Below are 72,089 nucleotides of genomic sequence, written 5' to 3'. Positions count from 1 at the left end.
GTGAGCCTAAATAGCCAATACCTCACTAGTACCAGTACCAGATCCTTCATCTAATGATTTTTTCTGGCCTTTTATTGGAGAGAGAGGTGTGTGACATGCAGCAAAGGTCCTCCGGCTGGGATTCGATCCAGGGTCTGTATGTGGCATGCGCTTTTACCCACTCGACCACCTGCACACCCACACTTCACCTCAAACTTAAAATTCCCATTATCATCCCACAATCTAACAACCCACTAATATAAATTCCTAACCCCTTATACACTAAATTAAAATGTAGTGTTTCAAATTCCTCCTAATATGTAAGCTTAGGGGATAGATCAGTTAAACATGGCTGTAACTTTACTCTAAACTCTTGATTAAATGCCAGTTGATGTAAGTTTGAAAAGCTTTCAGGGATTCTTTATGGGATTTGAAGGGAATTAAGGGAATGTAAAGCAAATTTGAAAAAGTTATCTCAGACAGCTTCGGGTTAAACAAGCATATGCTGTGAAAACTAATCCAATGATGTTGAGCTCAGATTCAGAGCTGGTAAGATTTTGTGCCTCGATCAATCACACTTCAGCAGTGTATCTTTGCCAGTCAGTCTTTTGCTCTCAATTTGAAGGAAAGTTGTCCTACTCCACCATCAAATCCAGCTGTCAGTAAATGCTGCCTAATAATTACAATAATGATGGACATGTATACTTCATTTCCTGTGTAATCACTGCACTGCTCATGCTTAAGAGTGCGTTGGCGCCTTGGCGGGCTTCTGCATGTGTTGAAAAGGCTTATGGAGTCGTGCGAGGCAAACACATGGGCAGAGCGTTGACATCTATCACTGTGATCATGACCGATGTATGAATCGGACTCACGATTTCCAGTAACCATCATCAGATGATCATGACTAATAAGGATGTGTTTGCTTGGCTCGACCGTCAGCACCTCTGTATTAACACACCCAGGAGAGGGAGTGTCTCAACTCAAGCCAGAGGCAGTAGAGTGGGCTGTACAATGAAGTAATGAAAAGGCTCTGAATGCTATTTGTTTCCCCAGGGAGTTCTATTTAGTTTCTAAGAAGTTGGCCAAAGAAAGAGAGGGATGGTTTTTTCTTAGTTTTTTTTACTGTTATGTGGGAACTTACTGTGTTTAAATGTTAATTACATGAAAAGATGCTGTACCTGGTGTAACACATATCAATACATATCATACCAATTTAGTTTTACTTCTTTGGTCGCACCTTTGCCTTCTTTAGTACAAATCTGATCTGTAATATGAAATACTAGACATGATTAATTGATCATCATTGACATTTGCTACTTCAGACAGACAAATGCTTTTGTTTATTCAATAATCCTTTGAAGACATCAGACTGTTTGGTACAGAGTACTGAAAGGGAAATGGAGCATGTTTTTAAAGGAATAATTTTAATTAGGGATTTATTTCTGTATTTCTGCTGCTTGATTTGTTTTTATGTAATCACTGCATCATTGAAAATTAATAAAGATTGATGGTGATGATGAGATTGGAGAGGAAAAGTAAGGCATATTTTTGCAGTCTCTCACAAAACTAAGCGTGAAGGTCCAGAACAGCTTGGAGTGGTTTTGAAGAGTCAGTAAATAACATGTGCTTCACAAACAACATGATGATTTGATGAAGAGCCTCAAAGCTTTAGCTGTTTGTAGAAAGTATAGCTGACTAGGAGAGCATGTACCTTTTTTTCCTGAGGGTTGGCCTTCCTGGGTAGCACAACTTGAGGCAAACATGTTTGTACAAGGTGAAAATGTTGTAACTTGACCAAAAATAAATTGTGCTTAAACAGAGGCCGTATAGCTCCACTTCATGAGAGACATGAGGAAAGATGAGAGAGTGAGTATGGTATGAACACAGTCGATATGTTTACCAGCGAGCTAAAGCCAACCGGTACACTGATAGTTTGTGACAAATAAACATGAACTCCAGGCAGCGGTCAAATTATGAGTGTAAGTGAAAATTCAGTGTAAATGCACCTTTACACAGCTTTCATTAGATGACACTGTGAGGATAAAGTACACAACAGGAGGAGTATTTTGACATAGGTTGGACAGAATTTCCCTTTTTCCATTGTTGCTGTTGTTATCTTCCCTAAAGATTTTTGAGAGATAACACAAAAGAAGTTTTATTTTCCAAAAATCTATATACATGTATAATATAGCCTTCTTCATATTCCTTCCAGGGCTCCATAGTTTTCTAGGCATGACATGAAGTTAAACCTGCGCTCTGTTTCATTCATTCTTCAAAAAGACTGAGACTGTGCACCTGCATCGTTCTCTGCCTGACACCTGTGCCTCTTGTGGCATTTTCCTCAACCTTATAGCAGACAAAAAAACTTCCTTGCACCTGGTTCACAGAACAAAGCTTCAGCCCTGTGAGACATCATGTGGATGAATGAAAGATGGAGAGCAGAGGACCCGGTCTGAACCCAGCAAATGAGGTCAGCTCCGGGTCTGGAGGCCTGTGTGGTAGGTGGGTGCGTACTATTGTTTTGTGTGTGAGGTAGTCGACTGAGGTTGGAGGTGAGTTTGGAGAGGTGTGTGGAGGTGTTTGCTCTTTGCCCTGAAATGGAGAGCTCTGCAACACATCAAAGCATCTCCACACTGGACCCCAGATGGCTAAAAGCAGGATCAGACTGAAGCCTCCAGCTGATCATGCTGCACTGTGGTGGAAACACTGTATGTGTGACATTGGAGAAAAAGTAGAGGAGAGGAAAACAATGTACATTAAAAAGTCAAGTCAATTCCATTAGACTGTATTACAGGCAAAATAAGTATGTTGGCAGCTTTTTTTTAGGTGTAATTATTTGTGTGGAAAATATCTGGCATTTCTTCAATTTAGCTATGATATCTCACACTTGGTAAGTGCACATGAATCAACAAGTTGGCTTAATTTCCATTTAGCTGGTGTAAACTATAATAACAAATAATCATCTTGGAATAACGCAAGACATGGTGTTAATGAATAAAATAACCCAGGTCAAAGATCCATCTAACAGGTGAGTGAGCATGTTGGGTTTGGTAGGTTTTCAGACTGGTTTCAACATTGAACCAGTGAAGAAACAAGTACTTTCTGTGGTCATGCTATAATGCTAACAGTGGATCTACAACTTCTAAATGGAACTTTATGTACTTTCAGTCAGAAATGAGGACTACGGAGAAGGAGGATTCCAGTCCATCATCTGCTAAAACATTATATATACAACCCTATACAACAATATGTATATTTATATATATTACACACTATATTATACTATTACTTGAAATCTAATTTCACAATAACAAGATGAGAGTGGATGCACAGTGCGCTCAACAGCTGTGAAGAAAACCATCTTTCAATCACATTTCATCTCTCAGCTTGTGATGGGATTTGGTCAACGTCTTTTCAGTCACTCACAATGTTGAATCTTTGACTTTCTGTATTCAATTTCAAAACAACATCTGGAGGGAGGGAGACAACTCAGCTTGAATCTGCCTTTCTCTCTTCATTGTGCTTGCATCTCTGTGACTGTCAAGCAGTCCAAAGCTAACTAAATCCAAATCTCTGCCTTGTTAAAATCTCACACTTCTTTTTCACCCCAATCCTCTCAAAGCTGTCTACCGCAGAGCAAAGTGCCTTGTTAGATCAGATCTGCCACCAGTTCTTCTGCAATATCCCTGGCTCACAAAATCTGGATTATACAATTAAACTCCACATTCCTATGCATTTCAAAGGTAAGCCCTTCATCAGAGCACATGCAACATATAATATACCCACTCAGATATAGGAAAATGAGCAAAAAACCTCAAGTATGCCTACACAATATAAATAAATGTACCCATATGGAGGAATATGCATCCGAATCAGTGATGCAAACAGCTGGTTATTAGTGTGTCACAGTTTTGTGTCCATTAGCCTTTCCTCTCCTCTCTGTTTTCTCTTTTCACTTTATTTACTGTGATTGTAGCTGCACCGCTGTGAAGTTGTCTCTCAAAGCTTCCTCCATCAAGGCTTTTCCTCCAGAGCAGACTCGCTCTGGTTACTCTGCTCGTTCCCTCACATCCTCAGGACCAGTCAGTGACAGCAAATAGCCCACGATCCGCCTCGCTACTCTGCTACAGCTCTGCCATAAATAATGGCTCAGTGGTCCAAAACTTAAGTCTTGATTCGTTTTGCAATGATTCTCTCTCTTTTTTTTAATGTCTGCCTCATAAAGGGAAAACCGGGGCCCCGCTATGGAGCAGTAACATGTCCACATGTCATGAACTAACAGTTAAATCCAAAATCAAGATCAGATTTGTCAATAAATCAGTGTCTGAGAGAGCTATGCTGACTGTTCTGGGCTGGGTGCAACACAATCACTGAGGCAAATTTGACTTGGCTCATTTAGACAAAAGAAGTTCACTGGCTTTTTGTATGCTTCAAACAAAGTCATTAGTCTCTAGCCCCACAATTTTGTGATGTAGCAATTGATAGGGCGGCATTTGGAAACGTTTTTCATTTTCTGAAAATTACATTTCAACAAGCGACAAGAGAAAATAAGCAACATTTCACTCAGCTTTTTGTGATTGCAACAGCATAAATACCTCAAAGTTTGGGCTGTTTTGGGGGTTGTTCTGCAACACCAGAAAAGTGACAGGAAGGAAGCAGATAATGCTGGGGGGATCAGGGTGTCCTCATGTGCACTCAGCTTCTTAAAACCTGCTAGCCCCTGAGTCTCCTGCCTCCACATCTTCCCTTACCATCTCTTCAAAACACTATCTCCTGGATTTCCTTTCTCTGATGATCCAAATTGATTTTAAAGGCAGTTGTGAAGTATATGCTTCCTTCTGACTTTAGCCTTCATACGTGGGCCTTGAGAGGAATTGGCAACACAACAAAGAGAGGGATTTTACACAAAAAATTGGAATTTATTCAATCAAAATCTTCAAACTGTTGAAACCACATTTTCTCCCCTGGATAATCTTTGGATTAATTTGAATCTTTCTGTGCTCCAACTTGCACAATAACCCAGACAGTGAAAAAGTACTGCTCTAGATGTGTCCTTCCTCCCCAGTAGTCATTTCTGTTATTTATCTCCCTCTGCTCTCGATCTGTCCATCTCGCCTTCTCATAACTTATTCCATTATGTCTCTCCGATTCCTTTTTCGCTCCAACTCCCTGAGCCCCTCCCTTCCTCTTTGCTTTCTTTGTCTTTTCTGTCATTTTCTCTCAATTTCCCTCCCTTTAATCCTTCCTCTCGGTGTTAGGATGCAAGGTTTCTCACTTCTAGCCTCAAGGTCAGTTTTCAGTTATAATCACTATAACGCCTCACAGATATAGCAATTGTGGCAGTGACTCAGCCTTGAGCACAGCAGTTTGCTCACAGCCGCAGAAGCAAACGCAGGTCGGGATTCTGCCTCCCTTTTCGCTGGGTTTATGTGGGGTCATTATGCTGTTTTTTTGGCCATGCTGCTTGGGTTTGTTTGTTTTGTTTTGTTTTGTTTTGTCCTCTACTGTCGCTAGACCATCCCCAAGGTTGGATTCGGAGCCCTTCTGGCAATCACTGTTCTGACCCTGGCAACCAGGTGCAGACATCGCACCACCACCACATCACATACTCATTCCTCATCTACATGTATGTACTCATGCCACAGACTTGTGTAGAATTTTCTAAGAATTCATGCATGCTCATATGTTTGTGAAAAACAGGCCATCGGCGTCTTGTATAGATTTTTTTTTTTGGTAACACTCCCCAGTGCTCAGAGGAATACTGACCCTGACTGTTTGCTGGCAAGCCGGGGGTCTTATCACATCTCACAGAGTGTTCCCCAGCATCCCTTGCAGCATCATTGAGCTGACGACAGACTCCAGGGCACAGGCGGCCGACGCTAGTCCCATAATCCTGCATTATCCAGCTGAGGTTTGCTTTGTACTGATAAAACTTTACAACAATATATATATATAAAATAAATCACATATAGAATTAAATTTGAAAGTGTTATCAGCACTGGGTACAGCACACGCAGCTTCAGAATGAATCCCGATAAAATATATTAGATCTGAAGTAGAAGGTTATGTGTTTACGTAAATCTACTCTGGTCAATGAAGTTGGTAATATGAGATGATAAGTCTGGAGTTGTGAAATTTGTTTACTTTCCACAAGTCACGCTGTGTCCTACAGAAACATGTGTGTTACTTGTGAGAGGCTTAATGCTTTGAATTGATTTGTCTATTCTGCACTTTCAGTGGAAAGTGGAAGCTAGGGTTAGGGTTAGGGTTTTTGAAAGGGTCGGAAGGGGTTTTGGGGTGTTCTATTTTTAAACACTTAATATTTATATATGTATATGTTTCTTTTAATTCTTATTTTGTATGTTTCCTTTACTTCCTTTTTCATTTTTTTGTGTGCTGCTTTTCCATCTTTTTATATTGTATTGTAATGCTGCTCCCTGAGGGAACCTGCCCAAAGGGATTTTACCATACCTGTCCTTACTGCTTTCTAATGGCTACAACCTGACTATGGGATGTAAAAATTGCGGTTCAAACAAATTCACTATAAGCTTATTTTACCCATGTTATGTGATTATTATTTTTTCATGTCACACAATGAGGTTTTTTTTTATTTTAATGATAATATTCCAAAACTGTGAAAAAGCATTGTTGTTTTTTTGTTGTTTCTTTTTAAAAATAACATCAAATTTTCTTGGGGAAGGCTCCCAAATTCCCAGACCAAAGCCTCTGAAGACCTAGCTTTTGAACTGGGTTATTGTCTTTGATGCTATCTACCAGAAGGGTATAGGACTGATTATTTAATTAACTGGGTAGCATCATAAAACAACAATCATATCATATCAAGCAAAATGGCACAGAACAACGAAAACTACTGCCCGTATTCTATTGAATACCTTAGCTATAGATAAACACGTAATTAAAGTTTAAATGTCAAATTACTTGCATTTTAACATTAAATATAATTTGTATTCACCAGCCTTTTTTTGCTGCCTGAGAAACTAATGATAATGATATTCCAAGATATCATTATCCATTATTCCATGATATGTCCAGGTAAGTCAAATCTGTTATTTAGCATTCAAAGACTTCAGTGTCTTTTTAATATATAAACACTAAATAATAATCAACAACTATCAATATTATGACAGTTACCTACATTTCAATTGATGGGAGGTTGTAAGGACCTGAATAAGGGATAGAACACTAACCCCCCGCGCCCCCCCTCCCCCCATCTAATCTGTCCCGAAAAAGGTTGAGAACACTGTTTAAGGGATTGCTTGGGCACGCCTGAGGAAATCACAAGATTTGCATTTTTTTCATGATGGCTGACCTTGCAGGTTCTCCTTCGGGGTTCCCATTGTTAAAATAAAAAACCTCAACCATCGATTCAAGCCTCTCACCTACAGGTCCTCCCGGATGATGCCACACTTTGTCCAACACATGAATATTTATTTGTGTTGAACACAAATGCAGAAACTTCGAGAGCTTCGTATTCAGTGCAATTCTCACAACGAGGACAAATTAGCATTAAAGTGTCGTCAAACTTTCTCAAAGATTGGCGAAGAACTAAATAAATAAAGCACTTAAACTTGTAGCTACACTGCAATTAAGACTCTTACTATCAGTTGTCCTTGAAGACAAACCTTTTATTTTATAACACTAAAAAATACAGGGGCTGCGTTCTCTTTGTGTAGATCTATTTGCAGCACAGAGGAAAATATAGCTTCTTTATCTACACCAGTTTCCTGGATGCAAATGAGGTGACAGAGTTCTTTGTATTTTCAATCCTGGGTTGCTTTTTCTCTCCTCTCACAGCAATGTCTCCCTGCGATCAAAACGAGTCAGCCTTGTGGAGAGGGACCAGCCGCTGTACTATTCACATTATTTGCACTCCCTACTCTTTTGCGTTTGACAACATAATTACCAAAGCTGAGGCACTGCAATTAAAAGCCAGTGAGTGCTGACAGAAAGGGCTCGTGTAAAAAGGTATCACGGCAGGAATGAGATGGGATCACAACAAAGGTGCTCTTAGAGAAGAATTGTGCCACATGTTTCGGCGAAGCTGACAGCACAGCAGGGAGGTTGGTGGAAATCGGGGAAAGTTTTGCTGTCTCAGCAGGACTTACAAAAATTAGATGATCTGGGTGCTGTCATCTCACTGGGGAATGCCCCTGAAATGACCTAGCAAAAGGTAGAAGTGTGACACATCAACCGTGACTCTCTTCTCATTAGTGTTGATAGGAGTGGCTGGTGGGGACTTTTGGAAAGGATTTGCTGTTCATTATGTTGATAAAACAGTCCCACACCCAAGTAATTATGTCCATGGACAATTCCTTACCTTATGATTTATGTCTAACGCCAACAATTGGTTCCAATGCAGGAAGTTGTTTTTACTCAATGTAGCACAGCCTGAAATAAGGTAGTGCAGGTTGCGTTCTAGCACACTACGTCAGTTAAAAATTGTGTTTTCACTGTGTCTTGTCCAGGCACACATATTGCAGGCATAGAACGTAATGAGAGTTTTTTTTTTTTTTTTTAAATGTACTGACATGCTTGTCTGGCGATAGCATTGTGGTGAAGGGATATTAGGTATGTCTCAGTTCTGGTGCTGGATCGTCCAAAGCTTGCAGTCTACAGTCAGAATAAAAGGCTTGTAGGCCAGATGGTCAATCCTCACAGGAGAAACTAAAACTAATGGTGCATTCATTTACCCCTCATCAACTTGTAAACTGAAACATTTTCCAGGGCTTTTACTAGAAAGCTGCGCTCAAACACCCAATGACCATGCCTAAATAGTAGTGGAAAACTGGGGCTGGTTTACTTATTTACCAACTTTGCAAGTGGACATGGATCACCCGATAACTCAATTAACACGGCATTCCACTAGTCAACCTCTAAACCCTTACTTTCCCACTTCACTACACACTTCCATTGCTGCTGTACGCTGGCGCTAGATGTAAAACATGAAGTGTGAAGCTATCCAATATGAACAGAATCTAGTTATACTCTGCTGTGCGTTTGGAGCCTTTGGAACGGGGCCGACCCTGTTGACCTGTCATGATGTATTTATTCTATAAAAGCATGCATTGGCATGTCCAGTCCCTGAACTGGGACGCAGCTACAGATAATCTATGATATTGTGTAACAGTGCTGGATAAAACAACATCAGGACAATCAGATCATTCTGCACTTATGCTACAGGTCAGATGACTCAGTTAGCAGCTGATAGAAATATGGGAGCTATTTAGATAAAGACATATACAGTACACAAACATACACTGAGGCACACACACACGCACAGGTCTGTCTATAAGTTCATGAATGCATTGCAAGAGGGAATTTACTGTCACCTGCAAGTATGTGAAGTCTGAATAATTGTCTCCTTGCATCTATTTTTATGGTAATATGTGCAACCCTTCTGAGCATTCAACATAAATCAAAAATATAATTTTCACTTTTTAATGAAGAAAAATTACCAACTTGTGGCTGCACAGCTTGTTAGACAAACAGAATGACTGGAGTTCCCGTTGGGCAACACAGCTCGAACCTTTCCAAATGAGCTCTCCATCACATGTAATCAATAATTGTCAGCCCTTGTTCCCCCGTCAGAGTGAAGTGGCTTTCAACTAGTCCAAACTTTGCATTGTTCTACCAAGCCTACCACTGCCAAAGAAACAGATTATTCAGGTGTTTTGTGTTGACAGGATTACTCTTAAGACATTATTTAATTGCAAACTCTCCTTTTCCAGGGGGAGAGAAAATTAAACAAAGAGGAAATGTTGGAAGCCTCATTTGGTCCACAGTGCCTCTAAAATTGTGAGCTTTTTGGCCTGTTATTTTCTATTGATCCACGTCACTTTGCTATCAGGTTTGTCTGTGAAAAAAAACCCAGCACCGAGAAGTCTTTTTTTCACTGTCACCATGTTAAGGTATACTTTTAATGATATCTATAACAATTCTCAACACAAAACTACTATGTCCATGATATTTCAACAATATGATAGTTAATGTTAAGGCCATCAGCATTTTCCACATTCAAGTGACATGGATGCAGTTCAGTAGAAAAGAATAGACCAGGTTACATATTGATACTTATAGCTTAATTACAGTTATACATTGCAAAATGTATACAGTGTAATATGATTGAGCTGTTTTTTGTGGAAACCTGAAGCATTATTTATTTAATTCAACGCAGATCCACAGTTCTACAATGTCACTGCAATCCTGCTTGCAAAAATCAGCCTTTAAATTATATAAATTACAATATTTCACACTCCTTGAGCGATGACTCATGAAGCAGGAACAGGGAATGTAATATCATTTTCATTAGAGAGTTTATTTGTTCATTGGCAGTTTTTGAAGAGATATGATATTTGTTTAATTATGTAAAAGGAGAAAATAACAGTTTCGGTTATAAAACATCACCTGGAATGAAAAGGAAAGCAGTGAGGCATTAAAACTAAATATTCTGTAAATCATATCTGCCATGGTGCTTAATTGTCTTTGTGTCAACAGAGGAACTTTTCTCAAGTCTGTTAACTGAGCCTTGGCTTCTTGGTCTGTATGTGTATTTTTGGTTTTTAGTGTAGGCTACTGTAGAAAACTTGCACAAAATAAGAATAACAGTTTTCTAAATGCTAAAATCTTAACAGCCCCAAAGCTAATGCAATTATCTTAAAAGCTGACCTTGCTTAACCAAAAATCTCTAGTGAGATCTGTAACTTTGTAGTAGTTGAGATCAACAACTTTGAAATTCCACAGATGCTTCAACCATAAAATATGCTTGTTAGGATTCAGTCTTCTCGTAGGTCTGTGGGTGTGGTTTAGGTCAAGTGGTAGGAAGGACCCACTGAAGCACACAGGTGAGGGGGGCGTGGTGGTTTGGGGTCATCAACCCAAATCGGCAGCCGCTGGGGCTTTTTTTGGGGGGAGTTGACACGGAAGGTTTTTTGAAAAGAACCGATATTCGAGAGTGGGCTCATCGACGGATGACAAAAGATCCCCCATCCTGGAAAACACGAACAACAGACTGGTTGAGTCCCTCAAACACACAACACCCCTCCAGTTAGGGCAGAAACGCCATCACCCAGGTAAGAGCCGGTCACAAGCTCACATTACGTTAACATGTAGAGACCAACAGGCCTTTGTTCAGTGCTGGGTTAGCATTAGGGGGGGTATTAGTAAAAGTCATCAAGCCTAGGTTAGCTTAGCAACATAACAATGCTTATTTAAACCAGTGGGTCTCTCTAGTTAGATCCTTATGAAATCACCATTAATCACAATGAACCTTTACAGACCCCAGCACTCAGAAAGAGCGACAGTTCTGTCTGGCAGATGACGCTGGCTGCCGCATAACTGAAATTGAAAAGTTTGGCAGCGTTCACTCGCGAAGCAGTGATAAACACAGCAACCAATGACCTGCTGTGTAGAGTTAATAGAAACTGTCTGAGAGATGAGTGTGGTCAGTGAAGCAGTAAAGGATTAATTGAATATGATGAAATGTCAAATGAGAACAGGGACATATAAATAATGAGATAAGGGGGTACATTGCTTATGTTAAATTTGACCTACACTCAATTACCTCCGTCTCAGTTCACAGCTGTTTATGGTTTACTGTAACTGTCAAAAATAATAAACGTGTCCCTTTTTTAACTTTAATTTATTCAGGGAAGTTTTACCGAGAGTCCAGATCACACTCACATAGTTACACCTATTCACATCTAGAAGGTGCCCGACTACAACTTCACGGGAGTTGGAGGTTAAGTGCTTTGCTCAAGGGTAGGGTTGCAACTACTGATTATACCCATTAATTTGTTGATTAGTTTCTCAATTAATCATTTAGTGCATAAAATGTCAGGAAATACCCATCACAATTTCTTAAAACCCAAGGTGATGTCGTCAAACTGCTGGTTATATCCAACCAACAGACTAAAACCCAACGACCCCAGTTCCATCTTGCATAATACAAAGAAAATCAGCAAATTTTCACAATAATGTATCTGTACAAAAAATGAATGTTGGCATTTTTTCTTGTTAATCAACTACTCAATTGTTTCAGCTTTACTCAAGGGAATATCAGTGGTAATGAGGACAGGGATAGCACTACTCTTTCATATTCTCCTCTTAGATTTATTCTACCAGTCCAGGTTTCAAACTAGCCACCTTCCAGTCAGGCATATGTTGTTCTAACCGTTGGGTCACCACTGACCAAAACACTGTCCTGAATGGATTTGGCAAAATATTGTTTTTTGCTTTACCTTTCCTAACTTTTAATGTACTCCTGGCTCTGAAATGACCATAAATATAAGGCAGCCTGTAGATCACTTGGACTAACTTTATTAACAATGTTTCAGCTCTCAGACCTTCATTGGGCAAGATTTATTCATTCAATATTGGGAAAATGGAAATTTTTTATCAGTTGATGGCCCCTAGATGTTAAGTCACAAAAGGCATAAACATCCATCCTCTAAGGCCAGAATGTCAGAAAAATGTAATGATAATCCATCCAATAATTGGGTTAGGGTTAGTGGGTTAGAGTTAGGTGCTATTTCTTTCTGAATCACAAACATCAACCTCATGGTGGCGCTACAAGAACAGTTGCAGGATCACCAATAATCTTTGTGATTCATCCTCTGGGATCATGAATGTCTGTAATTTCAGAGCAATCCATTCAATAGTCACTGAGATATTTCAGTCTGGGCCGAAGTGGTGGACTCACCAGCATGTAAAACCTTTGCTATTTAAATCTAATGTGTCGAATAAAACATAACATAAACAGGTAAAACAGCTGATCCTTCTCCAACACCTATACCTCGATGGATAAAACTAGCAATAGGTCCCATTTCTTTCCCCCCTCCCATTACTTTTTTCATCTGAGTCATCACCTGAAGGCCACCTGTTTCCTCTCCAGGTTTTTCTGAGTGGGTCCTCTTCTGTCAGCATTTTATCTAAAGCTGTGGTGACCTTCACAAGTCTCAGTCAAAGCACCAGATTGTTTTTTTAGATTGCAAACATCTGTGCAGTGGAGTGACAAACAGCTACTGTATGTCTGAGTGCACTTATATTATTGAACTTTCAGACTGAAAGATAAAAATAATTTTAGCCTGAATTATATGGAATCATTTAGAAACTGTTAGTGTGTGGCATATTGACGTATGTACTGCCGGAAGGCTCAAAAAAGGCTGACAGTTCAGAGAGGATGATAACTACACTGACAAATCTGGAAACAGCAGAAAGCTTGCAACAGATAGAGTGTTAAAGATAGAATATGTACAATGAGCAGAACAACGCCATCTAATGTCTCGAGATCGTAGTCGCAACAACCAAAAAGTAATTCCAGCAGTCGGGTTGCCAGGTCCGGTGCCGGATTTTATTTTAGCTCTAATTCTGCAAATATACCACTTTATCCACATGTCTAACCTTTTTAGGCAAGAAAGTATCCCTTTAGATCCACAATGTGACGCTAATTTGTCCAAATAACATCTGCTTAAAGTTTTGTTCCTGCGAATTCGGAGCCACTCAAGTTAGCCGTAGCGAGTAACGCACTTCCGGTCATTTTCACAAAATAAAAACACCCGTTGCCTTTTATTATTAAGAAAACCATAACGATAGAGTTGGTGCTTTTATTTTGAAAACAGGAAGCGAACATACCCTCGCTGTAACTGACTTTGCTTGAAACCACCGAGGTACATTACATTGTATAACGCCAGTGGGAGTAGCAGCAATGTCTCTGCATGTACTGCCTAATCCTAAACACCGATTGGCTTGTGTGTGGTGTCGTCAGAAGCAGGAGAGGCTCACGGTCGTAAACATCTAGTCACGTGTACTCTGAGATGGACGCGCAGGTCAGGAAATGACGTAAACGGACCGTATATGGTTTGTTATTTGTGTTATTACATTAAGTGTCGGACTAAATACATGGACATATTGAGGAAAGTATTCCGGTTTTATGGAAACGGATTTCATATTTCACAAGAATGGATACTTGGCGAGCTGTACAGAAAGTCCTGTGTCATAAGATGATCGTTGTGGATAAAGGGAAGACTTTGAAGGTATGTAGGCATTATAGCTTTTCTCACTTAGCTGAGTGGCTAGCCGAGCTAATCGCTAATACTATTACGGCTGTGAGCAACCATATACGTCGTGAGTGGTCTTGAATGAATCAGAACAATCTAAGCTTTCCAACAATGTACGTTGAATACATATATATATGAATATATATGTTTAAGGGTTGGTGTTTAAAACATTCAGAAGAACGTGTGGCTACCTCCTAACATCCGTCCTGTCCCGTGAACGGAACAGCGTGCGTTAAGAGGTTAATGATCAAATATCAAAATCCGAATAGCGTCAGAAAGTCAACCCACTCTCCACATTTCCATTGCTACCGTTTTGATACTTCATGGTACACAAACAAATAGCATCTCATATGAAAGCTAAGACCCCGGCGAGTTCAACAGTACCACTATTATTGAGCTAAAAACTCAGTGAACCAGCAGCATACAAAGGTCAATAACCACTTATTTACAGCTACTAACAGATATTCTGTCTTACCTTCGAAGTTTTGTGATGAAAAGTTGTACTTGAGAGCAAAAAACGCTGGTTTTAGTAAGTCCAACACGGCTCTGCTTGTTTACAACTCCATTTCACCCAGTGCCAGCCTACAGTAGCTGCACCGGAACAACAGACAACCCTGGCAACCCGCAATTCCGGCCGCTAAATGCCTGGTACAATGTACACAGAACGTGTCAGAACGTCATTGTCGAATCCGTCAAAAAATTTAAAAAATATTAATTCAGACTCTTTTTTTTTATTTATGGAAAAGCAATACTTTCATTCTGTACCCCTCAAAACGCCCCGTGGCTGTATTATTTTTTTTTAAATATAGCTTTTAATAAATATTCTACATATTCAACCTTTAAGTGTTTATTTTTCATTTATCCATTTTCCAAATTACCTGGTTGTTTGAAGAATGAAAGCAATTTAAAACAAATGGCCAATAAAGGTACACTTAATGACGTATTAATTTATAAATCAAGATATCTGCTACAATTATTTCAATGTAATATCTTGGAAATGTGTCAGTGCTTTGACATTAGATTGAAAATTAGATTGCTAATCATTTTCTACAACTGGTGCAATTTACTAAAACTTTGTGTCATCTCGGGGGATACTATCTCTCCGTTTAGTCATCTTAAATTCTATTTTTAACAGGCACATCCTCCTCCCACTGCTATCTTTTCTTCACTTCCTCCTGTAATCTCATCTGATCTCATCTTAAAGCATAGAGCAGTGATCAACACGAAGAGTATCCGCTTCTGTCAAATGTACCTTTCTGCTGCCCACAACTCAAATTAAAAGTCAGATGTCAGCATCCTCTGCCTCCTCCTCTATAGAAGTACCATTTGTCCTGAGCTAAATGTGGCGGTTTCAGTGCAATTTGTTTGTACACGATATTGGGAAATAGTGGTTGGAGAGGTGATGCTGGAACTAAATTGCCTCGTTGTAGTGATAAATGTGACACATGTAAGTCAGACTGTGAATGGAGGGCTGTATGATGGCTATAAGGTCACCCCCACGGTGCTTAATTTTACTCATTTTTCATTCTGCCCTCACCTCTGGCTCATTTTAGCAGGTTTCTGGACAATCCACCACCCTTCGTCGCTTTGCCCCTTTTTTGTCAATGCTTGTTGCTTTTTACCCGTTTTGGACAATCCTTCACAATTTTCACAGAACGCCCCCACTGTGCTTGATTTTGCTAATTTTTCTTCTTCAGCCTGGCAACTTTTGGGACAATCCCCCACCCTTCGTCATTTTGCCCGTTTTTTGTCAATGTCGCTTTTTACCTGTTTTGGGGCCTTGTACCCAATTTTTGAATAATACCCCCATGGTGCTTAATTTAGCAAAGTTTTCATTCAGCCTACCCTATGCCTCATAATAGAGGTCAGCAAATAAATAAGATTGCAGTTGTCATAAAAATAACCTTCAAACACTAATTTGAGTGTGCATTAGCTTCCGAAACATCCTAAGGATATATTGTGGGTATCAAAGACAGTATAAACATTTTTTTTAAAAAGCTTCAGAGTAAAAAAAAACAAAAAAAACCTATGCCTGCTGTTCAGTTTTGCCTACCACTTGATAATAGCCAGATGGCTGGACCATGAGGAATTAATGTGAAGTTATTTCTGAAATGAATAATGATAAAGGAGAAGGATGGTTGGGAAAATAGTGTCTCATCCCTTCTGTCAGCACCAATCTCAAAACACCAAGAGAGAGGCATGTTGAGAGGACAGCAAGAACACACAATGAGAAAGTCCTTTACAAGAGCTATTTAAGAAAAGGTCAGCTGCCCTGCTGCATGAGCTATTGTGAGTCATACCCAAGCAGTAACTACCAAGCGCTTGAAGCTGAAGTCAGTGCAGAAGTGCCCTAAAGTGTAATGCCACTGACAGGCGCCAGACACTGGCTCAAAAAAAGCCCTGGCTCCAACTGACTCCCATTCAAAAACCATAATTAACTGATCTATATATTTTTTCAGCAAGTCATTAAGGTCTCATTTTCTAAGTTAAGGCTAGTGGTCAGCTTTGATATCTGCTGTGTGGGTGATGACAATTAGACAGTTCCCTCATCTGCTGCTCTCCCAAGCTCCAGGACATATACTCTGTCTGACTATTATCACAACATTTGAAGGAATTAAAGTGCGCACCAGCCACTGTTTCCAGTAAGCCACTGTTCACTTCAGGCAGAGGTAGCAGGGTCAATTTACAGAGCGTGAAAGGCAACATCCTGCACTCCTTATTTGAAGGTCCTGGCTCCAAACAGAAATGTTCAAACTCTGGGCTTTAAACTGGCTCCAATGTAAAAGATAGACAATGTCACACTTCTTATTGTCCATACAGTCTATGGTTGTACATTACATACCTTAACATTCACACATTAGTTTTAGTAATGCATCTGCAGTCAGTAAATGTGACTGAGGATCTTTTGTCACTAGCCCTCAAATGTGTCTCAAATTTATCATCATCCTTTCAGAGAGCCTTCTGGCCATCAATCTAAAAGACCTTTAAAGATTAAAATGAGAAGGTAACGGACCAATCATTTCTGGTGACTCTGTCTTATTTTATTACCTGGGTCTCATGTTCCCAGGCTACAGATGTCCTGTGAGACTGAATGGGTTGTAATGTCAAACATGCTCAAATGTCAAATGCCTCTTTATTGTTTACTTTAGGGGAGCAGAATTTTTAAAAAAAACATTTCGATATCAGGTCAACCCATGTGACCAAGTCAGGTGTCTCTAATCAAGGCAATCAATGGGATATAATTGCTGTGATTTAATGCCACATTACAAACTAATTTCAAGCCAGTTTTGAGTGTGTCATGTTTTTAAGGTGGAAAATTGGCAGAATTGTTTGAATGTGTAGAAAATTGAGATACTAACATCTTAAAAGCATTAAAAGTAATTGTGGATGGTGTTGAGACAGCTCAATGAACATTTTGGAAGTCCAACAAAGGAATGTATCACTGAAAATCACTGAAATTGTGTATTAAAGTTGTAGTTTAGTTGAGATCCCTCAGAGCACATACTGCATCATTTCATATGCAAAAATGTAATGTACACTGATTTCTTGTATACTAACTGCAAAAACTGTATCATATGATCATTTTATATATGGCACATAATGTCTGCAACACATTAAAGACTCATTACAGAAAAGGTGTAAAGATTATGTCTTAATTAATCCCTTTGGTAATCATGTTGTTCAACTCAGTAATCACCACTAGTACATTTCTGCCTCTTTCATTGTAGTTTTTCACCGTAATGTGGCATCCCACAAGTGAACATATCTTTATGCCACTTCTTTCCTACATATTACATAATGCAAGAACAAAAAAAGTGAAAATTTAGCTTGATGATCAAACTAAAGCAGTGTAACAGCTTTCGGTGGAGAAAGCCATATGAAAAAAATTAATTAAAAAATGTAATCTTTCCAATCTTGTCTGAATTATACTGAACGTGTACCTGCACTGGTACAGTTCTAAAACATATAAAGAGAAGTGAAGGAACACATTCTCAGAAATCCCTTTCCAATTTGCATATCATCCATTAAAAAGTAATTAGCAGTTTTGTGAGCCACCAGCCCTTTGCTAATAACACTCTTAAGCCTCAGTGATAATAACAAGACCAAAACCCTACAAAACAATATGATTAAAAATGTCAATTTGTTAAGATGAAACAACTGCATGCACTGTGGTGTCTGAACTAAAACTATAGGGAAATATTCCATCAAACAGCCAAAACCAGCGCATTTATTCTACTGGCATCACACCAAACCTGCGGCTCCATGTGAAGCAGATGCGCTACGAAACAGCTGACTTGACTTTAATTGCTGAACAAAACATTTAATATCTGCCCTGCAGCAAACCTCTTTCCATCAGTCGCTCACAACAAAAGAACCTTTGCATATCCAACTGTACTCATTTTGCTCTTGTTCCTCAACATCCATTACGGTACAAGACAGCGATAAAGGAAAACATAGAGCTTGGATGCAGCATTGATATTCATAAAGTGTATAGTAAAAGACTGAGGTACTGAAAAGGTTAATAGAGTGCACATAAGCTATTCTTCTCAAAAGATTGCAATTGAATTACCCTCCAAGCCTGGAGGAAAAGTTAAAAAGAACAAACGGGAAAATTAAGGTGTACAGGTATTTGCACTGCTGTCACTCCACACAAAAACTGCTGGAGTGAGTAAATATTTCACTTCCTCCTTTTAATTTCTACACCCCAAGCCTTTGCCATCAGTTAGGCTTGACATTGCAATTTCAGCCCACCATCTGATGGCCTGCTACAGCATCCATGATACGTTTGCACTGTGGTTTCCCCTAATTCCATCGGCAAGCAAAAGAAAAAGAAGACAGCAACAGGCATAATCAGTCCCCTTGAGAAGCTTTTGCTGATAGGTTAAACAAGTGCCCTGGCTGCCAGCAGCCATTAGCCACTGCAACTAGTGCCAGCTCTGACAGAGCATGGAAATGTTTAGGACTCAGAGATAATTTGAGAAAAGCCCTATAATTGGCTACAATCTGTCTGACAGCTTTGAGCGGAAGTCCTCAGGGCCTCTATATCGATGAATCTTCCTGATTTGAGACTGAAACCTCACTGCCTTCTGCTGGCAATATGCAGTGTATTTCAGAACTCTAATGGTCATTGCTGGGGGTTTCTTAATCCTCCAATCGTTTAAACTCAGGAGATGCTGCATGTGAGTTGATCTGAAAAAGTTGAGGAGTGCAGTGGCGGCGCTTTTGGGCAATTCAACAGATACAGCTAGAGGAAATTATCAATAACTTACCGTGAGACTGGACTGAGGCCAGGATAGATAGACAGTTCAACTACAGTAATCACCATGACTGATCATGCCTGGAATCTGGATAAAAGCAGTTTGCAGTACATAGTTTGCCCTATCTCTTTGTTGAACCAAATTAACCCTGGATCCAAACAACTTGTTGCATCCCCCCCCCCATACTCAACTTGGCACGATCCCTGACCAACCAGCTTCTATAATGATACTCCTCCAAGTACTTGACACCCCTACAAGCCAAGTTCTTCCCAGAATCCCACACCACCCGCTGTGCAAACAATACCATTATTTCTCAGAATTATGTCCATATTTTACTCTAACCCTACAGTGCCGGATTTACATCCAATTTCAGGGTTAAGTATCATTGCAGGAAGGAGACTGCCCTTCCTGTAGAGACAAGGAAGGCAAGGGTGGGGAGGACAACGATGGGGATGGGTTGCAATGGGTCTAACTTTTATCCTGGAGACTGGAGTTTGAATCTTGTTAACCATAAGTAATGTTAGCTTTTTTAAATGCTAAACAAGTGTTATGCAAAGGGTTCACTATACTTCAAACAAACTAGCTCAGAGGATATGTAATATAAGAGGCAACATGTACCTGATCCTACAATTGAAGGCAGGACAAAAAGGCTTTCATTATAGAATATGGTGAAAAATGGTACAAATTAGGATAAAGGCACACTCTTTCATATTGGGTAATCATAGTGCTGGAAAGAAAAGTTGGAAAGCTACAAAAATTGTTCAACGCAGCACCCATCTGACACAACAACTATACCTCTACATACAAATACTACCTAGATCTCAGCAAGGAAGCCTTAAAGCAAGTGAGATACTCCAGCAACAATGAGTGTCCCACAGAAATAGCATCTTTCATGAGGTGAAATCTCCCGGAGAGAGCACAACAGATAAAAGCCTAACTGGATGTCCCATAACGTGATAACAGAGACTCACCAGATGATGAAACACTCTTTCTAGACCATGCTTTACCTGCCCCTTTCCCTAAGACAGCTCTTGGCCAGCATAATAGGACCCTGTGCAACTGACACCCTGAGTCACCACACAATAAAAATGTTACACTTCATTAACAGAATAACCATGATAAACAACACTCTGCTGGCCATTTAATGACTTGATCAATGTTGTGACATACAGCCTGTCTTAGACTGCCAACAGGATTCACTGCTACCTTTGGTCGTCTGCATTAAACGAATGAAAAAATGCACACACATACTATACTGCATGGAAGCACTGAAGAAGCTGGTCTATTTCGCCGCTGCAGCAGGATTTAAGGCATTAAAAATTTGGGTAAATTAACTGTCGATTGTCTATATGTTGATTTATAATCCGGGATTTATGTTTGTTAGAGTGTCCCATTACAATGGTCTGCCACTGAACCAAAGTATTAAGGAGTGTATCTGTGACTGAAAAACATTACTGTGCTTACTGTGCCTTAACGAGGCCGCACTCTTCCACTAAGGCCACACTTGTGCTTGATGATTGAAAGTTTCCTCTGTCCTGTAGTTGGAAGTCTTTAAGAGCGCTCTCTCTCTCAGTCTCTATTTATATCTACTTTCTTATGCAACTGCTTTGTGCCTTTTCATATTGTAAAGACCACTAACATCAGAAACTCCCATTAAAATGAAAGGTGGGGACAGTGTGTGTATTTTAACTAAGCACAGTAGATAACAGACCGTATAGAAAGAGGCACAGTGAGTGTGTCCCTCTTATTTAGTCCTCTCTGGCTCCAACTAAGACAGAGGAGAGGATGGAGACATCAAATGGCAAGAAGAGAGATGATCATAATGCATGGCAGCGTGACATACACTGACATTAGTCAAAGGGTACAACACAAGTGGAGACATCGGCCCTGTCGTAATGGACCTGGTCTTAGCCTCAAGTGCCACCTGTACTATTAGTCACTCAGTTCCCTCTATCACTCTGCCACAGACAGACAAACAGGGCCCTGAGAAAACAAATGAATCAATAGAAAAAACTAAGAAGATCTTTCAAAGATTTCACAGCACCACAGGCTACAGAGCTACTCACACTCCATCTGAGCACACAGAGGGTACGGTGTCCTCATTCATTTTGACTATGAGAAATGGCAGATAGAAGTCCTTCTTAAGTCTTTGTGAAAGGACATGGTACAGTGAGTTGGCCAGAAAAGTTCACAACAGTTCTAAAATACTTTCCGTGGCCTTTTTTAAAAAGTTGCATTAATTGATTTTCCTTCCAATAGAGGACAGAAGAAATCTAAAACTAACAGACAGGACCTGACATATGGCCAATGCGCTAGTAAACAATTGCGTACCTACACAACCACAGCAACATTACTATCCCATTGGAATGTTCGATCTTTATTTTTTCTCTTTTTTAAATCTCCATCAAGTATTGAGAACATGATTTGGCTCCTTAGGTAAATGTTTGACAATCTTCACTAACTGTAGTTGCTTATGTTTGTCTGCTGCTTGGTGCTTAACAGGTAAAATACAGTGGGTTTGTCTAAGCTAATCTACACTAACTGATAAACCTGCCCCCTTGCGCTGAAGACTGGACAGCTTTGCTCTCAGTACATTAAAAAAATACACAAAACCCCCAAAACTTTACAAACTAAGGTGTTGGCACCAGACACAGTAAATCCATTGATATATGTTGTTTACATCAACTTCTCACACCGCCATTAAAACGTCACAACAGAAACCAAAATTTGGACAAGGTGGCAATTTACCCAATTCTTCAAATATCAAATTGTGGTGACAGGATCATAACTGTGCCACTTTAGCTTCATATTCTTGTTTTAAGCTGACTGACATGTAACTCAGGACAGTGTCATATAGCCTATAACCCATCAATATTAGATTTCTGAGATGCCTCTCTGTACATGATTATCTCTTCAGCATGTCTTCTCCTCAGTTATCATAGTCTTTAAAACATAAACTGAACATGTTGGCACTCTCTGCAGGCTTATTACAAGTAAAACAACTTTGAGCAGTAAGCTGTAAAGTAATTGGAGCTCATAAAAATAGGAAATGTATAATGAGTGCTAAAACTTTGACCTCTACAAAATCAAACGAGTGAACAAACATATCTAATTGCACTTTGCATGGAGCTATTGATTGCAATATTGACCTATGAAACAGGTTGTTATGTAGTTATGAATTGATTGCAGGTCCTAAGGAAGTAGTTCAAAGGCTTTACAGGTTCGACAGATTACCTGCAGTGCATTCTGCATGCCTGTGGAGGGTGACAGCTGAAATTGGCCTCCGAGCAAACGAGTTAAGAATGTTGAGCAATAAGGTACATGGGTGATTTTTATGATGTGTTTGTTTTCATTCTTCAACCATTTCTTTTTGAATTCATCATATTACTATTCAATTTCTGCCTTTATCTTTAGTGACCTGCACAGGCTTTGAACCCTTCTAGAAACCATTGTTTATAGTGTCACATGGGGCCAATTGGATGCCAAAACAGGCACCTCCATCTGCCTTAGCAAAAAACTTCAAAAGTGTATGAGTTATTTGGACAACAGGAACTTTTTAAAGTGGCTGAAACAAAATACCCTAATGCAGCAGAGAAGCAGACAAATTACCAGACTGTCCCTGTGCTCAGCAGCACACACTGCCATGGCTGGCAGCCACGCTGCATTCAACGTGCTCAGCCGTCATAACAGTACTAATAAATCCGCTTTTATTTCCAATTAAAATGTTCCTAATAGCATTGTGGTTGCATCGATTTCTCTGTAAATGGCTGTTCAGCTGAGAACATTTGCGCTGAGGCATCTTGTGGGATTTGGATCTGGCTCATCACACATTGGCTCCAAGTACAAACAAAGAGGGACTGATAAGTAAATAGCTAGTGAGAGATTTATGCTTATGCATGTGTATGTGTGCATGTCAGACCACAACTGTCTGGTTTTAAATGTTTGCCGCTGCCTTCTATTACTGCTCAATGGACTTTCATTATCAATGGATAATGATGTAAATCTCCAACCCAGTGTACTCTCCATCATCCTCATCTCTCTAATTAATGTTTTCCTGGGCTACAGAGATGAAGAACGAAGATGGATTGAGGAGGAAGAAGCCCATATCACTTCTTTAACTTGACAGCCTCAAAATGAAAGTGATTACTCTCGATTTGAAGACAACCCCTATTCTTTCCTTATCTAACAACCTCATTTTATTTCATTTATTCTTTGAGACATTATCTAGATACAAGAACCCAATGACACCTGCACTGCACTCTGTTCATCAACTTTACTTTACCATACAACTTTGCCAGTATTATGATATTGACAAAATTCTGCAAAAACTGGGAAAAGAACGGTTTCACTGAGCTTCATCAGGCAGTTACAGCACACGTGCATTATTCACAATAAAACCCTGCAATACAGTAAGATACCATGCATTCAGAAAAATAACAGTTTGGCTCTCTTTTCTGCTGATCTATCTTTTAAGGAGCCCTCACCATTGACCTGTATACCTAGCCAGACTATTAAATATAAAAAAGGACAACTGGCTTATGTAGCCATGCAAGTTCACAGCCAATGTGTAGCAGCATACAGTGGGTGTCATACAGAGACTTTCTTGGCTTGTAGAGGGACCATACCAGGCAGCTATAGAGCCATCCATAGAATGTTGTATTGTTCTATAATGTTATAATTGGCTGCTGTTTTATTGGAGGAGGTTATCATAAACAACATATGGTAGCTTTGTAATGCAATGAATGTAGGAAGTGAATAAAAGCAGATTTACTGTCTCATGATTTTTTTCTTCTTTATGCACAGACATGTAATTTAGCTGATTTTCAATGTTATTATCTATCATTCTGGGGAAGCACAATTGGTTGCTAGTTAATGAGGTAGTATTATCAGTTTTTTTCATTGATGTAAAATAGTTGTGAGGTACTTGCCACAGTTATAGGTTTTGTAAATATTCATGCAGTTTTGAAAAAAATCTCATCACATCTCTCGTCACATCTTTTTCCAGCTGGTGATTGCATCAGAAAATCAGCAATAATAATATATATTTTCAATGAATCAAAACTGATTTAGGCTTCAGCATGTATAGAGTGCACCACAAAATGATCCAATGGTGATACTTCTGTGTAGAAATGATTTTCAGCAACACAAAAAGCTGCTGACCAGAACAGACCAGAACAGACCAAGAACACACATTGAACAGTCAAATTTGACATCACAGGCATTTTCTATTAAGGCTGTTGGATCCATCAAAAACAACTTAAAGTAAGGTTGACAGATAACCCGATGAACCTTAAATGTCTGTTACAAAATGCCCCTACAGCTACACTAGTCTTTCTAAAACAGCACATAAAAATGACCCAATGCAAATGTTTTTAATCAAAATACACATTTGCCCAGTGATTTTCAATTTGTGGTAGCCCTTTGATTTAATGGTTGATTTCATGGTTGACTTACCTTTAGGTCACATGACTGCTGAACTACAACTAGGGAAATAAGTTATAGATTCACTGAAAATCAGTCATAAGCTCAACTAATGCACAAGACAAGGAGTCAATAATAGATTACAGTGAGGGTGAGAGAGAGATACCCGAAGGCAATCAGGAGTCCATATTAATTATGCTAATGATTTGGATTTGCTACTTCATTACACACCATTTTTGAGCTGCTTGATCATAATGGCTCTGCATTAAAGTCTCCGTAGCAACTGTGTGGAAAAAAAGAAAAAATCCCAGATGAGACACACAGAGAGATTGTATGTGTTTGTATGCATGCATGCACATGCTCCATGTCTGTGGGTACACATGCGCTAATTACTGCATCTGGTAATTACTGTAGAGATACTCAGCAATCAATTTGGTTGTTCTGAAATCTGTGTGGGGGTATACTACTGTGTGCATTTTGACTGGCTCACAAATCATCATCAATAGCATTTTTAATTATCTCTGGCGGTTTTTTGTGATTTAAATAAGAACAGTGGTTGCATAATTATTTGTGGGGATCATGCCTTTAGATTCAGGAGATAATTTCCCGCAGTTTTCTTTGGAAAACAGCAGGTGGGAGCAGAGTCCATTTGAAATTCCAGTATGTATGACTTCCCATTACACTTAAGTCTGATGACAGATTGTGCGATTGCATTTCTGAAAGTTATAGAATATTCCTCCACATTTTGGGTATGTTAAAAGAAATACGAAAAAGGTTTGGCAACATGACCACTGTGCAACATACACAATGTGTGAGTACAAGACTGAACTAATAACCTAAAAGCAGAAGCAGTGGTGTCATGAAAGTGCAGGAATTGCCCGTGGAGCCTGTGCAGTCAGAGAAAAAGCAATTCAAGGACTAAATGAAAATGTAGTGCTGATGATTCATTTCACATTTATCATCTGGCTGAATCACAGGCAGACATCAAGATTATTTGCTGGCTTGACAAAGTCAAAGAGAAAAATTGCATCTTTAATATTCCACTGTCAGCCAAGAGCAGACCACAGGTTTACCCAGACGCTCACTTTGAAAGTCATTTAAATGAGCAGAAATAAGATGGTACAGGGTTGAGATGTGGAGGCAGGGGGGGGGACGAGGCTGTCAAAAGGTGAACAAGTTATTTTAGTTTGCCCACTGCAATAACGGAAAGAGGCATTTGTCTGTCTGATTAACAAAGCATTGCAGCACTCACTGAGCACTTCCTTGACCTTGCTTGCTATGTCTCAGTCCGCAGCTTCCCTCTAGATGTGCTCATTTGACAGGACCTGATGCAACAGCTCAGTTACATGCTTCCATCGATTTCTTTTCTCTTTCAACCCCATGGACTCTTTGGCAAGTCTATCATTACTTACATCATGTGGACAAGCCATGTTCAAATCAGTATAACTTAATTTTATACTGTGGTCAAGAACCCAAAGTTTCCAAAGATTCCCAAGGCTAAATTGAAGGAAATGTGCCTGAAGTGACTATCGAGAATAGTTATGTAGCTATAAAAATTTTATTGTGGATCTGAGTCAATGTAAGTGGGATATAGCTTCAATAAAATATAGATGTATGTGTGATGGTGCCAAACAGAGTTGAACATTTAAACTTTGGAGTTAAGGGTTCATGTACAAAAACATATAGCAGCTGTAGAGGAATGGTTTACTGGCCTGTCTTCATTTCGCTTCTCATCCAAAAGGCTGTAACTTGGTCTGGAGTCCCAGATATTTAACCTCTGTATGGTTGTTTAAAGTTTATCAGCGACTCCCCAGCAGTAAATCAGAACCCTCATGAGTTCCTTTTGGGTGGCAGCTGAAAACTTGTTCAAGAAGCTACAAGTTGAGTTGCCTTTGACTCAGTGCTTCTGCATATACCATGAACTGGATGACTGAGATCTTAACAGATATATTTCTCCTAGCTCAAAATACATTCAAGGTGGACATTTTTTATTGTAGTTTGTGCAGGAGATGATTTGTGATTCACCGTTATCATTGGCGCTGTAAACATTGACATTTCTCTCCCCTTGCCTGCCACGGTGGTCAGCAGTTAGAGGATTATGAGAGGTTGGAGTGATTGGTATGACTGAAGTTGCTCAATGATCATCAGGCAGGGTGATTGTTCTGCTACTGGATGGTCTATCTAGCAAACTGAATGTACAGGGAGGAACCACAGTATGGTTATGATTATTAAAATAACAATATTGTTCTTCATAAAACTTTGCAAAAGGATGTTGACTGGCATGATCTTCACCAGTTTCAATGTTCAGGGTACATTGTGGGCTGAAAAGTGCAGCAGACAACAGATACCAGATACCAAATACACATTTGGAAATTAGCTCATGATAATTCAATTCCACTGGAAGAAGATTGACAATGTAATTGTTCACAATGGTTCCAGTTTATCAGTTTAATTTGAGTAGTGGTCACACAAAACTAAATGACTAAAGTGACTAGGACAAAACTTGCTCTCTCTGCATTGGAACTGAATGTCCTATTGTAATGTGAAACTTATTTAGAGTCCAGACATTCAGCAGAATCTAGTGGGAATCAAAGTGAGTCTGTGACTCATAATGTAGTAGCTCAAGGTGGTTGATTGGTATGACAACAACTATTTGTCTTCTTTTTCATGTTTGAGATAGAGTTGTTGGGCTGGCTGGAATGATCACAGTAAGTGTGTGTCTTCATTTAGTCACATGACAAAGATCACATATAACAATGTTTTATTCAGTTAATTGAATAAATAACTGAATTCTCAATTTATCAGCAGACATTATGATGTGAAGTTTACATACCTCATGGTAGACGGCACAGTGATACATCTGCAAACAATCAATTTAATTATAAAGGGATCAATTTTAAAGGTTTATTCCAATCTGTTTTCAATGAAAATAGGTTCAGATGACAGAACATTTTTCTAGATATTTTTTATTTCTGTTTTTACAGACTTTTTGTCACAACAAAGTCAGCAAGAGCATCTTTTTTTCCATTACAAGTAAGTCATTTGAAAGCAACCAAAAGAGGACAGCGACCATATCATAGCGTAAAAGCAGAGGCAGTTTTGACATGCAGCGAAACAGGCAGGGCTTCTAACCAAATCCAAGGCAAGGCGAACACCAACAGCCCCCACCCTCCGGTTTCAACTCAAACCCCCCATTTACTCATCATTCAGAGAACTCGGAGTAAACCATTTGCCAAATAAACAGAGAGGCTGCAACAAAAAGGTCTGAAATTTTTCAGTCTGAAATCTCACTCTTAGGGTGACAAAATGAACAAATTTCTAAAATTCCATATTCTATTATGTGCTGTTATCATTGCTTCAAAGGGTTTCAGTAACAGATTTCAAAATCACAACATTCAAGTCTTTCGAGTTAGCCAGCATGGAGATTGGGAAAATCTTTTTTATGCATCACTGACGTAAAATTTGTCCAAAACGCCATTTGATATGTAAGCGATACAGGGCTAAGTAGAAAAGGAAAATCTGACCTCTCCACCTTTCTCATCCAACATTAGTTTCAAAGTTTCAAAGATTGGATTGGAGGGACAGTTTAGTCTATTAAAAAAACTCAAGGTAGAGGAAGAGGCCACACATAATGAAAGGTTAATATAATGAAACTTTACAACCGTTCTTTTCACTCTATCTAGTATAGTACAGTGCAATTCTGTTCATGATGAGATTAAAGCCCTGGCCTTACAATACTTATATTGAAATCGTAAAAAATATTAACACGCTATTGATTTATCATCATTTCATTTCAGGTTTAAGAGACGACTGCAAAATGAGAGATGTGTATTTAAGTGCTAAGCTTCGCGTTTACGTTACAGAATCGGAGTTTCTAGTCTGAGCAGTGTTTTAGGGTCCAGGTGTGAGAGTGTTCCCCCAGTGTTTGGTCCCTAAGGGAGTAATAATTACCAAGTCCTTACGTCAAGTGGCTACAAAGAGAGGCCAAAAAAAAAGAAAAAAAAAGAAAGAATCCTATCCCAAAAACCTGGGGGTGGGGGAAAAAAAACAAAAACAAACAAAAAACAAACGGGAAAGGAAAATCACTAGACAGATAAAATGACCCTTCACAACAAACAGACAAAAGCAGTGTTAAGACGGAGGTTGATCAGGGTAAAGGGGCGAGTCCATCTTCTGTCAGGGGACCACTGCATCCGTCTGTCTGTCCGTCCGTTCACCCACCTGTCCAGCCACCTCCCACACTGTGGTGGTTTCACTTCAGCAGAGCCTTTATGGCATCGCTCTCGGCAGCTTCAAAGGCACTGATGCCGTCTGGTCCTTTTCCGTCTTTGTCAGCTCCCTGCGGGGGAGAGGGGACATGAATATTAAATATGCTTAGTAGGTGTATCAAGACTTCATCGCAGTATGACAGAATTTATCAGGACAGGGGTTAAGGGGAAGAGCAAAGACCTGAATTTGAAAGCCCCTTTTTGAACAGTGTCCTAACGCCTTTTTGCAACAGAATGGCTGCAGGTATTAAGTAGCCACATAACTAAACTCAAGAGCTAAAAATCCCCTCTTTCCAATTTCCTCCACATCTTAACGATTGTGAGCATTTAGTGAATTATGTCAATAATAGATTTAAAATCAACAGCATAGTTTGGGAGGTAATTTTCAGAAAAAACAAGGAGTCATTATGTTGTTCTCTGTATTACGGGGAGACAAAAAAAACACTCCTTGCAACAATCAACAGTGTTTTATGGTTATTAAGCAAACACACAACCTCTCTGCAAACACTATAGTTTCTAGGACATCGAGTACTACCACAGAGATCAGGAACTTGTTGGGTGCCAAGAACAACGGAGCCAAAATCAAAACCCTGAACTTTCTATTCCAAAAAGTAGAAAGACGTTAATCAAAATCACATTAATATTTGTAATGATGCCAATGACTAAAAAACCCTGGAACATAACATTACTTGGCAGATTGTTGCTAATTTCAGTTTTAGTAGGATTTAATGACGAGAGGCTGGTTAAGATAGGACTATATCAGGGTAGGGAGGACGTTATAGACAGCAGAGATCACAACTAAAAAGTTAGAAAAGTGACAAAAGGGAAAGTTGATAGATCTCACAGAAGAATCCCTATGGTGAAAAAGGGGCTTTATTGTGGTGGCCAACCATGTACCATGGACAGTCAACGGCACTAATCAGTTACTAGGGATAAAACTTGACGAGATCTCGAGAGATTTAAATGTGACTATATTTCTTGTTGCGGTGAATGCTGTCTTGTGAAGCAGTATTCAGGGGGCAGCACAGGATTAACTTTTATTTATGTTTTTTTTTTTTTTTTTAATTAGCAATATGTTATAATCTGTGGTAATTCTATTCTTTATTTAATTTATATTTATATACTAGAATTGTTTCATAATACATTTTTGGTATTTGTGATTATATTATTTTGGTACTTATGGTTATGGTATGGTCTATCTATATGGTGGAGTGGAGGGGGTGCATATGATAATTCATACTTAGAAAGTAGAACTGAAGTGACATTCATTAAAAGATGACATTTCTGGAATGTTTTGCATTTTGTGACAAATAAAAGATTATTTTTCCAGTCATATATTTCATCATTTAAGTTTTCGCAAAAATAGTGTTAAAATCTCATTCTCGTTATTCAATATTGTGTATCGTCATGTCTCGTGAGTTGAGTGTACTATACACACCCCTAGATGTAACACAAACCCATATATGCTACCATGGTATGCTACCGAATCAATAGTGGCAACATTTCTATCACTTTTACTGTGACTGTCACTGTCTAAATCCAGACAACACAAACTCAGTTGAACTCTGACAGATAAGAAGGAGGGACAGAAGGACTGTGAAAGAGAGTGGACGCAATGATACGGATTACTGATGACAAGAAATGTCTGTAAGACAAAAAAGGCGATGAAATAAGCAACACGTTAGATGCACATGTAGTGACAACAGATTTAATGGGCGACAGAGGAGTAGAGGGGCATGTAGTGGAGAGACACCGCTTTGTTTGGCCTGCCAACTTTAGCCTCTTAGCGAAAGGCTTACAGAGCCACGGCAGAGAGAGTCTATTGTTGCGTGGAGAAGCAGGGCATCAAAAAAACAAAACAATGTGACCCAGTTTGAGCGCCCAGAAGTGTGAGGATGGTTGTCTGGGAGCAAATTCCATGCCACAGGAGCGACAGAGCACATCCCGAGCGAGAGATTTACCAGAGCCGAGCCGGTAACCCATCAGATCTACATCTCTAATTGGTAAGGAGACAAAAAACTAAGTAAGAAAGGTTTTTGAAACATTTGTAACACACTTCATATTTCTTGAAAGTATGCATCTGTCAATACTCGGATTACGTCAGTCCAAGTTTAACTATGGCATCTGCTGGCCCCCTTAGTCCCTTTGAGCAATTGCCATATTTTACAACCAAAAGCAGTAGTTTACCCCAGGGTTGGGTTGGGTTCTGGTTTTGCTTGTCTCGTCCAGGGTACAAGCTTAAACCTGTTTCAGCATTTGTCATAAAGAGATCTCACACAGAGGCTCCGACACAACAGGACTGACTACTGCTGTCCCCTCAGCTGGATGCCAAAAAAACAAGCTGGAGGAGGTAGACTGACCCGGGGCTAACAGGCGCAGATCTCACTGATAACCTCGATAAAGCTAGTCCCTTAGCAGTGGGTGTTGTGGAAACAACCCACAGATACAAAAAGGGACGCGACGGATCATTTTTACCAGCCTCATTCATGTGCTCTCATTGCCTGTTCAGTCATGGGATTAATATTAAACCAGTTTCAAAACTTTTACATCACCACAGCCCTAGTTTACACATGATAATACCTTTATACACATATGATGGCTTTGGTGTCCTGGTGTAACAAGACCATCAATTTACCCTCATTTTATCTGTAAATACACAGAAATTCTGATAATTTCTTCCTGATATTTAAACGGTTGTTTTAAGACATATGTAAAAACATAAATGAACCAAAGCAAAAAAAAAAAAAAAAAAATAGTGATAAAGTTTTTGTGCCACTGACTCATTCATATCAGGTACTTTGTAACCAATCATTGTGCTCTCTCCACTCTAACAAGTTCGGGGGGGGGGGGGGGGGGGGTGAAGGGGTGGACTAGGGGGAATCTCTCTTTCCCCCCTCCCTTCTTTCTCCAACTCTGGGGAAGTCATTAGTAGCTGGTTCAAGACCATACCTCATAGCTGACTCTACAGGCCTCATTTAGATGGTAGGAAATGGCATTAGACCTTGACCTAAGGCCTTTTCACCACCAATACCATGTTTGTTTGGGCACAAACAAGGTGTCTCTCTGACAAACACAATTATATAACTTTTTGTAGACCAACATATTTGAGGTAAAAACAATCTTATAATGAGCATTCCCCTCTGGTCCCCACGCGTATGGTCCCCCGAACATGATTCTAGAGGGTCTGCCACAGATTGATACTACCCATGGGTATTTACAGTAGAGTTACAATAATAGCTCTGGCCTATACTCCTCACAGTTACCATCTCTCAGGATACACCGTGACATCCCAAACGGCCAACCAAGCACAGTGTCATACTCCTGACACCACTTACAGTAATGAGCTTTCCCCCCAACTTGAATAATAGCCCCTCATGAACACCTCACTGTCTAAACATTATCCATTCAAAGAGAAGCCAGTGGCACAAAGAGACACCGGCCTAATGAATAAGAATAGACTCCCAGGGTATCTCCAGTCAAACTGAGATGCATCATCGTCCTGGATTATGAAGCCATACGAAGCAGCGCTGGGTCAGTAACACAATGCCAGCGACCTGCCAAAGTGTCCATTAAGTTTTCATTATTCCACTAGTGAATGAATTTGAAAAGGTCTACCATGCATAAATTGTCAAATAATGCTTACTCCTCTCTCCTCACTCTGTCTTAACACTGCTTACATCAGACTATTGACCTGTTGGCACTGGTCACACATTACCAACCAGTGAGAGGGCAGATTTTATTATGGGAACAGGGGAAAAATCAATAACTGTATTGGATCAGGTTGTCTGGGATAGGGTTCTGCCTGAAGTAATGATTTTAGGGATGGTTGAAAGAGTGGTTCTAAAACTTTAAAATAAAAATACAAGTTATTGGAATGAGTTATGAAGTTTAGAGCTGCACAACAGTGCATTGATGGCAACTATAACTTGTTGATAATAAATTATTAATTGTAGTAGTTTAAGTAAAAAGGCCCATGAATGCCGATTCTAGTTTCTGTAAAAGGTAAGGGCTGTGTCATGCTGATAAATTGAGTATATTTTTCAGGCTGATAAAATGACTATTTTTCTGACATTTCACTGACTGAGGAAATAAGGCTTGCAGAATCTTTTAATTCACTTCTTAAAACTCATTTCTCATTTTTCTGCCTTTATGTGATGTCGTTTGTCTGTTTGTTTATTGCTTCTGTCTTTTATTTCATTTCATTTTACATAATCACATTTATTGTACTGCTTTTCCTTTGTCTGTCAAAGCACTTTGTAAACTTTGTTTTTAAAAAAAGGTGCTATATGAATAGAGTTATTATTATTATTACTGATTAAACAAGACCCAGAAGATCATCTCCAGGATCAGGAAAATAATAACAACAAAATTTATTCCTTGTGCAAAAGTCAACTAAAATGTGTGTGAAGCACAAAATGCCTTCTATACTGAGAGCAGAGCTGGAATCTAAGTTCACTCATCATTAGTGAATATTTTATTAACCTTACATCGTACTTCTGGGTAGCATTGCCATAATAAGACAGTGTTATCAATAGAGGCAAAACAAACACATTTACTTTTTATTCTATTTTTCGAATTTGGAGAATTACAATGTGTACAGAAAAAATAAATAGATGGTCTCATGACACCTTCTAGGGTCAACTTTAAAGAGCAAGGCCATAATAGGAACTCATTTGCTAAAATAATGCTGCATTTCTTCTTTGTCAATGGTTACAGTTCCTCACAGAAGAAAAAGTATGTGTTTATATTCATGTGTGTACGCCTGTGTGTGTGTCCTTTCACTGCCTCTCCGGGCTGTAGTCAGCACTCTTCGGCAGGATCTCACGGCTGGGTCACCTATTGGGGTTAAAATGGTCTTTCATAATTTTTTGCTAACGACAGCCCAACATGCAGTCATGGGGGCAGGGGTCAGCTCCCATGATGCACCAGGGAACCAAGCCATTTTGTTTGCCAACACAAGAATGTCTGACAGTCCAATTGTCACAATTCAGTATTCTCAAAAGGCTCCTTTTTCCACGACGGTGGCTGTGGTGCTACAGGTGCTGCCAGACAGAGTGAATATGAAGGCGCACAGTCAACGATGTGGCTCTGGGACAATCTATTCATCTCATGTTAAGACACATGGTGAGCTTTCGGAGCTACCAGGGGTACATGTATTGAGATCTGGTCCCTGTGGTGACTGATGACCTTTTGGCGGCATCTCAGCGTTAATCCTTGTTGGTGCTTAGTGGAGATGAGTACAGAGCTGTGAGAGGAGAAAACCCGTGGGTTCATATCTTCGCCTTCCACTGTAATCCCTGTTCAGATGAGCTACGGCTGACACACAGGTCTGTCTCGTCTCATACAATATGACAGACAAAGGCTTCATAAAAAAAAAAAGTGACGGTCCACCCAAGGGGCTTTCGTTTCCAATGCAGATGTAGTACTTGCAGCCTATTTCAGATATAGAAGTGCTTCTGGCTAGATCTACTGAGGTTATGGATATGTGACTAGTAGCAGGGGAAATAAAGAAAAAAAGCTGCAGTTGATAAAACAGTCTATTTTCTTAAAAAAAAAAAGGTACCATATACTGTTATAGCTGAATCCTATCATTCTGATGTGGAGGTGATGTGTGACATAAAATGTGTCGTCCAGCAGACCGTCCACATTTTGGAAGACCTGCTTCTAAAAAGGAAGATAGAAGCATCTCTAAAAATGAGAAAAATCATTCTACCAAGTTGTTATCTTAATAATAGTAGAAATAAAACACAGCTCATGTAACTCATAACTGATCAAGCCTATGGTAGAAAAGGCGACAACAATAAATTCAATTATTTTGGATAAGACATTCAGGGCTGATAGTTCATGTGAAAAAGAGTCAGAACAATGAACCTGCCCAGAATAGCTTGCCAACGTTACATTGGCTACTTTTACAGAGAACAACTTATGGAGTAGTAAACAGTTTTTTCTCTTCCTGTTGGCATTGGCTGCTTCCTTCGTTTAATCTTTGAGCCAACAGCGCTGACGGCCAGCAGACAGCAGTAGTCAGCTGCCTGCCAGCTGCTGGCCAACTGCTTGCAAGACTGCTGGGTTGCTGATGCGAGGGATAGAGGGTGTTTATGAAAATGGAGGATGAATACAGACGATGCCAACAGGAATAAGTAAGCAGTACCATGCAAGTGTCTCTCCAGCCTGACACGACTGTTTCCTGCGCATAGATTACAGTTTCCTCTTTTTCAAATGTCTGCCTCAAAGTGCAGCTAAAATTGGACTAATAAAAAAAAGTCAGTGTGAATGGTGCATGTGCAATTGTATTGGGTGTAAAAAAAATTACTCCTTTTATCGGTAGTGTGAGTTTACTTGTGAAAACCCCCCTCCCTGTTTCCCATTACTTTCGTTGAGCCAAGATGATTCTAGCGCGAAACAGCTTTCATTTACCTTGCCTCATTTAGCCTGGCTGGGAACAGACAGCTGCTCACTCACCCTGAGCCTCCTGAATATCTATCTCTTCCTGACAGTTTGACGGTTTGAAACACACTTGCATGCAAGCCATCTACACGACAGCATGCAGTCCTCGAGGTTGTACGCTCCTCTCCCACAGTGATGCTCAGTTTGTGCTACTAACAGAAGACACTGGCTTTCAAAAATAAAGCTGTCTCTGCTCCACCTGAATTAAATTGCGCTCACCTTTATCTCGTATTTGTCTCTCTCTGTTTATTTCTTTAAACCAGAAAATTCACATGCCAATAACAATTTTACTCTGAATTTGATAATACGAAGAATATCTCCAAGTGGTGCTATACATATTGTTCTACTGTGGATGCTATGTAAGCATTTTCTAATTATGTGGAAGGTGTAAACTCATTTAGCTGGGGGGAAAAGTTAATGTGTGATTCTCCAGTTACTATATAAGAACTCATAGATGCCATAAATCATCTAAAGAAGTGATAAGTCACCTCATAATGATTAAAATCACCTCTGAATTTTAAAAGCTACTTTCTGCTGTTGCTAGCCCCATACCTTCTGGATGTATTTTCAGAGAGCAATTCTAAATCTACAGTTCCTACCAGCATGACAAATTACACCGGATGTCATTCATCAAATACCTGAACTGAAATAAAGGACTTGCTTATAATTGACAACTGGAGGCCCATAAGCTTGCTCAATAATGATTATAAATTGTTAGTTATTGTATTTAAAAAGAGATTTAAAAGCGTTCTAGACTCAATTAAAAATCAATCAATCTGGATTTATAAGTAGCAGACATGTTTTTAATAATATATATTAAAAAATGTATTTTTTAACTTAATGATTATTCTGAACTGATCACTGAGGATAGTTTTGTATATTTTTTCAAAGCCTGACACAGTTTAGTACCCTTTCATTTTTAATCATCTTGAAAAATTCAAACATACTTTTGCTTATGCAGTGAAAACCCTCTAAAAATGTTGCATCCTCTCTAGTAATTGATAACAAAACTGCCAAATTTTGTGGAATAGTTGAATACACTGCATTAGAAATGTCTGTAATTATCACTTGATTTTTTAGATTTCTCCACCTTGAACAACATGTTGCGTGTATTTTGTCCAAGTGGTGTTGCCGTACCTAGCCGTCCAAGATGATGAACCTGCTTGTGAAAGCACTACTCAGATTAGACTGTTATTAAGATTGAGCAGTAACAAGGTCCTCCCTCCACCTACAAATGAGGCAATCTTTTCAACTGTGAGGCAATGGTACAAATCTGTTGTCTTCAGCTGGATGACGTTTGCTTGAATGGACATGAATATGGTACGCTTGCTATTGAGTTGCATTACTACAGCCTATGTCAGCTGTGTCACAGTATTGTCTCTCTCCTCACAGCTGTGACTGTGAATGCATGTGTGCATATGTCTGCATGTATCTGAGTAGCATTGAAGATCGTTCCAGAGCTGAACAACTAAGGGAGGCTGAGGTGAAGGATCGGGCAGAGATTTAGGTGGAGCTAACGTTTGTGCACCCATGAATGAAACTGCTTTAAAAACACACACACACACACAAAACAAGTGAACAGCAGCAATACTGTGATGCTCTATGAACATTCCAGCACAGCCTCCACAGGACTGCGTTAAAGGCCCTTTGTCCAGTGAGTTACCTCATCAGCACTCATGACTCACATGGAGCCTCTGACACATCAACATGCACTGGTGGGTGAAGGACACCAGGGCACTTCTGTGTGCAGATGCATGTATATGCATGAATGCATGCTCAAATCAGAATACCAACCTTTTCTAGCAGGACCTTGACACAGGAGAGGTGACCCTCGAAACAGGCAGAGATCAGTGGAGTGAGCCCATGTTTGTCTGGAGCCTGAAGCGGGAGCAACAACAACACATCAGCAAATCATAGGCACATCCCTCGGTTTATTAAAATAAATGAAAAAAAAAACTAATTTAAGAGAAGTTTTACTCTTTATAGAACAGTACTGGTTTTCAAATAACTATGTGAATTGTTTCTCCAAGGTTGGTTTGATACTTATCACCATGACCAGAGGTACACTGGGGTTCAAAAATGTGTGGTGCTTTGCTCAAGCAATTCTGCAACTTATTGAACAGGCATCTGAGACCTTTAGAAAAAGCTGCAAATTACAAAAGAGCTGCAACCAAATTACAGATGTCAATAAGCGCTGGATGGGTAAGTGCTGTTAAGTGGATACGGATCAATATCCTACCACGACACCATGAGAGACTACCGAATCTCTGGGGGCCGATCAGGCTAAATGTGAGGTTTGATAAGCCTTATTGTTTAGAGAGAAAAAATGGATGTTGACTATATGAAAAGCATATGATGAACTGGTTTTAAACACCCATACTGCTTTTGTTTAAACAAACTGATAACGCTTATGTAAACTCAAGCAGGCAAAGAACAGGCTTAGACAATGAAGGAAGGTAGACATATGCACTGTTATTTTTTGTGGGCACTGCTGCCCTGGGCAGTAGGCAAATAAATGCAAAAAGGTGGCAATGTGAACTGGTTGTTGCGGTTCTTACATTGACATCTGCTCCTATAGAAATGAGGAACTCTACCACATCCTTCTGACCGAAGTCTGCAGCATAGTGCAGAGGCTTCCTCCCACCATCCAGGGTCCGGTTGGCATCCTCGGCCTGGAAAAAAAGAGAGAGTACATCAACAGGACTGAGCCATCCATCCATTCATCTTCTGCCGCTTATCCGGGGTCGGGTCACGGGGGCAGCAGCCTAAGCAGGGAAGCCCAGGACTGAGCAGATACACTCAATGTTGCCAAAAGTCAGCAATATGCATTAATAGGATATCTGAGGAACCTTTTGTTAGTTGAAACAGAAACACTCACTGTTAATATAAGCTCACACTAAACTTCAGTTACAATTACATGCACAACATCCTCTCCTAGTTATTTCCCCCTTGTGATGCTATTAGACCACAGACCGTCAACTTAGCAGCAGCAAGGAGAAGAGACTTATTCACCGCCCTTCCTCATCCACATCACACCATACACCATACTATGCACACACACAGCTTTGTGTGGACCAGGTAGCCTTTCAGTGACAATACCTAATGGAAAACATATCAAACACATCTGTGACTGTTAGTGCTTCCAAAATTGTATATGATTACCTTTTTGTCTGCATATGGATGAAGGCAAAAGCATTCGGCAGCTCAGAAAATGAGCCTCCATTACAGGATGTATGATTATTAGAAGCCTTGGGAGGTAGAGGTCTATCTTGTTACACAAGACCCTCATATGAAAACACCTGATCTGGGGACGACAGAAGTAGCTTGACTATCTGGTTCCCCCAAGGCACCTAAGAGGAAATCTAATAAAGCTGAGATGCCAGTCAAAAAGGGGGACTGGGCAAATAGCAGAACTGTATTTTTACTATTATAGTGACAGGAGATTAGATACTGTCTAGAAATCTGGTTATCAAAATGTAATGATCCAGCAAAAATAGTCCTTTCCTGGCCCACATCACTTCATTACAGTTTTGTGATACACAATATCCGAACTTGCATAGTTTGACTGAGAGAAACCAATACTCAATTTATCTACTACAGACCATCAAGATATAATAAGATCAATTTTCAAGTTCAAAAAGCTGCTTGCACAATACAATATGAAGCAAAAATGTCTTTATAAGGTTGCACCGTAGTACTGCTTTAACTGCTCTATGTTTAGGCAGCAAACAGGAAACAGTGAAAGGGGAAGAATTAAACATTTTTTGGCTGCGAGTTGAGTTTGCATTGATCAGTAATGTAAAAAATTAAGCCCTGGAGCTCTGGGTAGAAAACATACAGGAGCTGGCTGTGGCTGCTATCTTTCAGTTGAACCGAGTCTGTAACTGTGACCCTGAAATCATTCATCAACAATATCATAATCCACACTATACCACTGCCTGGCTGTGACTGCCACACTTCACTTTCATCACAAACTCCGCTGAAGGTCAAGTACAATACACTGAAGACTATTCTTCCTTTAACACCCATTCCACTGAATCCATTAGCAGTGATGGATATCAAACCTCAACCTCTTTTAACCCTTACATACTATTCAGGGTCTAATTCGACTGAGTATTATATTTGAGACAAGAAAACACAACTTAAAAACTTTTCTTTTAGCCAGAAATTTGATGACGTTGCCTTATATGACCTAGAATACACAAAAAGTTGAGTGTTTGACCCATTCTTATTTTTTAAAAAGTGTAAAAACTCAAGAATACACTCTCTGCTCTATTGTGTTTAGAGATATGAAGATATAATGCCAGAATATGAGCAGTATGTAAGGGTTAATAGTTTTAAATGTTACCGTCAATGACTGTCGCTCCAGTGGCTGATAAAATCGAAATGGTTTTGTTTCCACCACAGAAAAGCGGTAAAGCACTGCAGATGTTTGTAATCAGACTTTTGTGGACAGTGAAATGGCTACGAGTTTCAAGAGGACCGTCAAAACGAGAAAAATACTGCTTGTTGAAAACTCCCAACTGCCTAATTCTGCAACTGCGATCATAACTTCAGAATAATAACGAGTAACAGTGGGTTATACACCTGATAAAGACACAGCTTTCCAATTAAGCTGGCTCTAATATGCCAACATGTCCTGTACTGTATCTTATAATGTTCATTTACATCTTTTTCTACAATATCTCTAGCTTTCATGTGACTTTGAAGTTTCAGCCATCTTGTGCCTTTAAAAAAAAAAAGGTGGAGGAACTATGAACCCATGAAAAACAACATTTGAATTTAAAATGAAAGGCAAAAATACACAAATTTAAGTGGAGTGTTGCTATATCTGATTCTTAATCCATTGTGAATAGCATTAATTCCACCTGAATATAGCCTTTTAACAGGATAATTTTACAGACACCTCTCAAGTCTGCAGGGGGAGTGTTTGATGTTCAAGAGACACATTTTGGATATGAAAACAGGCTATTAATATAGTCAAACCTACACTGCAAAAACCTTCAGCCTCCAGACGCGTATTACTACATATAAAAAGGCTCTGCTTTGAACAATATTGTGTATCAGACATTGTTTCCCCCCCAAACACATATTACTACCATATTAAAATCCTTAAAATTACACTAACTCCTTCTAACTTATTAATAATTCCAGAGTCTATAAATAAAGTTAATAATAATAAAGTTAATAAATTATCGGCTGATATGCACCAATATTTTTTAAGGTTATATAGGCAACGTTTTATGTGTATGTGATTCTTTTTCTTATATCAAGTTAAATATATTAGTACATGTTTTTATTTATTTATTTAATGAATCTACCATTTTTGTATATTTTTTATTATTTACTTTATATATTTATTTATCGTATTTATTATTTTATTATTTATTAGGAATTTATAATTATTAAATTCCCAGTGAAGTTAACAGTTTCAGTGCATTGTGTTTATAGTTATACTGTAAAATATCATGCCTGCATTACATATCTTTGTCACAACTGAAAACCTGATGTCTGTTTTATACACATATTCTGTATATATACGATTATTGGCCGATATATTGATATTGGATTTTTTTAAATGCCCAATATCTGTATGGGTATCATCCCCAAAAATCCAGTATCGGCTGGGTCCTACCCTGGAGGCTTTAAATTTCCCCATCGCAATTGTGTTAGTTGAACACTGGATCAGGACTGAATCCAAACTATTTGTGATATCACTAAGATAAACTTTCCACTATCAGCATAAGTTTTTATGACGCTTAATAATTATCTGAGCACTCCTTATATCCTGTTTGCACTTCACAGAAACTCTTTCATCTATTTATAGTCATTCTTTCTGTAGGCCTATGTGTTGTTATTCTGTATAATTGCAATGAGATCATGGTCCTTGTATGTGTAAACAAACTAGTCCAATCAAGATCCTGAAACTGATTAATAAAAAAAAAACACATATTCACATTTAATCACTATATACAAGCTCTACAGGAGCAAGAGACCCCCCCCCCACACACACACACACACACCCACCACCACCACCTTTTTTAAAACTGTGAAATCAGTGTGGCCCAAATTTGGATCCCGAATTTAAAAGCTTGGACGTTTCCATGTGTCTGTTCCAAAGGAAGAGATTATGTTGGTGGAGCATGGATGGTGCTGAGGGATTTGCGGTATCAGTGTCTCCATCTCCTCGGTTTACAGCTGAGACCCCCGCCCACCAGGAACCCGGGCCCGTGTGGTCGGTTTAGCCTCGCTAGTAGCAAAATTAGCTGAAACTTACCTGACAGCGCGTCCACAGACAACCCTTTCTACTGATTATAAACGCACATTGTTCAGTAACACAGGTGTGGTTAACCAGCTATTGTCTACACCACAATGCAGACAGCTGTTAGCAGTCTGTCCTCAATGTGTAAAATCACGTACCAGCTGATGCTATTGTTGGTTAGCCTGCCAACAGGTTGCTCTCTGCAGGGGAAAGTGGTAACGATAGCTGTCTGCTAGCATAACTAAACGTGATCTGAGAAGATATGCAGTCAAATTCAAAACACACTAGATTATAATGTGCATGTTAATTTACGTGAATGACAACGCTGATAAGTGCTTTAAGGCGAGACAGTAAGGTTACCCCTCCTCCATGTATGAATGACAAATGTATGTCGCCAACAATGCTAGCTAACTTCAGACTTAGTCCAAGCTAAAATAAAACGTCAACCCTGAATTATTCCGAGTTGAACTCAAACTGTGTTGAATCTCCACACACTACACATGCCATTACTAGTGTTAATAATCTTACTTAGCATTGCAGAACTGCGGGTATTGTTAGCTAGCTTGCTACCTAGCTTACTAACTCGTCAGAAAATTGTTGCACACAAATGAGCTTGAATAGCCATTATCCCCCGTTTATCTTACCGTAACCACTTTAGCTTTGACTTCGTCCATGTCTCCGGTCTTCAATGCCCACATCAATTCTTTATCTCCCATTCTTCCTGGATTTTCAAAAGTACAATTCACACCGCAGTTTTGCAGGGCAAGTTGTCAACTTGAATGCTGGAGAGCGATAAAAGTTAGCTAAGCTGTGTGTGAGCAGAGGAGGGGGGCTCGGCAAGGACGGTCGGTACAACTCGATTAAACGTCGATTAAAAAAAAGATTTGAGAAAGGGATGAAGTTAGGAGTGGACCGTAACTGGAAGCTGCCGAGAAAGAACAAATAAAAAAGGAGGGTTCAAAGAAGTTGTGAAAGGTAAGTAGCAGTGAGGGATCCGCCTTTCTGTAAACCAGAAGTATTTCCGATGCTGTTACCCGGAAGTGAATACTTAAAGGCACAGCTATATGTTCCACTGCTGCTTTCACCGCCTGTGTATAAGCGTGGATGTACACTCACTGGCCTATTTATTAGGTACACCCAGTGGCGATTTAAGATCATTTTCAAGCAAACATAAATCATTGGCCCAGCTATGATTTTCTAACTTATTCTTCTACATAAAAACTCTCCTTTTATCTTTTTTGTAATTTAGGCTACTGTAAGTCTTGTTTGTGCAGGATCTTGTTCCAGATTTATTTTTGCTGTTCTGTTTCTTTGCACGGATGATTTGAATGAACATACTCTACAGTTAAATTTATCAAAAAAAGAAGCTTTATGTTGCATTTAGGTGATCGTGTTGAAAGCATTGATGGAGCTGTTTGAACAATGTCTTATAGCAAAGCACATGCCATATAGTCTAAATATTGTTTTTGCTTGCTGTTGATGATAATTATTAATTATATTTATGATTTTCAGTCTTAAAACATATGCAGTCAGTCAGTAGATGAAGACAGCTTCCTCATTACCACTGAAGTACAAAAGTGGAATTTCCTACCCTCATGTGGGTCACTCACAACCACAGTAGGCTAATAATAAATTGACACCAGTCCTCCAGTTGTGCTTGTTTGACGTGTACACCCACAGGCCCTATATTGACAGCATGAACAAAAAGTTAATAAGACATGCAATTTCACCACACAGTATCCTCTATCTGTGTAGTTCAAGTGTTTCCTTTTTGATTTAGCTTGCTGCTGAGTTTCAGTTTCTTTTCACACTGGATAAAAAAGGGAATGCATTTCTCTTGAACCATCTGTAAGTTACCATTTTATTCATTCAGATGTATGAATTTAATGCCAAAAATAAACTGAATAAACTTTCTTTTCATTTTATTCTTAATGGTATTAAAAACTAAGAGAAAATGAAACAAAAAAGACATAATCATGTCAATCTAGAAGGATGCAGTAGGTGCTAAATGAGCAAGACAACTGAGAGAATACTTGAGTCAGTGCAATGATTATTTCATGTGTTGGGAGCTGCATGTTGGCTTGGATGGATAGGTCATATCTTCTTTTCAGTTGATCTGGATGTAAGCCCATGTGACAGCCCAGCCTGCTCTTACACTCTTGAACAAGACACTGAATGTCTTCAGGTCCTGAAGCTGAACCTGAACGTTGACCTCCTGGTATGAGATCAATGATATACCTGTTCAGATGTATATGTATGAGAGAGTGGGAGATGGCCTCAAAGAGCCAGTGGCCCTGATGAGTGATAGCTGAGCACAGGTAGTGCATCATTATTTTCAAGGCACTCAGGGCAACAAAAGCATTTGGTGCATACAGTACCTGTTGAAAGCAATCTGCACTTTCAGGGCCATCTCTATGTTTGCCATTTGAAGAACTGCTCAATCAGTCCCTGATAAATAGAAAATCAGCTGCAGAAAGACAACACAGTAAGTGGGAGGAAGAAAAAAACAGTCATTACTTTACCCTGACCTGTACAAGATCAAGGTCAGAGCAGCAGATTCAAAGGCAAATACCTTTTTGTCATAACATCACCACTAGAGCCTCCAACATTGCTCTCTCTCTTCATTTCCTTCCCCTAATCTCATTCTCCCAATGAAGCCAACTGTATACATCCCCCCAGCCAGCCTCTGTGAAATATAGGGGATGACAAAAGTTTTGTCACACTATCATTATATGAAATCTGTAGCCCCTTGGAAAAACCAATCTGTCCAGAGCATGAAGAGGACAATAAAAGACAGTTTTACAGAAAATTCAATATGGCAGACGAGAATAAAAATGTCACTAATGAGATTCAACCTTTTCCCTATCCTCCTCCCCATATAGTTCCCCTTTACAACATGCCTCCCCCAAGACACCTCTCACCTTTCTCACACGCACATACACACGTTACAGACTGAGCAGCTAAAACACAGGTATTAAAATCATTTTATGTGATGGTAATAAACTGTCACTACTAGTGTGTGCTGCAGATTTTACACTGAAATAGTAATAAGGACGTAGATGATTACTGCCCAGGCTTCTCCCGCTTGTTATGCTAATGTGACATCTATGACTGAAATGAATCTCAGAATCGCAGGTTCATATGTGGTTTAAATCAATTGCAGTCAAACTATTCAAGCCAACGATAATGATATCTGCATACTAATGTTCTTTTACTGCTATGATATGTCATTACATATCTTAAAACCTACTTCTATGACCATTTACTGTAATATACCTCCATCACTTGATTTGAAACTTAATTATTGATTTTATAATCAGCAAACAATACTCACAGCTGGATATTTATTTCACTATGTGTAGTGAATGTTTAAAATACACATTTGCAATCAACATATTACAGCTGTAACCATGGCAAAAGTAAGTAGCTCTTATATGAAGAAATGGCACAGAGATGTCAGAGGAAAAAAAAGTTTCTGCCTGACAGAAATGTTAAAGTAATCTTTCCATAGGCATGACAGCATGGCAGCTCAATTTTTCAGTCTATTAGCAACGCTCAGGCAACAGAATGACAGTATGTAACTTTGTTCATTAAAAAGTCCAGAGGGGGCTCGACTAGAACATACTTTCTCCACCCTGAATATTCAAGACATTTCAGATGATGACAGTACTAAATTGACAGTGCAGATGTAGCTCTCTGTAACTACAAGAGCATTCAGCCCTCATGGGTGATTTTGCATTGATATAATTAATAGACATAACCTCTGCAGTAATTTTTTTCACTGATCAAATAAAACCTTTTTATGAGGATTGGGGCAGTCTGTTCCCGTCACTGGAAGATTATAAATGATTCTTTAAAGTTGAAATGGTACATTTACTGTTACTAATTGCTCATGAATGAGTAGGACACACTGAATGTTATCCAGAGGTTTTGAGATATTTATGAGGGTAGTACTCTCCCTGTTGCTTTGCCACATTAAACTGATCTGACAGCTGTAATGACTAATCACTTTGATTATCATCTGACATGCAAAACACATGATGAACTCATAAAACTTGATGAGTTTTTAGATTTTAATAGACAGTCGAATATTGAGTAGTCAGAGATACAACATTTACAGCTTTAACCCTTCACCTTATGGACCTTCAGTTGGTAAAGCTGTTTATATGACATCATTACATGCACAATGTGTTTGTCTGTCTATCAATACTTTTCAATTTCTCTACCCTGTCAAAGGACATAATCTGAGTCATATATGCATTGTTTCATTTTTAACAAAGGCTTAATCATTTCTAAAATCACAATGACATTTGTAGTCAACGTTACTCAAACAAAAATAAACTGTGCATCTGTGGGGGAATATTTTAATCAGTGGATGAATACACATTTATGAGTAAGACTAATAACGGAAACAGGGTAGTGTATGTGACACTGACTCATACTACAGTGACCATGCTTATCTTGACGAAGGATCATGTACTGTAACCCAATGCAACACTATGGCTCATTGATGTGTTTTACTAGATAATAATACGCTGTATCAGGCTTTGGGGCTAGTACTTCACCCACAGTGCAATGTGTATTGTAGGCATTGATTTCTTATATTGTAAGTGGGAAAATATGTGTTGTATATGAGGATGTTGGAGTGGTGATCGAGGGTGTGGAACTGCTAAGCAAGCTGGGCCATGCTTTTTGGGCTGATCTGCACACTCAACCTGAGCCATCTCCAAGTACTCAAATTCACTTTTGACTTCTTCCAGAAAGTGTTGATGAACTTGGAATATGCCTGGAGTGTTATGTTATTCAGTGTAAGTTAGATGCATGGTTAGATCTCCAAAAAACTGACAAGTGGGGCAGACAGCTTTTAATCCCACTACAACCTCATTTTTTTATTTCACAGTTCATTGGCTACCTGTCAGATAGCCAACAGCTGATTGGCCAGCTGTCTGACAAGTAGCCAATCAACTGTGAAATATTTAAAATGGTCCTGTAGTGGGCTTATGGTGCTAGGTTGAAATTTGCAGTTTGCAAAAAGAGGGGAGGCTTTATTAGCTAACCCGAGCAAATGAACAAAGTGGATTTCATACTCAACCACAGGTCTGAAACCCTTTATTTGGAGGACAAAGTGGACTTTAAATTGCCTTGGAAAGCAGGGAAACATGAGAGCAGCGGGAGTCACCTGGAAAATGCTGTGCTTAGGTGAGAAGTTAAACGCTACTGCCCTAATTGAGCGTGCATACAGGTGCTCAGCTTATTCGCATAACAAACAGGTGTTCAGCTAGATTATCACGTGTATTCAAATGTGCGGAAAATGTGAAACAGCACTGCAGGGCCATGGAAAAATAAACAGATTCTGAATCCAGGAATATTCAGGTGCATTTCAAGACACGGTCATCTCTCAGGTGGACCAGAGGTTTTCACCCTGTCACTCCCTCCATCTGAGCTGGACTGTGCTGTGAAACTATTGCCTGGAGGAAACAAGGAAAGGTTGATGTCTGAGCTGACCACTCTGTACCGCCACACTGAACATCATACTTGTAAGACGGCCCTGTCTCTGTTAACATCCACGAGGACAACTTAAGAGGCTGACTTTGACAGGAACTTTTACACTTTGGAGACAGGATAACTTTTATGTGAAAAACCATGGGACAGCCCCGACTTAACTTATCGGCCATGCTGTCCATCGAAAGCCAGCTGATTCTTGCAGGACTTCACCCCCATAGTCATCCAAAAGTTTGCCAAGTTATCCTGCCTTCCTGGTGCTGGTCCATGCACTGGCCCTATTGTTGTGCAGGATAGATTGATAAAGAAGGTGTCTGTGTGTTCATGCTTATCTAATAAGGTTGTTGACACAGGTTGGATTGGTGTCCCTGTAGTAGTTGTGCGCTTCACTGTGGCCCTCAGTGATGTTGAGCTCTTTGCTGCTCCCTTGGGGCCTTGTAGGCTCATTTCTGAGCTTGGTTGTGTTGAGCTTATAACAATGGAATATTTAATTCTTAATTTAAGTTTGTGACAGTGGTAATGGTAATGATGTGTTTAAAAAAAGGCCATCAGTACAGTAGGTTTCCTGGTATGTAGTGCATGTTGAAGTGGTTGGTGCCCCTCCAGTAATTTTTACATATGAAAATGACACTGAATTTATGGCATACTATTATTTTTTTTCATTCTTAAATAGTTATAGGAGTCAATCAATATAATACAGTATGAAAGAGGAGATCTGAAAAATGCTGATGTGCCAAATAATGGAGAAATCTGGAGGCTGTACAGAGTCAGATACATGAGTCTGGCAGATTTGAGGTTGTTTGTTTTATTTTTCAGCCCACACAATTAATAATTAACAATAAACAAACAAAAAAATCTGCACGTTAAAAAAAACAAACATTTTCATATCTCCACAACCAGTGCTGCATTTTATCCCACAACGGTATTTCTTGAGACCATCCTCATCAAGTTGATGAGTGTACTGTGGGATAATCCATACTTACTAAAATGGTTTAATCCATCTATCTCAGTTGTACATAGCCTTGTCTTTGTCACGGCCAAATATAATGTGATTAGTGAGGCCCGCTGTGACTATGGCAAGACACCCAAGGTATCCTGACTCTACAGTCTCAGCACAATCCTGGGAACTTACTTAGTCTCCTAAATGTCAGGTCTGTTTGCTAAGACAGCAATTACTAAACCACCTGCTTCACTAAGATTGTCAGGACTTTGGAACATATATAGTAGACACGACGCATGGAAGTCAGACTGTCCAGAAACTCTCTCATTTTTCTTTACCATAGGAAAAACATACATACTCAATGGGTGAGAATATTGTATACAGGAGTAGGGTTAGGGTTACACACAACATTGGCATATAATCACCATATAAAGTTGTTATGGTGATGTTAACATGTTTGTTAGCATGTTAACAAACCGCTGCCTTCTTCTTACACATCCAGCAGACATAAAGCAACATTAGCATTCATGAAGAGATGTGTTTGTGACTATGATGAATGTGCCCAACATTCAGTTTGTGGAAAATATGTCTCTCACTACAGGCCTTACCTTGTGCTATTCTTACCTCAGATTGCATTTTAAGGTATTCTCTAATCTACATTATATAATAGTTATATAGTATTATATAGTTAAGCAGTTAGATACTCTAAATTGTGTTATATAGTATTATATATTTAAGTTGTTACATCCTCTGAATTATATTATATACTAATTATCAGTTATATAGTATTAGTGAATATAGTTCAGTAGTTATATTTTCTCTTAACTATAGTTAAGGTATTCAGCATTATAAGTGCTAGAATTGATTACACTATGTGCATCCCACACTGAAATTCAGGCCCTGCAATACAAATGGCTCCTTCCACATTACACATGGTCATTTAATGCCTTGTTAATACAACTATATTGATTAGTGCAGCTATAAGATATTCCCAAAATAGTGTTAAAGAACCCCTCAAAAACAAAGCAAACCATGCACATTTTCAATATATCTGACAACTTTAAATAGACTGTTTAAAAAAATTCTAAATAAATGTAATGTTTTTCTCTTTTTACTGGTGGTGAACTTGTTGCTAAGATCTGTGTTCCTTCAGAGGTATAAAGCAAAAGTACCATCACATACTTAGAAATGAAAGCAATTTCTGTGACTCAGAGTTACACGCCACATATGATTGAGTTAAACCTCCAACCTCTCAATCACATCTGGCCTCGTCGAACTCGGATATTGCACACGGAGAAAATTTGGTTTCTAAACTGGGAATGTGTTATGAAAGAGAGCGTGAGCATCATCTGGTTTTTCAAATTCACTATTTGAAAACTTTTGATAAAGGGACTGCAACCACAACTCGTTTTGATGAATTTATAGGTCAGGAATATAAAAAAAAAAAAGGAAAGAAAAAAAAGCAGTTTGAAAAAGTAATAAAAAAAAAACTGATAACTGCAGGAGGGTGTGTTGTATTCTGAGAGCAGAGGAAACATAAGTTGTGAATAATTTCCCATCCAATAGACCCATAAGCTATGGAGTTTAATCTCAAGAGAAATTAAATATCTGCCGATGCCTGCAATGAAGAGATAAAGAAAATATTTCTTCATGAGGCAAAGGATGGTCATGCAAGATAGTTGATAGCATGGTTACTGTAGGTTATATTGCTGAGAAGAGCACCTGTAGAAGCACCTGCTAATTAAAGGTGGCGTGGAAAAGCAACACTCTCAGACACTGCTGCCACTGCTTTTCTGTAAAAGGCTGCCACAGAAAATAAACAAGCTGTGACTGAATGATCTTAAAAAGGACCTCAGGCTTTTAAGAACCTAACGCCCTCTGGGTCTTGTATTCAACAAATGGACGCCGCAAATAGCTGATTCTCTAAGTGTCTTGTTTGGCAGGCATGGTGTTGTCAACAATGTGAGACTGATTGGTCTTAGTTAAAGGGAACAGTCTGTGTGGCCTCTGCTGCTTCCTGTGACAACACACGCTGCCTCCCTCTAGAGGTCAGGCTGTAGACACTGCCTCCCATAATGGGAGCGTGGGCAAGAGGAAATAAGTGAGGCACAGGACAGGACCTGTCTTCAAGCAGAGGCTCACTGATGTGAACCACATTCACACCCACCTTACAGTCACTGTGAGCGTGGGCTTTTTGAGGCAAGAAACCTTGCAAGAAATGTTCTCTGGACGGATCTCTAAAAGTCCACATGTTTTTTTTAAATGGAGTCTAAGGAAGTTGCTACCAAGAGACCGGCGTCATCAGCTGTAATTCTTGGATGCTTACGACTCCTATTAAATCGAGCGGAAACACCAATGGCTGTCAATTGTTCACCTGTATCACCCTCCATCAGGCAGCACTCTATCTATCCCATCATCCATCACTTGGATGTATTGTCCACTACCGGCTGCCCCTGATCACCCCTGACTAGTCTTGACTGGGGGCTTGTGCTTTCTGTAGTAGATGCGAGTCTTGATAGGATGTGACAACTTTATTAGGCACAAATCAGGCAGCCATGGTTTCATTCTCTGCTGGATGTGTGAGCGATGTGTGCCCCGAGCCATGGTTTTCATCATGGGTGGGATTCTCTCTCTCTCTCACTCTCTTTATCCATCTCTTTTCATTCAAAGCCTCTGGGCTTTTGCCAGACATTATCAGTGTCCCCCCCACCCCTCAACCATCTACCAAAGGAGCCTTTAGGGGATGTAGCTTGGGTTGTTGCTCCTGTCTTTACTGAATAGTGTCAATCCCAAATAAAAGACCACACACATCACTTCTGACCATCATTAGCTGACATTCCACATTACATAGCCCATCAGTTGGTCCAAACTGTAGTGTACGTATAATGGCAGCTGTGTGTAACATGTTTTGTGTTCAGTGTTTTGACTGCCAGAGATCAGGACAGAACGCTGGCACTGAAAATGTGATTAGCTTTAGTGGTGATAAATAGATACAAAGATAAATAATCATTTTCTGTGAATTCCTTTCATGTCAGGTGAGAATATTTATTTAAACACAACAGAGAAAAAGACAAATCCCCTCATCAGCAGAGTGCTGGGTTAAACAGAGGGAATCCTGAGAAGATTAACACAGGCATGTTTTCCAAAGCTCTTCACTCAACAGCAAAAATGAAAATCATCCAATTTCACAAAGAGTAAAGTTTAGGCGTTTGAATTGAACAGCATTACGGACAGAGAGGGAAGACGGAGGATTTGGCACATAAACATTTTCTCTGCACTTGAGTAGCATTCACTCCGGCTTTGTTACCACTTCACCCCCCGGGGGGAGATCAGGAAAAAAAAAAAGATGTGAGGACAGAAAGGCATGGACAATTTCCATAAGTCTCTTCTTCTTTTTCGCATATATTCAAGTGAAAGTGTATTGTCTGGAAACTGGCAAAGTGATAAGTCCTTTTTACTGCAACAGGGCTGCAATGTTGCTATTTTTAGGTTTTGATAGATAGACGTTAGCTTAGCTTGTTGAGCTCATCTCAAATTAAAAAAAAGAAGAGGGAGAAAGGAAAACAACAGTAACCCCGTTCTGATGGGTAAATTCATTGCCAAAGAATTTCAATAAACACCAAGTCTCCAGTGAATCTCCTAAGCGAGATTTACCACATACCTCTAGGATTTGTGGCTCTGCAGTGGAGGACAAAGCACATCTGATCCCTACTGTTCGATTAAAGCGATGGATCTTGTTACTTGTTTTCCATAGAGCTGCACATAAAGACATCTGGCTTCATTTAGTGATACATCCATTGTGATTGCAACCAAGCATTGCATATTTTGTCATCTTTTTAGAAGGACTATCAAGTTGGGGTTTTGGTAATGGCATATTTGCAGAAGTAAACTATTCCATCATTACCTTTGCTCGTCAGGAGCTAAGATTTCCCGCTTTTCTGTTTCCCAAATCAGCCACATTTGTATGAGTAAACAGTCACTGCCGATTCTTGGAGCCACAAATGAAAGAAAATTGTGTTTTCAATCTCTATAAATGTGATGTGTTACTGTTCTCGTGGAAATGACTTGGAAGTTATGAAAATACTGAGCACCCATTTTATTTTAAAGTGATGCAGTCACAGTCTTTGTTTCTTCATCCCTCCCTTCCTCTCTTGGTTTTCAAAGAAGCATCTCCAATTTAATGATTTCAGACATTGTATTGGCTGCATGGTTTCTTGTTTGGCGAAAGACAAATACAATATATAATCTCAAATTCTGAAGATACCGAACAATTTTCATAATTTTCTCCAATCTGGTTGGGATGTCAGAAATGCTGACGTTGAGAATATTGTAGATTCACACACTGACCTTCACTTTGTCATTCAGCTCAGTTGTCATTTTTCGAGGTGACTCGCATTGAATTCCCCTCTGCTGATTTGGCAGTGATTCACCAATCCTCTGACAGATGCTAAAGGCACAATGAATGCGATAAGGAAGATGATCGATAGATAAGGATCATTACTTTTGAAGACTCTGCGTAAGACAGTCAGCCTTATTAAAAATAAAACCCCCATTCTTAACATCTTTGCTTTTCTTGTATCTCTGCTGAGATAACCAAACACACGCAGATTACACAGTAGTTCATTAATGAATTACAAGTGTGAGATCCCTTGATGATGTTTTCTCTTGTACAGTACACGTTAACATCTGTGTGTTGTGTTTTTTCGGGGGAGGGTCTTGATGATGAATATCTGAGTGTGAAAATCAATGTTCTTGCATTTACGAGGAAATGCAAGGGTGTAAAGTGTGAGACTGGAGTGTGAAGCTGTGTGTGTGTATGTGTGTGTGTGTGTGTGTGTGTGTGTGTGTAGTGCATGCAGCCAGGTAAGGCGGGACACCACTACAGCATACTGTGGAGCTGTGCACAGGTTAAGCACCCTGCAGCAGGAAGCAGTGGCTTTAGCCAGGCAGACGGAGCTGCAGCTCCATGGAAGAGCCCACGCTTTAAATGAAATTAACAGGAGATGGACTCATTAGCACTCGGCTGGTTACTCAGGCAGGCTGCCAGCATGTATATGCTATAGGCAATACAGGCAAGGCAGTGGGAAGGCATTATTGTCAACTGCTAGGCAGAACATGTAGATTGGACTGTAAGCTCAAGGCTGTATAGTAAAACCTGTCTAACCCAAAGCTCTTGGGAATGCAGTGAGATAGATTTATATTTATTATGAGTAAAAAAAAATATCAGGCCACATTTTTGAAAATATACAAAATAATGCAGGCTCATTTGGAATTGCTCCATTTATTGAATTCATGCAAACAAAAAAAAAACTCTTATTAATAGGAGGCTTGTCTCTTACTTAAACTGAAGCCTCACAAGTTCATTTCCATTAGTCCCACTTTTTCACAGACGGGATGTAAACTTGTCATAATAGAAAAAGCACAGGTGTGAGCAATAATTTTAACAATGGCTTTGTTCTACTGAAATGTCACAGTAAGTCGTGACAGTGTGTGCCAACATGCTTAGTATCAGGACCCTGAGACTGAAGACACTTGAAGACATCATGATTATTTACACCTGTGCTTTCTACTGTGCAGTGTCAAAGTGTCTTCTGTGAAAAGGGCCTGTTCTAGTTCTTTTGGGGGAAGGTGATATAGGTAGGCAATAGGGCTGGCTGTCACTTTATTTATAAATAGAACTATAGTTAGAACGTGGGAAAAAATGTAATTATGAATCAACGATCTGTTTAAATGTAAAAATGTCAGTGCTTTTACTCTGTTTTCTACTCCAGTGTTTGTCTGAAACACGTTCAGCGGCCTTCAGTAAACGATGCTTTGGACTGAATCGCCATGACAAGAGTCACTTCCCGGTAGAAAGATTTGATTTGCAGAGATAAATGAGAAAACTTGTTTATTTCTGTTGTCATTTTCAGCCATATATGTAACGTTGTAAATATATATCGTTTAACACGGTGGTCTGACCTAGTTAATGGTTCTTCTGTGTTTATTTCATGTACTGTGTTTCTTTGCTAGCTTTGATAGCCCAGCGGCGGCATCTCATGGCCAGTTGGATTAACTCCTAGTTCTGGTCTTATCTAACAGATAAATCAGGTAACATAAGTAATGTTAGTAAAGTGTTGTTATTAATAATATGAAAGCATCAGACAGGTATTTTAGATTCATAAGACTTTGCAAATAACATCATGAAAAAAGAAAAAAATCATCATGTTGCTGCCAGATGTTGAATTAATTTAATCAATAAAAAAATCAGTGTTGTGTCATTCAACAGTGCATAAAAGGCTGTAAGGAAAAGTGACATAGACTCAACCCAGGAGAGTAAGAGAAGGGGGTACAGGATCCAAAGGAGGAGTGAGAAGATGGACAAAGACTAAACAGAACAGAAGAGAAAGAATGTGATGATGTAGGATGTGACAGGTTGGTTGACAAATCAGAGGAGAGGACTGCTGTGTGATATGTCATATGAGTGGACAGGCATGTCAGTGTCCAATCATGCTGTCAGTCTTAGTGCAACAGATTATGACCGATATTTACAAAAATTGAAGCTCCGTTTGGGTGACAATATTATTAATCTTCCTGACCCCTACAATCTAAGTGATGGGCTGCACACTGACCCTGATAAGCTGTCCCCGTTTTCCACTACATGGACATTTATAGCTAGTCCCTTTTATAATGGGGATGCATTATGTGTTTACAAGTCACTGAATGCATATAATTAGTATCTTTCTGGCCATGTAAACAATAGGAAGCAGCATCTCAACATTAGCACAGTTACATTCATCACTGCAACTGTCATCCCTGGGCAGGCAGTGAGTAATTGACCCACCTTACCACCTCTGGCTGTGTTTAGACAGTAAACATGGTTATGTTGGAGCTAGTCATTGCACATGTGCGGCAAGGTTAGGAGAGGCCTGCACCCACATTGCTGCTCTTATGTTTACCTTTTGAAGCCACATATGGAGCATAGGTAAACTCTTGCACAGATGTATAATGTGTATTCCTAGTTTTCCAGCAGGCTGTTAGACTTATCGCATCCTAAACATGGTACATCTGTTACCATTTTATATATATTTTATAAAAAAGTAATTGAAAAGGCCACGACCTATCAGGTGAAGACATTGAGAAAGCTCTTGTTGAACTTTAAAAACATTCTTCCTTCAGCAGCAGCTTTAATAAAGAATGACAGTGATACTGACACTGCAGCAGAGACATTTACCCACCACCATCTCACAGACTAGTAAAAGTAGAGAATGCAAGCAGTTATTATAGGCAGAATATTGTACACAGGATATTGTTGGAAATGCACTCCCCAGCAGCCAGCAGGTGACCAACCTTTTTCAAGCTACTGTTGGTTAGTCAAAGCTCCACACTGTGGAATAAGCACAGGAAAGGATGAGTGAGGCCAAGTAACATTCACAAAGTGTTAAGTGGTAATAGTGCTACTGCTGTTAAGGCCATCTTACAGTATGAGGCATACAACATTTGCCAGCTGTAAAATGGTGGATAGAACATGAAGATACTCGACAAGAGGAATCTAAAAAAACCTAAAGCATCTACAGTCTAACTTTAGATTTTAATTTTAGGCTACCAACAGTATACATTTTTGCAACCTGATGGGATTTCAACCTGTGAATGCAATGGAGATGTCGTGGTAGAGATTAAGGGACATATTTCATGGAGGCACAACTGTTTGCTATTTTCTTGATCTTGACCTTTAAGTTCTGACGAACTATTAGGTCTAAAGTATCAAAAGCTGATAAGAGATTGTGATTGCGCAATATGTACTTTTTGGACCAAGAGTGCCTGCTATAGTTGATCTTTATCGCCAATTACAATTATTTAAAGTCTGTAAATGATTTAATAAGATCTGGCCTCATCACAAGCCTTTTTTTTCTGTGTGTGAAGACGATCAATCCTACGTACATACAACTACAATGAGATTTAAGTTTCAGCAGGTAAAAAAAATAATAACCTCGAAGTTTCCACCCTCTGAATGTATTCAAATGTGCTCTGCATGGTCTTTGGATAGTCAGAGTATAGATTAGGCCAAATAAGTGTTTGGCTGATATCGCAGAATATTGACCACAATCCGCCCCTCCAGAACAGATTGTTCTTTCACATTCAAAGTTTAGGGAGTTCAGAGTTGGTCTGGTTATTATTCTGGGATGACTGTGAGCACTGTAACTACAACTTGGCTGAAGTCAGCATCTGCATCTTCAGCCTAAAAGAAAAGAAAAAAAAAGTGGAAAAATCTATTTTGTATCCTTAATGCACCTGGTCACCGCTCTGAGCACACTACTGTAACTTTTGAATATTCATTGGACTGATCATGGATGTATTTTGGCCTACAATTTTCATTAACATAACAGCCTTGATTCATAGGTAAAGCAGTGTTGCTTAAATAAGCTTACAGCTGTGGACACAAGCAACTCTTAGCAGTAGGAGTTAGGAGGAGTAGAGTTCATGGTTTCACAACAGAAATTTAAACAGTAGATCCCATAGTACAAAGCAGAATACAATTACATAGACAGCGGACTATAAAACATGCTTTGTTATGGGATCTAGTGTCTTATTTTCTCCTGTGAAAACCTAAACTCTACTAAACTCCTATTGCCAAGGGACACCAGTGTTAACAGGTGTCAGCTTATTTAAATAAAACTTTATCTGTAATCAAAGGCTGTCAAGCTGATGAAGCCCACACTATTCTTCACCAATACAGGCACCAATCATACATTTCCCATGAAGAGAAAATACTGTATGAGAACAGTATATCAACTGCTGCTGAAGCACAAGGACAGCTATGGTGCAGGTCTCAGGGGCAGGAGAGGTTTCATTTAATTGAATTGAGCTCAACACACATGCTGTCAGCCTAACAAAGATATGGCTTGGTTTTTATTGGACAAAAAAGCTTCATTCAAATGTGTGATGAGTCCAACACTGATCATACAAACAATCAACTTAAGTGCAAAATACATCGGTGGTGATTCCTCATATGATGCCGTCTGGTGACGCCCCTAACAAACATAGGAAGTGTTGCACTGCAGTGTTTCCAACTGACCACACACAGCATGGGACAATGAGATAATGCTGAGAATTGGACAGTATTAGATATGTTTGAGTTTCGTTGTGATACCGTCTAGTTTCATTATTTCCATATTCAAAATAATCATAGTATGTGATTACTCAGCATAAGTCAGAAATGAAGAACTGAAACTTATAACAGATATAAATAAACATAAAGTATGAGGTCAGCTTGATTTGCAAGATCATGCGATTACGTGAGAATCCTCAGGGAACGCTGTGGCCGAAGCACATAACTAACTCTAGCTGCCTCGCAAGGTAATTTGTGATACTTACAGTAAGATCATGTTTGTGCTCTTGCCCTAAGGTTATATGGTTTCTCTATAAAGAATTCTGTGCAGTCAATAATCACAGCACAGGTCTTGAATCTTTTCTTAAATACCACAGGCATGTTTCTATGCAGTATGTGTGGAGATAGAAATGACATCAGAAAATGCAGGAGCTCAGCAAGCACAGGCGTCTTTCACTGAAAACAGCTGAAACACATACAGCTGATACTCCAGAACAGAAGCTCAAATCTGTGTCTTATTTTATGTATAATTATGAACAGCTGGTTGTCTTTGAAAACCACCCTTCTCTTTGTGATGAAATGAACATATGTTAAAAACCCACAAATTATTTTTTCTTTCTCTAAAGAAAGTATTTGTGCTATTTCTGAGGTGAATAGGTGGTATAGGTATATTGCACATCATTATTTAGATAGAGAGCTCAGATGCCAGGCTGTGATTAGCCTACTTCAGCACCGTACATGTCTGTATGTATGTATGCCCTTTGTGTATCTCAAAAACCGTTCTTCCGATCGAGTCCGCCCTTGGTGGGTGTATGGCTGGAGATGCAAGGGAGTGAATTTGGTGCAATTTGGACATGCAATACATTTGATATTGATAAACTTTGAATAAACATGCGATCAGTGAGTTACCCCATTCTATGTAGGAGCAGGACGGAGTTTCAAAGCTCTGCAGATTGACTCAGCATGTCAGGGAAGGGAAGACAGTAAATACATACCTTATTTTAGGCTACTTGAAATGAGAAAAAACACATTTATTTACTGTTAGAATCCTTATTAATTGCATCATATGTGTATATGTGTATCATAGAATATTAGTTTTTTTCGTGTTGTTGGTACTCATTCACACCTCACATCAACTGTATTATTTCTGTGCGCTGAAGTAGCTAACGGAGACGAAGCAATCGGCCATTTATAACAGGCAGGGTTCGAACGGGCACTGCACAAAAACTCTATAATGACTGTACTACACAAAAAAAGACTTGCATTGTGACTGAATGTTGTGTTCAGCATGTTCTGTCTCTTAACTCCACACTCCATTGTGCTCAGCGGTGCCACAGCAACACACCTCATTGCAACTATCTTTTCCTCACTAATGAATTAGAGAGACCACCATCGTTTCATCACCTGAGCCTCACAAGTTTCAGGTCCAAAACTCATCACCTCTTTCTGGCTTTCTCTTTTTCCCTCCTAATCTTCACTCCCACCACTCAAGCCCTTGCTAAAGCAATCTAGTGGTCTGACGCGGGAACAACAGCGAGGAGATTGCAGGCCATTCAGTGAGTGATTTCTGGGAAAGACTCATGATTTCAGCCTATACATCCGATTGTACTGGCTGCCCGTATTGTTTATTGCAATGAAACGGTGATTAATCCGTCTTATTGGGTACATTAGCATAATAATGCCTGTGTACCTGCTTTTTCTGAATGTATTTAAATGTACAGGTGAACCAGCCAGAGGATTTCAGTTTGCATACGTGGCATTGCTTTTGTTCCAGAGCCTGCCTATGTGCCTTATTTGCATAATTGTAATTACCTGTGTGGGCAGAAGCCTCACTGCTGCCCCAGGTATCTATCAGATGAGCCTGTTTTCCTCCCCTCTTCCTTGTTCCACCTTGAATCACTTAAATTGCCAAGTCTAAACACCTTGCACAATCTGGGCGAGTAACAACTTTAGAGTCCCTGCTTTCCTTAATGACACATTTTGCTGCCTGAACTGTTTTTTGAGGAAAAAATGAAGGGGGGGGGGGGGAAATCGTCAACGTTTAATTCACGCTGACTAAACACTTTATCTGACTTGATGCATTACTTCTCCCTCAGTCTGCTCTGCTGTCAGTTTCCACTAAACATCCTTATTACTGGTATCTACCAAGATGATCTCACACCAGGGCTTGTCCACTTTCAGCCATGTGGTTAATGAGAAAAATATTTTTCCAAAAGATAAATCATAGTCACAAACAGTGGTTTCAAGTTTTATTACTTTTCTGGGATTTTATCACCTGAAGCCAAAAAAAAACCAATAGCGAATTGTGTTTTTTGGTCAAAGCATAACTTTCCCGAAACTTTATATTGTTTATTCAAACTCTGAAACACTGATGAGCCAACAAGGCTTAACAAGCTTGTCTCATTTATGCCTTTCCTCCTGATGAGTAAGTGCGGAGAAAAGAGAATTTACATCATTTTTATGTGAAATGTGTTGATTAGAAAAATCACCTGCTGTATGTGGTAATAACAACGCAGCGTACTTTAACTACCAAAAACTGCCAGGGCTTCAAAAAAGTCACAGCTCTTTCATTTCATCCAACCTCTACAGGCGGTGATAAAAACAAACTATTCAGCAGATTCATCATAGCTCAAAGCGAAAATCGTATGAGGCCAGAGTTATCCTCTGGAATGCAAATCAGGAACTTTTGACGTGAATTAATTTGTTAGAGCACCACAGAGCGAGGGTGCTCATCATTCAGTGGTGCTCTGAAAATGGAGATAAACACTGTCATTTTTTTTTCCCTCCAGAATTTGCCCACCCACTCTGAAAATGAGACTTGATTCATTGGCAGGAGAGATCTCAAATATTTACTATGCTCTGCGGTGTAACTGATACCTGGAGATGGGAGAGAATGAGATGATGAGAGGGAGAGACAGAGACTAATGGACGGATAAATATGCAGGTACATTTTTCTCTTGAGGCTCAGGGAAAGTCTTATCTTAGAAATTGCCCTGCTATCAAATGCCTGAACTTAACCACAAGCTTTTACATAACAGGTTCAAACATTTTACTGGGAGGTGCTGTTTCCCTGCTTTAATGTATTCACCATACCAACCCTGTCACTAAACGTTGTATCTGGAGAGGGCATTGCTTTGTCAGCAACTGATACCAATTAGACTTTAAATATGTGATGAAAGCAAGCCCTGAGTCTCTGTTTTTGGTTGTGTGGTCAGATGTCTTTGTTGAATCTGTGTATGTTCATGTGTCTCCATACAGTAGCTGCACAGGATATGAAAGCATACCTGCATTTCATGGCATCTCCACTAGGGGGTTGTCATCACGGGTGTTGCTGCTTCGCTTGCTAAATTTAGCAGGACGAGAACACCCGGTATCTCCTCTCTCCACATACAGTACATATGCTGCTTTTCTGTGGGGATATAGCACTCTACTCCCAAGCAATCAATATTGGATGCACCTACAGGGACTAACCAAGTAAATGGCTCCAGGCTAGACGTAGTCCCTTCCCACCCATTTTCTATATATAAAACTGGCCTGGCATATAATGAAAAACATTACCTGCCACCAGGGCACATAACTCTACCAGCAGCAGACGGAGGAGTTATAGAGTGTGGGCCAAAGAATGATCCAATTACACAAATAGTATTTTTACACCGGAGGATCATTTATCATGACACTCTATAGAGATAAATCATTGCAGCGCTTTGGTTTGAGATAAAATTCCCAGAAATCACTTTATAATAGGAGATAAAGAGCCCATTGCAAAATAAGTGAACCTGGCCTCACCAAAGTGGATTTGGTGTGTGTGTGTGTGTGTGTGTGCGCGTGTGTGTGTTTGTGTGTGTGTGCGTATGCGTGTGTGAGAGACAATGCAGCCTCAACAATATGTTCAGGTATGAGGTCTGTATAATACAACAACAGACCCCCCCACCCCCTTGAGACAGAGAGTAGGCTTCCGCTCAGTCACTCCCTGGAGAATGCTATCTCTCTCCCGTGGTGCTGCCTTGTTGCAGATAAACAAACAAATATGACAGATGTCAACACGTTGCCAACCAGCCCTGCCGTATGTCTGCTTCTCCCTGACACCCTGCTCATATGCAGGCGTTGCAGACCGGCCATCTCCATACATAACAACATAAGCCCTCACAGTCAGTGGGGAGATATAGTGCCCAGAAACCGGCGAGCCAAGGATTGAAATTTTGGGAAATAAATCTGGTTTATTTCGGTCTTATTTTTGTAGTTCTGGTCGTCCTTCCTATCTATCATTGGATTCTCTGAGATCTGGGAACAGAAGCGTTGTTTTTAAAGGGTTCAACGGGGCAAGGAACACACTACCAGTCAGAAGATCAGGTAGGTTTTTGAACAAACCCCCAGGTTAGCCAATTTATTTTGAAGAGAAAACAAAGGTATATAAAACTTTTATCTGTTTTCCTGTGAAATGGGGAATTAAAAGAATTCAGGTGGGTTCACTTTAATTTTACTTGAAAATAAATAGTAAATAATTTAAACTATTGTGTGTTTCAAACATATCTGATTGGCAACTCGTATATTTCTCACCCCAAACAGACTGTGTTTCCAAATCTTTTCAAATAATTTAGTAAATCCACTGCTATAACCAGTAAAAATGAAAACTATAAAAATAAGATCTAAATTGTCATAAACAAGAATTCAAAATCTACATCTTTCTGTGTATTAGATGTATTATTCATCAAAGCGGCATTAACATTTTCTGTAAACATTTGGAAATTACGCTGAGATATAAAATCAAACCATATGTCACTAGCGGAGGCAATAACTGCAACCATATTACTCTGTTAATGGATGATGAGGTATGTCTAATGGACACGTCTCAGCCATGTTCATGGCTCTAATGCACTGGAGGCTAATCGAGAGACCTTTGACCACTGAATGCATAAGTAATAAAGCTGTCGTGGCACACTAATCAATACTGACTGAAGTTATAGAATATATATATATATATATATATATATATATATATATATATATATATATATATATATATATTATAACATTCTGGGAAAATATGCAGTCTTAACATATGTTAACATTTTAGTGGAGGTATGCTCTTATAGAAGTGTTTTATCTTCCTCAGCTATCAACATTTCAGTCAAAGACACATCTTTCCATCTTCAGGGCAGCAGTGCCTTCACTGGATCAGCACCTTTTTGCCTTTGCCAGTGCTGCTCTCTCAGCATGTAGCTAGCCCCCTTTGCTGAGTTATGATCATACCTCTATAATGAGCAGGAACTCAAATCCTGTTGAACACACATCATTCCCCAGCAATGGAGGGGCGGGGGAGGAGGAGGGACAAGGAAAAGGGGGGTTAAATATTCTACATCACGGTCCGATCTTGCCAGGCTTCAGAGAGTAATGAAGCAGCTCCAGAGATCCGCCACATACACCCCTATCTCTCTGCCTAATGAACGAATGAGCCGCACCCAGGTGAAAAATGAGCTGGCTCAACGCAGCCCCTTAAGAGGAAAAAAATGGCTTCGCAAAACAGCCCACATCCCCATCTACTACTGCTACCCTCCTCCCCTCCTCCAAGCTCAGATTTCAATGGAGATGATTGATTAAACTCAAAACAGCCGCCGCCCCCAAACCCCAATACTCCCCACTGCTGCATCTCTAACTAATTTGGTTTGTGCTGTTGCAGTGGTCGGTGTTTACAGCCTTGTGATTTCACCTACAGAGACATTCATGCAACCCGCTACAACACAGCACATCAGGTATTCACCGGTGACATTAAGGTCTAATGACATTAGGGCACAGTCAAAGGTTAATTTTTGAGAGTCAGCTGACTCAGTAAATTTGGAATAGATCACATACAGAGTACTGAGTCAACAAAATGTGCCAGCGCTTTTTGCCAAACATTGTCCAGTGCCATTGAGCTCAGTGCAGTTTGATCAACATTATGTTAAACAAGCCTGAAGGGGAAATATTTGAAGCGGTAAACAGAGAAAAAGAGAAATTCAGCATTAATCCAAGCGCGGCCCTGAGTCAATGAATGCAGTGCTTAAGAGCCCTGAGGCTCAGACAATACCGAGATGCAGATCACGGGGCGTAAGCGTGCCCTCTTGGTGTCATCCAGTTGAGGTCATCCAGCTGGTGCGATGCATCTGATGCAACCTGGCACGCGTCTTCATGCAAAACACTGCTGTCTGGAGACGACTTGTATTGCTTTTGGCACAAGAAGCGGGCGACAGTTACCTCAACTCTCAGAAATGGAACAAAAACCAAACCAGTCAACCTGAAAATGGTCTTTAGCTCTCATATCAGCGTTGATATCTGGAGCTCAGGTTGGCTCCTTCCCTGGAAGCAGATCAACCTCCTTCCTTTGATTCCCTCACACGGTTTCAGTCATAATGTTAGCTGACTCACAGTAATGTTCTTATGCAGGATGAAGCCGCTGATCACCTGAGGGGCCACTGGGTAAGGAAAAAAAATAACTGTGCCAACTGGATGGAAAAAATCAGAAGCTTGTCTCCCATGACCAGAATGAATATGTTTTTAAACGAGGTGAAAGCTGCTATAATACAGTTTAATGCAAATGTAATGGAAATCTAGTATCTTGAAGTATAAGAAATGGGAAAAAGGCTTTGGAGCAATCAAACTGATCTGATTGTCCTGAGAGTCCAAGGCTTCTTCATACTGAGACAACTCAAACTTTTTAACAGCTTTTGCCAACTGAAATGAAATTTGCACCACATTAACATTTTCACTTTTTGACAAAATAGAGTGTTAATGTAGTTTGGTTTTTGACTAGTGGCCTCATTTACGGCTCAATCCAATACAACTCATCTTCATACTATTCATATGTGTTACACACTGCATATACTACACTGATATTCTGGCGTGAGCAGTATATTGCGAATAACTGAGCTTTCAGGGCTTTGTGATCAGCTCTCACACAGAATAATTACATAAGTGACATTAGCTGGATCAGATTATTTATAACAGTCATGATTACAAACACAGTCAGACCAGTCTCCATTAAAACGTTACATTACCTATATTGTTTCAGTCTGTATGCCGCAATTTATAACTTAACTCCATTTCGTTGTTTTACAAATGAATTTCTGCTCTCTGATTTCTTTTTTCCATGTTGAGGTACATTTTTTTGCATTTTCAGTCTAACAAATTCAAGCTAAATGCATTCACAAAAGGTTAAACCAGGTAGGTGACAAAAGGATCTACTTTCATGCAAACACAAATAAGTGAAGGAAAACATACATGTACATAGTAACAAAATGCTAAATTCCATTGTTAGATGCTAATGCCCGTTCATGTGCCCATCTCACTGATTCCCCCTAAAAATGCAGAACTGACATATTGATTAAAAGAACAAACCCTTCAGGTCTACCTCTGGGGGTCAACTAACCGAGGACAATCACATGTTCATCTCAAAAGGTTAACACACACAGCTTACAAGGAGTTCATTGGAAACCTTGGATCACCCCTTGTTTCATTGAACTGCGCTGGTCAAACATAGATGCATACTGTATGAAGAGCGGATGTTCACATATTCTCACTTAATCGTATTGGATGTGGACTATTAGCCAGGCTTTGTATTGTTGGTATCACCACAATAAAAGAGAGCAATTGCTATCACGATGTATCTACTCAGACAAGTCACTTTATGTTGAAAATGAATTGGAAACCTTCAATGGGCCAATAAAGGTCCACTGGACTATAACTGCGCCTTTTATAACAAGTATCTTCTACTCACTGTCTCTGTCTCTCCAGTGCAGAGGGCAGATGATGGGATGTTTCTGTAAATTAGTTCAGGGAGTGAGTGCAGGTCACAAGTGAGGAAGATAAGGCAGCTAGCAGATGAGACAATTTTTCACCTGAATGAGGGCAAACCTCAGGCCTTTTTTTAGGATGTGCTACACGGATGTGGGCTCGTTATCACAGCTGCTACTTTTGACACATTTAGATGCTATATTTGATCAATTTTTTGGAAATAATGGACTGGTTTACAGAGACACAGTGACCCGTGACACCTTACTTCTTTTCTAGACTTGATAAATTAGATTATATTTTGTATTAAAAGAAAGAAAATCTCCCACAGTTTGATAATGAATAAATACTCATCACATCTCTCATATAAAGTACTGAAGATATTATCAAGTCATTGGTGGTGATGGTCTTTAATGGATGGTAAATGAGCAAAGTTATGATCGAATTGAAAAGCTAAATTAGAAAAGAAACACAATATGTCGTTGTGAAAGTTAAGGAACCCAGTGATCCTCGAAATAAAGAAGAAATAATAAAAGAAAAGTTAATTCTCTGGCTGTAAGCTTATAAAACTTTGTATGCAGGCTGAGGACTACCTTGCGGGAAGGACGCTGATGTCAAATATCCAAACACCCAATCATAACCTGCAGCTTTACTGTATGGTTGATACATTTATATGACAGCAATATTCGTCATTGTATACTATAATAAAAACGTCTATAAGGGTCTTGGACTCTAGCCTTAGCTGAGAGGATGTACTACTGACATGCTTATCTGTGCCCTGGCAGCCCTTCTCAGCAACACAATCACACTCCAATACACCCTGAATTACTTTGAACAAAACAAATGGGCATTTACCATTCCAGGAGATAAGCAAAGGGGGCATGTGTGAAATAGACAAACAAACAAAAGGGAGAGTTAGAGGCCGCAGTAGAGTTAATCTTTGTCCGGGGCCAGATTAACGGCCATGCTTGCATTTTCTCTGAGAATAATAATCGAGGTCCTGGTCCTATGAATAACTATCCAAAAAGGAGGCACTTCTGGCTATGAAAGCTGTAGAGAGTCAATGAAGAGAGAAATGACTGGGAATAAAGAAGACAGGCTTTGACTGGTTGAGTCCACATTTTCGTTTCATGGCCTGTGGGGGAAGCTGCAGACTTCTGAAATCAACTTGGGACATAATACAGAGACTGATTTCTTATTGGGACTGCTTTGGCATGTCAATAGCTTTCTTTCTGTCATGCACATGAAAGTACATATCTATTTCCATTCTATTTCATTTTATAGGTGCATGCCAGGAACACTATTTTGCGATTATGAGTTCTTTAAACCAGCCGAACTTGGTTAAGATTTAGCAGCCTGTCGTCACCAGCGTATTTACAGCTTGCCTTACTCACACTGCCTCCCGGATTGTGAGAAGACGTCTGTGACTGAGGTCTTTCAGAAAACACTGCAGGAACTCAAAATGGCGACATCCAATCATCGCCAGTCGAGGCAGCCCATTTTTTTTGAGTACATCTACAGGAGGCACACTGATTAAGACCAGGGAATGACAGGAGAGTAGTGCTGGACCTTTCAGTCCCTCTAACCAAAAAAGATCTCAAGTGCAAGGTAAGAGTGTCTGCTCAAAGACAAGTGTGGATGTCAGAGGAGAGTGGAGGAACAAGTACACCTGTCTGACATTAGCTGTTCTTGTTATTCTTGCTGGCTTTTCATTAATGAAGCCAATTCTGTTCAAATCAATTTTATTTATAGTGTGCCATATCAAAACAGAAGTTGTCTCGAGGCACTTAGGCATGCAGAGCAGGTATAAACCGTACTCTTTAATTTATAGATACCCAGCATTCCCCCGTGAGGAAGCACTTGGCGACAGCAGCGAGGAAAAACTCCCCCTTAACGGGAAGACATCTCAAGCAGAACCGGGCTCTGGGTGGGCGGCCATCTGCCTTTAGTGGTTGGGTTGAGAAAGAAAGAAGATGGGAAGGGGAGAGAAGACAGAGAGACACAGGGAAGCACAATAACAGCAATAACAACGATAATAAAAATAGAAGTATGACCTATAATAATAATAATAATTGTAGGCATCAGAGTCCCTGCAGCCACAGTCAATGAAAGCCAGTCTTCAGTCATAAAAAGCAAAAGATATATGGGTTAACTTAGTTTAAAAACGAATCAATTTGAATAAGGGCTTAACTGTAGTTTAAAAACTTATAAAAGATCTGCATTTAAGATATTTGATGCTCATTATTGTGGGTAAAACACATAATTAAATACACTTGAAATTTCTGTTAATTTTGACAGTCTTCAATCTTTTATGTGTGCTAAAAAGGTAAATGTTTAACAGCTAATCGCTTTAAGAAGACTGCAACAGACTTTGTTACAAAATCTTATAGTTGGATTCATCAATATTTATATTAACAGTGAATTAAGAGCATTGTCCCTCGACGCTCACATTGTAGCATTGTTCAGCTCATTGTTTCCAGTTGGAGTAGGCAGCTGTTTTTTTCCTTAAAATAGCTCTCATCAACCCACTGTACACTACCTGCCCAGCACCAAACAGAAAAGATAAAGTTAGAGACTAGCTGTAAACATAACGAAGCAAGTCAGACCTTGTTCAACTTTATACCAATGATAATATGCCAATTAGTTCTCGTTGTCTTATTATCCATGTATGTATTCTAAGATGTTGGAAATTAAATTGTTTTAATGGCAAATTAATACATTTGCTAGCTTAGCATTAGCTCATGCTATGCATCCTTCTACGCAGCCTAGCCTAGCTAGCTCTTTCCGAGTAATGCTTGTTGTGTGATGTTATTTAAGGAGAAAGAAAAGAAGAAAGTAGGAGATATGTTTCAGTTCAATGATATGAAAAACTATGTAAGAATAAAATTAAGAATTTAAGTAACAGTATACTCCAACCTCAGAGGATGGATGTATCATCGTTCCAAAATATTATCTCTTTTTCAACTGCACTGTGGAACTTTCTTAAGCAGTTTCTTCATTAGCAAACACACTTCCTGGACCACATCCTATTGCAGTTTTATCCCCCTGCATGTAACGAATGCAGGAGAAATTAATCAAGCGATGAACCATCCACTCACCTCCTATTCCTTTCTAGATGATGGTAAACAGAAGTAAAACTGTTTAGTGTCTTCCCTTAGCTGCCGCCATAAATCAAAACATGTGCCATGGCGAGCAGCTGTCAGACTGGTCCAGTGTGGTAATTAACACACTCATTGTTGTATTCATACACACCATTCCTCTTGTGTGGACACACTCGGTTTCTGACTGGAACGTACTCAAATTACAATCGCTGAAACAACGTTCAGCATAATAAACGTTTTGAAAGGATGTTTCAACACAGATTTGTGATTAATTACCACGCAGCCATATTATTTAGCTCTGCATGATTAATGGTGATTTAAATATTAAACTTGTTTTCATTGTTGTCCAGTTGCATTCTTTTCTCCCTGCGTGCCCAGTTTGTAATACAAGATAATAAGTCGAATGAAAAATGCCTCAAATTAAAAAGCCACTCCGACTATGGATATGGGCGTTGTGTTTTTGTGAGGAATGGAAAGTCATGAGGAAAATAGCACGGCACAGGAAATCAGAGGTGAACAGTGTTGACATCTGAGCATTTGCCTGCCTGCTAATGACTGTGATTCCAGTTCCCTGGAGAATGTTGTTTAGTGTTGTGTTGAGGCACCATTGACACACTGGCATTCGTATTCTTCAGCATTTTTATTGATGATGTGATCTTTTCCATGGTAAGTAACCTGACCTGAGCTGACCTTGGTGGTGGCAACAACACACCTTTTCTTCACACATTCTCATTTTAAAAAGCCTTAACACCCATCAGTCTGATTGATGAAGTCAATATCAGACCTCACTGCCTGCACAGCAGTATGCCCGCAATACAGAATGAGAGCTGATGCTTTCTAACCTGCCATGCCATAATCGTCCTAATGCCACTAATTATGAATATTGTCGGCTAATGAGTAGATGAAATCAAACTTACAGTTCATCACTAATGAGTTCACATAATTAGGCCATTAATTAACTCCAGAAGAGGTACATTATGGGAGGGGGAACTTTGCTGTATATGCAGTTTAATGATGAGAGCCAGAAAAGGGTCAGACAGACATGTGGGGCGGGGGGGCACACAAAAATATGTTTACTCGTCTTGGCCGTCTCTCCATCAGACAGTCCAATCATTTTCTTTTAGATTAGATTGCGTGTAAACAATGTGCAAAGAGGTTGATGATATTGCCCTTTAATTTGTCATTTTACACTCACAGTTAACTAGTATTTAAGATTAATGTGCTTGCATTTGATTACCAAATTTCAAGGATAATGCAAAGAGGCATTCAAAAGAATGTACCTCAAATAAACCTGATCCATGATTTGTATTTCCAACTGAAAACAGCTGAGCACTTTTCATGAATATCATATAAACTAAGCAATATCCCATGTTACAGTCCTTTCTGTGCAGACGCATAAAAACATAAAGACAGTTTCACAGTAGAATAGTTAAAGACATAATGGCACCTTTCAGCTGTCCACCTGTCAGTCAGTAAAAATGGATGTCACAGGCAAGTTTGACACATAATTTATACAACTCAGTCAAAAAGGTAATTATTCATGAAGCTGTGATTCTATTCAACTGATTAAATCACAATCACTACTAACTCAATTCACATGAACATTATTTCCATGCAGCTGTATTGCCGACATACTGAACTGTTCCATAAAGAGCTCCCATAATAGTCCTTTGGCCCCTCACAGTTCTAGTGGAAGGCCAGATAATTGTCAAGGGACTGTGGATTGCCTCAAGGGTCAATGCTGTTCCACACTTTGTACACCATTACGCTCCCTTTAATTGAATTGCAGAAAGTGCAGTTAATTAAGCGATTAATGCCAAGAACATGGGAGCTATCAGAGAACAAAGAGACCCCCTGATGGTTGACAGCGCAGCCACTGACCTTCTCGTCTGTCTCTGCCTCCAAAACAGTGAGGATGCCACTACTGCTCACATTTGACTTTACTGCCTAGATCCAATCAAATTTTAGACGACAACATTTCACTCGTATCTGGAATTAGTCCTCTGCATTTAGATTATTCAGCATTCTGATGCTCAGTGAATAACTCCTTATCTTAGACCATCACCATAGTGATGTGCATGTCTCTTGATGTGGAAGGAAACTGGTGCACCCAGAGGAAGAACATGTAAATCTACTCAGAAACCTCCCAGCGGGGTTTGGACCCTGGTCTTTCCTGCTGTGAGTTATGGTGGTCACTGCTGAGCCCACCCGAGCTGATGTACCATAAAATGCCCCAAAACCTGAATATTTAATACAAACTGTCTCCTGAACAGCAGTGAGGGAAGCTCTGAAGGAATTTGGATTGACAATGGATGGTTTTAGATTTGCTTTAGTACACCAGTCAGTTCACTGTCACATTGGACAAGTTTTCCACAGTTAAAAAGTTTTGTCTTTGTTCCATTCAACTCCACCAATGAGTTAAACTAAGCTATAAACATCACATTTCTTTCATTTTCTTACCCAGATTTCTATTACACCTTGTTTAATTACCACTGCATATATCATTTCCTTTCATATTCATATCAAAAGGAACGTTAAAGTCACTGACAATTATTTTTGACGATATGTCTGACTGCTATGTGCTTGATTTGCCATGTCATCTGAGTGAATATAAAATATTTGAATAGAGAAATTAAGCTCCTACTTTGAATTAAATCAAGAAGATCATCCCTATCTCTGACTTTGAGAGCCAGACAACACACTTGTCATCTACTCAGGAACAATTTTGGTTGTCAGATTGTATTTAAATTCCACCCTGTGATTAATATCCTTTCTGTCATTTTATTGCGTGTGCTGCTTACATCCTCCAACACTTCACCATCACAGTGTTAAGACCCTGTCTATTGCTCCCCAAGGGGGTATCATCTTAAGTTGATTAATTTATAGGGTTTTACTCCCTATAAATTATTCCTGCAGCGGGATCAACACCATAGCTCTTGTCTTATATATTTTAATAGGCATCTGATTTTGTGCTCCACTCTCCCCTGACCGCAATCTGTCTCCCCTGACAGAGTACATTTACACTTTGTTGTTCATATGACCGAATATGTTTGGCAGTACCTCCAGAGAGGAAGTACTCATGAGATCTTCAACGCCTCGTGGGTGCATCTACATCAAGACTTTCTCTGGTTTTTATGATGAATTTTAATACTAGGTGAAATGAGGGTTACTGAGTAAAAGAGGAAAGTGGGTTGCTGCTGGACAAGCACACACACACACACACACAAACACACACACACACACACACACACACACACACACACACACACACACAGACTGTGCCTGTTGGCCTGATGTCTGTCATTATAATGAAGTATCTAGAGATAGGCCATGCTACTATTAGACAGACAGATGTGAGGGATGGAGGGAACGACACAGGGTGAGAATGAGACTAGTTTGTGAATATGGGAGTGAGATAGGCAGTACCGCTGCAGTCTGCCACCAGTGTAGGATCAAGCAACTAGTATGTCAGAGTTGAAAGATTACATCTGTATTCACTGTCAGCCATGCAACTTCCTCGGGTGAGTGTGGGAGGGTGCAAGAGATGTCGTCATGTGGTAAGTAGCTGCAATCCTGCTGAAAAACAACTGTCTTCTTGTGTAAAGGGCTTTAATGAATGACGAAATCAGATGAATATTTTTCCATTAATCAACTTACTGTCTGTATAATATAGTAAAATAGTGATGACCTAAACCTTTAATCAAAATGATTTTTTCTATCAATTTCAGCACTACTTGTAAATGCATCCTTTCCTCTTGAGAAATGGCAACTACATGCAAAATAGTCCTTTTATAGAAGAAAATATTAAAAAGCAAAGTAATCTTTCATAAGGAGAAAAGTGAGCTTTTTCTTTCAAACGAAAATGAGTCTTGATGTAGAAAATGAGAAAAATTCCAACCCTTTTGTAACTGTCAAGAAGAGAAATGCAATTGTGGTGCAACTATGCTGACTGTATTATAAGATGGGAATTCCCATTTTTCAAGA

The 72,089-nt window shown here is 39.5% G+C and overlaps 1 protein-coding gene across 1 annotated transcript; it reads right to left on the bottom strand.

The window, feature by feature from the left end:
• Window positions 1-27,683: 27,683 nt before the first annotated feature.
• Window positions 27,684-42,728, bottom strand: mtpn (myotrophin). Its single transcript, XM_053314007.1, has 4 exons — window positions 42,355-42,728; window positions 38,007-38,120; window positions 37,243-37,326; window positions 27,684-29,072 (listed from the first exon to the last, which is right to left on the bottom strand). The coding sequence occupies exons 1-4, from the start codon at window positions 42,424-42,426 to the stop codon at window positions 28,986-28,988; spliced, it is 357 nt and encodes a 118-aa protein (XP_053169982.1). The 5' UTR covers window positions 42,427-42,728; the 3' UTR covers window positions 27,684-28,985.
• Between the last annotated feature and the right edge of the window lie 29,361 nt (window positions 42,729-72,089).

The sequence above is a fragment of the Scomber japonicus genome, chromosome 23 (assembly GCF_027409825.1).
Source record: "Scomber japonicus isolate fScoJap1 chromosome 23, fScoJap1.pri, whole genome shotgun sequence".
NCBI classification, from domain to species: Eukaryota; Metazoa; Chordata; class Actinopteri; order Scombriformes; family Scombridae; genus Scomber; species Scomber japonicus.
The sequence above is the reverse complement of the archived record's forward strand: the minus strand, read 5'-3'. Positions and strand labels throughout refer to the sequence as shown.

Coding starts and splice junctions, on each gene's coding strand:
- mtpn (XM_053314007.1), bottom strand. CDS start 42,426: ATGGGAGATAAAGAATTGATGTGGGCATTGAAGACCGGAGACATGGAC. Junction 37,327..38,006: donor CTATAGGAGCAGATGTCAAT/GTAAGAACCGCA, acceptor CTCCCGCTTCAG/GCTCCAGACAAACATGGGCT. Junction 29,073..37,242: donor TCAAGGTCCTGCTAGAAAAG/GTTGGTATTCTG, acceptor TCTCCCCCGCAG/GGAGCTGACAAAGACGGAAA.